The sequence below is a fragment of the Borostomias antarcticus genome (genome assembly GCF_949987555.1).
Source record: "Borostomias antarcticus genome assembly, chromosome: 9".
Taxonomy (NCBI): domain Eukaryota; kingdom Metazoa; phylum Chordata; class Actinopteri; order Stomiiformes; family Stomiidae; genus Borostomias; species Borostomias antarcticus.
The window spans coordinates 15533036-15605124 of record NC_140242.1 but is presented as its reverse complement, the minus strand read 5'-3'; the positions used below and the strand labels follow the sequence as shown (position 1 = coordinate 15605124).

The following is a 72089-nucleotide window of genomic DNA, read 5'->3' as shown; positions in this document are numbered from 1 at the left end:
ATAAAGTACATTTCCTGGAGAAAATGTGAGGTGGGCTAGCTGCTGCAGCTGTATGTAACAGAAACTGCTAGAACTACTACAGACCAGGCAATCTCCATGCACCCACCGGCGAAGACCTTGCGTCTCTAGCCCACTCAGGGGCTGAGTTGTGGGGCCGTGTCGTGGATAGTGGCGGGATGGCGAGACTCCGCCCCCTCCGGTCAGAGTCTGTTGTGGACAGTGTACTGCTCCCCGGACCAACCACATGCACCCAACCATGAAAACTGCATCTTTAGCCAACTCAGGGTCTGAGATGTGGGGACGGTGGCGTGGATAGTGGCGTGGTGGCGAGACTCCGCCCCCTCAGGTCAGAGTTTGTGGGGGGCAGGTCAGTGATTGCCAGGCCATCCCCATGCACCCCTCATTGGAGACCATATGTCTATAGCCCACCCCGGGCCGAGCAGTAGCTGAGGAGGTGTTGTATGGAAGTTGAGGTTAGAAGCAGTAGCAGTGAAAAGCAGTAGGTGCTTGTTATAAGTACTGCTAGTACTACACTCAAAAATAGATTAGACCACTCATCATAACTCATAGTTTTATTGAGTTCGATAGCTGAAAAAGGAGAAAATATATTAATATGAGTTTGCAGCCTGAAAAAGAGTGTCATTCTGAATATTTCTTTGAATATAAGTTAGGAAGGAAGGAAGGAAGGAAGGAAAGAAAGAAAGAAAGAAAGAAAGAAAGAAAGAAAGAAAGATGGATGGATGGATGGATGGATGGATGGATGGATGGAAGGAAGGAATATGAATGCTACCACAGTAGTCATAAAAGGGTGCCTGTACAGAGAGCCTGCACGTGTCCCATAATTCAAATCCCAACTGACACTGTGAGCATCCTCTCATTCCCTTCAATGGAAAGGCATGCCGGCTTCAGACAGCTCTCTCTCAAAAAGTATAAAGGTCACAGCCTAGATATTGACACCGTAGGAATCCTGAGAAAATGCTGAACATTTTAGGCTATGATATGTCCGTGTAGCTTAAAAACTGTAGGCATGGAAACGAGTTAGAAAAAGGGTAAAAATGCTAAATTAGCTTCTCAAAAGGTAGAGTGTGGGCCCATACGTTTCAATGGGGAGCGCAGTTGCCGAACAAATCGTCATACAGCGAAAAGTATAAGTCACACAGCTTAGATACTTACATTGTACGAATCAGCACAGTTGTGTGAATGTTTTGATGTATAATAAGTGTGTGAGCTTTCAAAACTGTAGGAGTGCCAGCAGTTTACAAAATGTGTAAATAAATTACTAAAAAACTATAAAAAATATCAAAAATCTGAATACATCCGTTAAAGAGATAAACATCATGAACATTTTAAAGTTTGAATGAAGTTTCTAGCACAAAGTATGAAGAAGTTATAAAGGAGACAAAAAACGGGGAGAATAATAATAAAGAAAGAAAGAAAGAAATAGTGGGAATATCACAAGTTGGGCTAGCTTTTGCAAGCTAGCCCACCTAATAATAACTAGAAAGTACATTTCCTGGAGAAAATGTGAGGTGGGCTAGCTGCTGCAGCTGTATGTAACAGCTACTGCTAGAACTACTACGGACCAGGCAATCTCCATGCACCCACCGGTGAAGACCGTGCGTCTCTAGCCCACTCAGGGGCTGAGTTGTGGGGTCTGTGGCGTGGACAGTGGCATGGTGGTGAGACTCCGCCCCCTCAGGTCAGAGCTGGTCGAGGACAGTGTCCCCCTCTCCGCGCCATCTACCCGCCTTCACCAGTGAAGACTGTGTGTCTCTAGCCACCTCAGAGGCTGTGTTGTGAGATCCGTGGCATGGATAGTGGCGTGATGGCGAGACTCCGCCCCCTCCGGTCAAAGCAGGTCGGGGGCAGTGCACTGACATCCGGGCAATCTCCATGCACCCAACAGTGAAGACCGTGTGTCTGTAGCTCACTCAGGGGCTGAGATGTGGGGACAGTGGCGTGGATAGTGGCGTTGTGACGAGACTCCGCCCCCTCGGGTCAGAGCCGGTCTAGGACAGCGTACTGCTCCCCGGACCACCCACATGCACCCAACCGTGAAAACTGCGTCTTTAGCCAACTCAGGGTCTGAGATGTGGGGACGGTGGCGTGGATAGTGGCGTGGTGGCGAGACTCCGCCCCCTCAGGTCAGAGGTTGTGGGGGGCAGGTCAGTGATTGCCAGGCCATCCCAATGCACCCCTCATTGGAGACCATGTGTGCCCATAGCCCACCCCGGGCGGAGCAGTAGCTGTGGAGGTGTTGCAGTAGGTGTTTGTTATAAGTACTGCTAATACTACACTCAAAAATAGATTAGACCACTCATCATAACTCATAGATGTATTGAGTTCAATAGCTGAAAGAGGAGAACATATATTAATATGAGTTTGCAGCCTGAAAAAGAGTTTCATTCTGAATATTTCTTTGAATATAAGGAAGGAAGGAATGAAGAAAGAAAGAAAGAAAGAAAGGAAGGGAAGGAAGGAAGGAAAGGAAGGAAAGGAAGGAAGGAAGGAGGGAAAGAAAGAAAGAAAGAAAGAAAGAAGGGAAGGAAGGAAGGAAGGAAGGATGGAAGGAAGGATGGAAGGAAGGAAGGAAGGAAGGAAGGAAGGAAGGAAGGAAAGGAAGGAAGGAAGGAAGGAAGGAAGGATGGATGGATGGATGGAAGGAAGAAAGGAAAGGAAGGAAGGACGGAAGGATGGAAGGAAAGAAAGAAAGAAAGAAAGAAGGATGGAAGTAAGGGAAGGAAGGATGGAAGGAAGGATGGAAGGAAGGAAAGGAAGGAAGGATGGAAGGAAGAAAGGAAAGAAGGAAGAAAAGGAATGAAGGATGGGAGGAAAGAAAGAAGAAAGGGAAGGAAGGATGGAAGGAAGGAAGGAAGGAAAGAAAGGAGGAAGGAAGGAAGGAAGGATGAAAGGAAGGACGGACGGAAGGAAGGAAGGAAGGAAAGAATGAAGGATGGATGGATGGATGGATGGATGGAAGGAAGGGAAGGGAAGGGAAGGGAAGGAAGAGAAGGAAGGATGGAAGGAAGGAAGGAAAGAAAGAAAGAAGGAAGGATGGAAGGAAGGGAAGGAAGGGAAGGAAGGGAAGGAAGGGAAGGAAGGAAGGGAAGGAAGGATGGAAGGATGGAAGGATGGAAGGATGGAAGGATGGAAGGAAGGAAAGAAAGAAGGAAGGAAGGATGGAAGGAAGGGAAGGATGGAAGGAAGGAAGGATGGAAGGAAGGAAGGAAAGAAGGAAGGATGGAAGGAAGGGAAGGAAGGATGGAAGGAAGGAAGGAAAGAAGGAAGGATGGAAGTAAGGGAAGGAAGGAAGGATGGAAGGAAGGAAAGGAATGAAGGATTGAAGGAAAGGAAGAAAGAGGGAAGGGAAGGAAGGAAAGATGGATGGATGGAAGGAAAGAAAGTAGGAAGGAAGGAAAGAAAGGAGGAAGGAAGGATGGAAGGAAGAGAAGGAAGGATGGAAGGAAGGAAGGGAAGGATGGATGGAAGGAAGGAAGGAAGGATGGAAGGAAGGAAGGAAGGAAGGGAAGGAAGGATGGAAGGAAGGAAAGAAAGCAAGAAGGAAGGAAGGAAAGGAAGGAAAGGAAGGATGGAAGGAAGGAAAGAAGGAGGGAAGTAAGGAAGGGAAGGAAGGAAGGATGGATGGATGGATGGACGGATGGATGGAAGGAAGGAAGGAAGGAAGGAAGGAAGGAAGGAAGGAAGGAAGGAATGAATGAATGAATGAATGAATATGAATGCTACCGCAGTAGTCAATAAAGGGTGCCTGTACAGAGAGCATGCACGTGTCCCCAAATTCAAATCCCAACTGACACTGAGCATCCTCTCATTCACTTCAATGGAAAGGCATGTTGGCTTCAGACAGCTCTCTCTCAAAAAGTATAAAGGTGCCAGCCTAGATTTTGACACCGTATGAATCCTGAGAAAATGCTGAACATTTTAGGCTATTATATGTCCGTGTAGCTTAAAAACTGTAGGCATGGCGACGAGTTAGAAAAAGGGTAAAAATGCAAAATTAGCAGCTCAAATGGTAGAGTGTGGGCCCATACGTTTCAATGGAGAGCGCAGTTGCCAAACAAATCGTCATACAGCGAAAATTATAAGTCACACGGCTTAGATACTTACATTGTACGAATCAGCACTGTTGTGTGAAAGTTTTTATGTATAATACGTGTGTGAGCTTTCAAAACTGTAGGAGTGCCAGCAGTTTACAAAATGTGTAAATATGTTCAAAGCAACAGCTGCCACCACTCTAAAAACATAATGATACTGAACATTCCACCAGTAGTTTCAATGGCACAAAAATAACTATTAAAAGTTAAATTACTAAAAAACTATAAAAAATATCAAAAATCTGAATACATCCGTTAAAGAGCTAAACATCATGAACATTTTAAAGTTTGAATGAAGTTTCTAGCACAAAGTATGAAGAAGTTATAAAGGAGACAAAAAACGGGGAGAATAATAATAACTAGAAAGTACATTTCCTGGAGAAAATGTGAGGTGGGCTAGCTGCTGCAGCTGTATGTAACAGCTACTGCTAGAACTACTATGGACCAGGCAATCTCCATGCACCCACCAGCGAAGACCGTGCGTCTCTACCCCACTCAGGGGCTGAGTTGTGGGGTCTGTGGCGTGGATAGTGGCATGGTGGTGAGACTCTGCCCCCTCAGGTCAGAGCTGGTTGAGGACAGTGTACCCCTCTCCGGGCCACCTACCCGCCCTGAAGACCATGTGTCTCTAGCCCAATCAGGGGCTGAGTTGTGGGGCCCGTGGCGTAGATAGTGGCGTGGTGACGAGACTCCGCCCCCTCGGGTCAGAGCCGGTCTAGGACAGCGTACTGCTCCCCGGACCATTCACATGCACCCAACCGTGAAAACTGCGTCTTTAGCCAACTCAGGGTCTGAGATGTGGGGACGGTGGCGTGGATAGTGGCGTGGTGGCGAGACTCCGCCCCCTCAGGTCAGAGGTTGTGGGGGGCAGGTCAGTGATTGCCAGGCCATCCCCATGCACCCCTCATTGGAGACCATGTGTCTATAGCCCACCCCGGGCGGAGCAGTAGCTGTGGAGGTGTTGCAGTAGGTGTTTGTTATAAGTACTGCTAGTACTACACTCAAAAATAGATAAGACCACTCATCATAACTCATAGTTTTATTGAGTTCAATAGCTGAAAGAGGAGAAAATATATTAATATGAGTTTGCAGTCTGAAAAAGAGTGTCATTCTGAATATTTCTTTGAATATAAGGAAGGAAGAAAGAAAGAAAGAAAGAAAGAAAGAAAGAAAGAAAGAAAGAAAGAGAAAGAAAGGAAGAAAGAGAAAGAAAGGATGGAAGGATGGAAGGAAGGATGGAAGGATGGAAGGATGGAAGGAAAGAAAGAAAGAAAGAAAGAAAGAAAGAAAGAAAGAAAGAAAGAAAGGAAGGATGGAAGGAAAGAAAGAAAGAAAGAAAGGAAGGATGGAAGGAAAAGAAGGAAGGAAAGGAAGGAAAGGAAGGAAAGGAAGGAAAGGAAGGATGGAAGGAAGGATGGAAGGAAGGATGGAAGGAAGGAAAGGAAGGAAGGAATGAAAGAAGGAAGGAAGGGAAGGAAGGAAGGATGGAAGGAAAGGAAAGGAAGGAAAGGAAGGAAGGAAGGAAGGAAGGAAGGAAAGAAAGAAAGAAAGAAAGAAAGAAGGAAGGAAAGGAAAGGAAAGGAAAGGAAAGGAAAGGAAGGAAAGGAAGGAAGGAAAGAAAGAAAGAAAGAAGGAAGGAAGGGAAGGAAGGATGGAAGGAAGGAAAGGAAGGAAAGGAAGGAAAGGAAGGAAAGGAAGGAAAGGAAGGAAAGGAAGGAAAGAAGGATGAAAGGAAGGAAGGATGGAAGGAAGGAAAGGAAGGAAGGATGAAAGGAAGGAAAGAAAGAAGGAAGGAAGGGAAGGAAGGATGGAAGGAAGGAAAGGAAGGAAAGGAAGGAAGGAAGGATGAAAGGAAGGAAGGATGGAAGGAAGGAAAGGAAGGAAGGATGCAAGGAAGGAAATAAAGAAGGAAGGAAGGGAAGGAAGGAAGGAAAGGAAGGAAAGGAAGGAAAGGAAGGAAAGGAAGGAAAGGAAGGAAAGGAAGGAAGGATGAAAGGAAGGAAGGATTGAAGGAAGGACAGGAAGGAAAGGAAGGAAGGAGCAAAGGAAGGAAAGAAAGAAGGAAGGAAGGATGGAAGGAAGGATGGAAGGATGGAAGGATGGAAGGATGGAAGGAAAGGAAGGATGGAAGGAAGGATGGAAGGAAGGATGGAAGGAAGGATGGAAGGATGGAAGGAAAGGAAGGAAAGGAAGGATGGAAGGAAGGAAGGAAGGAAGGATTGAAGGAATGGAAGGAAGGATGGAAGGAAGGAAAGGAAAGGAAAGGAAAGGAAAGGAAAGGAAGGAATGGAAGGAAAGAAAGAAGGAAGGAAGGGAAGGATGGAAGGAAGGAAAGGAAGGAAAGGAAGGAAAGGAAGGAAAGGAAGGGAGGAAGGATCAAAGGAAGGAAGGATGAAAGGAAAGAAAGGAAGGAAGAATGAAAGGAAAGGAAGGAAGGAAGGAAAGAAAGGAGGAAGGATGGAAGGAAGGAAGGAAAGAAAGAAAGAAGGATGGATGGATGGAAGGAAGGGAAGGAAGGAAGGATGGATGGAAGGAAGGAAGGAAGGATGGAAGGAAGGAAGAAAGGAAAGGAAGGAAGGAAGGAAGGATGGATGGAAGGAAGGAAAGGAAAGGAAAGGAAAGGAAAGGAAAGGAAAGGAAAGGAAGGAAAGGAAGGAAGGAAGGAAGGAAGGATGGAAGGAAGGAAGGAAAGAAGGATGGAAGGAAGGAAGGAAAGAAAGAAGGATGGAAGGAAGGATGGAAGGAAGAAAGGAAAGGAAGGATGGAAGGAAGGAAGAAAGGAAAGGAAGGATGGAAGGAAGGAAAGGAAGGAAAGGAAGGAAGGAAGGATGAAAGGAAGGAAAGAAAGAAGGAAGGAAGGATGGAAGGAAGGAAGGAAAGAAAGAAGGATGGGAGGATGGAAGGAAGGAAAGGAAGGAGGAAGGAAGGAAGGATGGAAGGAAGGAAGGATGGAAGGAAGGAAGGAAGGAAAGAAAGAAGGATGGAAGGACGGAAGGATGGAAGGAAGGATGGAAGGAAAGAAGGATGGAAAGAAGGGATGGGAGGAAGGAACGATGGAAGGAAGGAAGGAAGGAAGGGAAGGAAGGAAGGAAAGAAAGAGGGAAGGGAAGGATGGAAGGAAGGCAAGCAAGGAAAGAAAAAAAGCAAGAAGGAAGGAAGGAAGGAATGGAAGGATGGAAGGAAGGAAGGAAAGAAGGAAGGAAAGGAAGGATGGAAGGAAGGAAAGGAAGGAAAGATGGAAGGAAGGAAGGAAAGGAAGGAAGGAAAGATGGAAGGAAGGAAGGAAAGGAAGGATGGAAGGAAGGAAAGAAAGAAGGAAGGGAAGGAAGGATGGAAGGAAGGAAGGAAGGAAGGAAGGATGGAAGGAAGGATGGAAGGAAGGAAGGAAGGAAGGAAGGAAGGAAGGAAGGATAGGAAGGAAAGGAAGGAAGGAAGGAAGGATGGAAGGAAGGAAGGAAGGAAGGAAAGAAAGAAAGAAGGAAGGATGGAAGTAAGGGAAGGAAGGAAGGATGGAAGGAAGGATGGAAGGAAGGAAGGAAAGGAAAGGAATAAAGGATCGAAGGAAGGGAAGGAAGGAAGGAAAGAAAGGAGGAAGGAAGGATGGAAGGAAGGAAGGAAAGAAAGAAGGATGGAAGGAAGGAAGGAAGGAAGGAAGGAAGGAAGGAAGGAAGGAAGGAAGGAAGGAAGGAAGGAAGGAAAGAAAGAAAGAAAGAAAGAAGGAAGGATGGAAGGAAGGGAAGGATGGAAGGAAGGATGGAAGGAAGGAAAGAAGGAAGGATGGAAGGAAGGGAAGGATGGAAGGAAGGAAGGAAGGAAGGAAGGAAGGATGGAAGGAAGGAAGGATGGTGCTACCACAGTAGTCAATAAAGGGTTCCTGTACAGAGAGCACGCACGTGTCCCCAAATTCAAATCCCAACTGACACTGAGCATCCTCTCATTCACTTCAATGGAAAGGCATGTTGGCTTCAGACAGCTCTCTCTCAAAAAGTATAAAGGTCACAGCCTAGATTTTGACACCGTATGAATCCTGAGAAAATGCTGAACATTTTAGGCTATTATATGTCCGTGTAGCTTAAAAACTGTAGGCATTGCGACAAGTTAGAAAAAGAGTAAAAATGCAAAATTAGCAGCTCAAAAGCTAGAGTGCGTTTCCATACGTTTAAATGGGGAGCGCAGTTGCCGAACAAATCGTCATACAGCAAAAACTATAAGTCACACAGCTTAGATACTTACATTGTACGAATCAGCACTGTTGTGTGAAAGTTTTTATGTATAATACGTGTGTGAGCTTTCAAAACTGTAGGAGTGCCAGCAGTTTACAAAATGTGTAAATATTTTCAAAGCAACAGCTGCCACCACTCAAAAAACATAATGATACTGAACATTCCACCAGCAGTTTCAATGGCACAAAAATGACTATTAAAAGTTAAATTACTAAAAAACTATAAAAAATATCAAAAATCTGAATACATCCGTTAAAGAGCTAAACATCGTGAACATTTTAAAGTTTGAATGAAGTTTTTAGCACAAAGTATGAAGAAGTTATAAAGGAGACAAAAAACGGGGAGAATAATAAAGAAAGAAAGAAATTGTGGGAATATCACAAGTTGGGCTAGCTTTTACAAGCTAGCCCACCTAATAAAGAAAGAAAGAAATAGTGGGAATATCACAAGTTGGGCTAGCTTTTGCAAGCTAGCCCACCTAATAAGAAAGAAAGAAAGAAATAGTGGGAATATCACAAGTTGGGCTAGCTTTTACAAGCTAGCCCACCTAATAAAGAAAGAAATAGTGGGAATATCACAAGTCGGGCTAGCTTTTGCAAGCTAGCCACCTAATAAAGAAAGAAATAGTGGGAATATCACAAGTTGGGCTAGCTTTTGCTTTTAGCTCTCTATTCCACTTTGGCTGGGTTGAGTTGTGGGGCCCGTGGCGTGGATAGTGGCGTGGTGGTGAGACTCCACCCCCTCAGGTCAGAGCCAGTCGGGGACCGTGTCACACTTTTGCAAGCTAGCCCACCTAATAAGAACTCTCCAACTTGCTTTTGATTTCTCGTTAGGAATAGTGCTTACTGTTTGACAAGAACCTGAACTGAGATTCTCAAGTGAAACTAATAAGCAAGCTATTTGGTGTTCACATTTGTAAGAAACTGTAAACTGCAATGACTCTGCTCCAGAAAAATTAATGTCTCAATTTCGCTCATCTCCAGACACTGAAGGCAGTATCCGTCTCCCCTGTTCTTCTTACTCCTTGCTTGTAATAGTTAGACATTGATAAAAGTGGCATCTGAACTCATCCTGCATCTACTGTCATCAGCAGTGAAATCTAATGACTATGAATCCACTAAATAGTTTAATATGAATTTCACATTTTCATTGTCAAGTATGTCAAACATGTCAAGTATGTACAGACTAATCACTCCCTTATTCAGCTTAGAACATATAGCCTAGGCCTACATGTAAATCAAAGAAAGGCATTTTAGTAAATACAAATAAACAAGTTTGCTAACTGCATCATGATGGTCAGCGATGAGAGACGGAACTCCAGCCCGGCTGATAACCCTCCGTCGCGGGAAGGTGAAGGTGCATCAATCCTTGACAGTAGGCTACCAGCCTACGTTATGTCTGAATACAATCCAACGGCTAATTCCCAATAAAGAATCCATCCAGTGCACAATCTAAAGTAAGTAGGCTACTCAATTCTAATTATTGTGTACAAGTAAAGACAAACGTGTGATGAGTAAAGACAAACAGGGCATGTGATGAAGTGAAGAAGACCTTACAATGGTCATTGATGTAATGTAACTGCATTGATATTTAGCAATGAACCTGGGCTGCGTTTCCCAGAGGCATCGTAGCGCTACGATGAACGCCGTAGCTTACGATGAACGTAGCGCTACGATGCCTCTGGGAAACGCAGCCCTGCACATTTACAGTATGTAGCCTACATGCACACTGTATATAGCCTAATGTAGGAATTGTTTCAATGTTTTGTTGTGCTGATTTACTAAAATGCATTTCTTTGATTTAAACGTAGGCTGTGTTCTAAGCCGAATAAGGGAGTAATTAGTCTGTGGTCTGTACATACTTGCAGACCCGTTTCCAGAATGAAATGCCAGGGGGGGCATTCAATATGTTAGGGGGGGCACACACAAATTGTTTAGGTGCTTTTAAGCCCGTTTTAAGTCGTTTTTCAGCCAGATTTAGAGGGATATCTCATTTCTCATTGTTATTCTAAGTTCTCACACCTACCTCTGTGTGTTTTTGACATAAGTCTATATCTATCTATCTATCTATCTGTCTGTCTGTCTGTCTGTCTACCTTACCATTACCATATCTTTGGAATGTCTCCTCACTGCTCAGAATTCATCAAAACTGTCAAAATAAGTTGATTGCTGTTATATGGAGAATATGCAAAAACATTTTTGTTAAACCTTTTTAAATAAAAATAACACTAAACCTATCAAGTCCATCATAAGTGATTCAAAGTACTGTACATGCAAAAGGGCATCCCTGTTGTGCAAACAAATTAACAAGTTTTCCCCAAAAGAAAATTGCAGCTTATGAAACTAGCATCTTCAGCCTTATTTGACGAGTCACTTAACCAGCCAACTCTCCTCTCCAGATAGGTGGGGTGACCTGAGAACCTAAATCCTGGGTGAATAATTGTCTTGGTAAAATTAAAACACGTTAAAAACGATTGTAATTACTAAAATGTTTTTATCAAGACAACTAAGCCCTGGCGTCTGGTGGGTCCTAGAACCGGGTAAGTCAGGACCAGCGAAGCAAGCGCGTAGCGCGCACAATTTTGGGAGGGATGCGCTTTCAAAGCATACCCTGATGGGAGGTTTCACAGCACCAGAAGGGCGCTGAGCAGTGGCATTTTTATATGCAAAAAACATACAGAAACAACCAAGCTTTTAGGGACACACTAAATAAACTACAGAGCCATTATATGACAACAATGGCCAAGCACCATGAAGAGGAATGACAGAACGATAAAATACACCCCCTTAGGGCACAGCACTCAATAGCCTACTCCCCTACTTCACTAATCAGTGTTTAGGCTACTACTAGGCCTTAGCGCACCGCTCCAGGAAGCAAAGTTAATGCTCTCGAGTGCCGATTAAATCTAGGCAAAGCAAAACGCACAGCCATAACAACTGGTAATTAATCACAAAAGACCTACCTTATATCGTAACCCAAACTCGTTTAATCCACTTCATTTTGTAATCAATTTTCAACAAATAGCCTACTCAAGATCTCCGTTTTCAATGTTCATTGATGCTGCCAGTAGCTATATAGCTAAAGTGGGTAACGTGATTGACCAATAGGTGATGTGAATGACGGGACAGTCAAGTTGTTGCATCATTTTACCTGGCCTACAATATTAAGTGAATATTTGCCCGTGCGAAAAAGACGTGCAGACCAAGTCATATAAATACCTGTAAATCTAGTGTCAGCCAAGTGAGTTTATAACGGAGGTTCCTGCCCACGTGATCACGTGCGTTCTTTGCACGCGGCCGCAACTTCGGAATGACGTGTCGTTCTAACGTAGCGTCTACTAAACGGCAGATCTCGCGTTTCCGTAAATGGCCGCGTAATTTCCGCACGCGGCGCAGACGAATCGTCACCTATAGCGGCCGTATGTAGAACGTTTGCGCAACCTGCGTGTGTTAGTAGGGTGGCCAGACAGAACCATCAGAGACCATTGGGCTGAGCTGAGGAGAGAGCGACATGTTAGAGTGTATGTGTGCATATGTATATGGTACTCTTCTGTTAATACTCATGAGGGCATTCAACTGAACAAGACTCACAGAGCCTGTGGTGCTGTCCCAGGACTGCCCCTGGCCACGCCTGTCCCCGTCTTAGCGCCTCTATTAGTAGTCCACATCATGAGTACCTATTATGCAAAATTTGGATTTGTATGTGAGTGAAAACGTAGTACACAATTCTTTACCCGTTTGACAGAATGAGCAACCATTTCAACAGTTAAGAGTAACATGAAATCCACCAAGATGGCTGCTGTAACCAAATGAGCCAAGATGGCTGCTATAACAAATCCTGCTAGCTAGCCTAGCTCCGTTGTTGGGACTTCTAGTATTCTGTTAACGTTAACTTCGGAAAAATGAATGCCTAAAAACAAACACATACTAACGGTGTCGTGGGTTAATGCGAAATCAATGAGTAAGCTAATTATCGCATTTTATTCCAAGCGATGAAACAGTACGAACGTGCAGGAGCTCGCGCGAGTCTGCTAGACTTGAGAAGACTCCACCATTGCCCGAAAAAGGCTAATCACGTTAGCTGGCTAGCTAGTTAGCTAACATTGGAAAGAGAGCATCTGCATATAGATAATCATTACAAAAGGGTAGCTTGCACATAACGTTGGTGTTTTATCTGGGACGATACCAAAATACATAGTATGTATGTATACATACTAATGTATACATTGAAATTGAGATACTTACAGGATCTGTGTTGTCGCAGGGACAAAGTGAGCGTGTTGGTCTTTCTCAATCGCTTCTGTTTCAAACGGAGCGGAAGTTTAACCCGTCTTCTTCGCTGGGTTTAGTGGCGGATCGCAAACAACTTTAATGTGCATACAGCCACCTACTGGCACAGAGTGTGTAACTTGTTTGTCTAGTTCTTCAATTGTGTCACCTAAGAAAGTAGCCCAATGCCTTGCATTCTACGTTCACTGCTCAGCGTTCATTGCTCACATTTAGGTTGCAAAATTAGGACTTTATTCATAGGCATATTTTTTATCATTATTTTTATTAGGCCTAGACTGCAAATCTTTAGTGTTAATATTAACTGTAAATGAGAAATTACACACAAAACAGACATGCAGGATTTCTCCTCATTATTACAATTATGTAACTGTATGACTTCAAAATTTATTTTAAAACCTAAGTAATTTACAAATGTTCTGACCCACTGTGACACATTTCCAATAAAGTCAGATTGGGACTGTGATGTAACCACATTGTCACGTTATTTAATTACATCGTAGTTACGGATTTAAGCAGCAGTGGCGGCTACGTTCCCTTACAGTGTACTTGAGGACGGCTATTTTGGTTATTTTGCGACTGAAAAGGCAAGTGTCAGCTAGGTGTCAGCTAGGTCCGCTGCTGGTACCGTCGCAAAGTTACCACAATTACACCAATGTGTCCCGTCAGTTTTACGTACTGTGTTAGTAGGGTGGATATGAAAACCACGCCCTCATTAGTATATAACGAGCGAGCAAACAAAGAATAAATTAATGTGGAAAAGAATGTGGAAATAAATAAATAAATAAATGAATAAATAAATAAATCAATGAATATGGAAATAAATGCAATGAATCAAACAATAAATACATATATAATTCTATACATTTATATCAAATTTTATGTATTTATTTACACATTACTGCATGCATTTATTAATTCATTTATTTCTTTTGTGCATATTTATTCATTCATTCATTTATTGGTCATTTGTTGAGTCATTTATTTATTTATGTATATATATTTTTATTTTTTTTATTTTGACAGGTTTGGTTCCCTATAGGTATCACCTATAATTCCACGTGTGCTAGACTTTTCTAGCGTAGAGAAGCCGTACTCATCACAACACATGCATTGCATACAAGCGCTGTCTTGCGAGATGGTGCGTAAAAGCGTGTTTGGACGGACCAGTTCCGACAGTCTATTTGGGGCTGGCCGCGGAAAAGCGACTGCACACACACGCACGCAGTCACGCATCGCAGGCACGCACGCCGCTCTCTCTCTCTCTCTCTCTCTCTCCCTCATCCCCACGTCACCATGTGTGTGCGTCTCATTTATTCCATCGCTACCGGAGGAGCGGACCGGTGCCGTGTCGGTTAACGGCTCCTCGCGCATCACCACCAAGCCATGCGCTTTACCGAGCGCCAGTAGCGGAGAGAGGAGGCCCAGAGAGCGGCTATGGCTCGGCTGCGCTAGCGCGAAGAGAGGAAGGACCGCGGATATCTGTAGCCTCGGCGGCGGACTGTTAGATGTTCGTTCCTCAAACCTTTTCGAACATGCTTTATTTTCAGCTGGTGATCATGGCGGGGACTGTCATGCTGGCTTACTACTTTGAATACACTGACACGTTCAACGTGCACGTCCAAGGCTTCTTCTGCTACGATAACGCCTACACGAAGCCCTACCTGGGACCGGAGGAGACCAGCGCGATTCCCCCGGTACTACTGTACGCGGTGGTGGCAGGAGTCCCGACACTAGTGGTGAGTTCCCCCAGAAAACAAACAAACAAGCAAACATGTATTTGTGATGTGATGACGTTAGTGTCACTTGGAGTGGGCTGGTGTTCATTCATAATAACACACCCGGTATGTGGTTGGAAAGCTGAATGTGTTCTGTTTTCGTTAGCTCTGCCAACTATGATGATGAAATAAACTTGCAAAATGAAATCAATGCAGGTACAGTGCGCTCGGAATATAAAGTAGCCTGCTCCGGATTCTGCGGACATTGATTCCTGTCGCAAGTTGCCATAGCAATCATTTGCAAGAGCCACACATGCAACTTGGGATCAAACTGTTGGTTCAGAGCCCACTGCACTGGGAGGAGAACGGATCATTATTGAGATCGGAGGTAGTGTGTTCAGATAGTCGGAATACAGGAGTGTGTGTGTATATCTGTGGAGTGTGTGTCTGTGTGTGTGTGTGTGTGTGTGTGTGTGTGTGTGTCATGCATTCTAAACCTCTGCAGAAACAGAAGAGTCCAAATAGTGTCAGCCGACGGAAACCAGCGATGACTTAGTTTCTTCTAAACCGACCGAGAGCATCATGATATGATTCAAACTTTCTGTCTCTAGAACACGGCTCCACCTGGTGTATTAATGAAGTCTTGGATGTATAGCAGTGTTAATTGTGTGTAGACTCACTAGAGTCTCTCTGGTAGCTGATGCCTCTGCCGCAGTGGACACAGTCAGTGGTGGTGACTCTAGTCTGGTTTTAACTGACTAGCCCCCTCCCCTCCACACACACACACACACACAGACACATACACGGGTACACACACCCCGACAGAGCAGGATCCCAGAGTCTCAGTCTACCTACCTCTCCGCCCTCAGGCCCTCTCTGAAAGACTCGGTAGACACCACAGCTTGCTAGTGCATTGACCAAGCTCAGTGTAGCGGGCTGGTATCGAACCCCGGGTCTCCGCTCTGCCTTGTTGTGACGTGCCGTCCCGTGTGCCACAATCCTCCTACTGTCCTGGGAGACGGCGGCACTGTATGTGTGTGCATCAAACAGCACATGGCTGGCACAGCCGACTCTGGGAATCCCTTCCTGTCAATATTGTTGTTTCTCCCAGGGTGCTTTGGGGCCGGGTGCTTCGGAAGAAGACATGACAGGAAGTGACAGGTCCTATAGACGGGATTGAGACGGATCTGTTTTAGAAGGTGCTTATTGTGTTGTGCCCCCAAAGGAACAGGAAGCCATGGATTAAATGTTCTGTACATACCTGCCTCTGGCTGTCCTGTCAGTCTGTCTCTGCTCTGAGAGGACATGTCAGTCACAATTCTTCCTCCCAGTGCACTGGAAGGTGAACTGTGCTTTTATTGAGGTGGCACACACTACTAATCTCTCAGTTTCTCTCTCTTTTTGTGAGACGTCCAATCATGATGGTTTAATTCGAGAGGCGTCCTAGTTGCAATGCTCTGGGTCCAAACCATTGTGATTTCCACTTACAGCGTTTTGACTGGCATGTTTTGCTCAGTCATTGTCCGTCGCGTTTCCTAATAACCTGACCACTTTCTGTCAGCCCCTGGATACGTCTAGCAGTCAGATGATAATCTGGGAGGCACATTACGTTCGATCCAGTCTGAAAGAACACCTCAGGCTGTCACTTTGCCACTTAGAGACCACTTTCTCTCTCCCCCTATCTATCTGTCTGTCTGTCTGTCTGTCTGTCTGTCTGTCTGTCTGTCTGTCTGTCTGTCTGTCTGTCTGTCTGTCTGTCTGTCTGTCTGTCTGTCTGTCTGTCTGTCTGTGTCTGTCTGTCAGTCAGCATGTCGGTCGGTCGGCCTGTCTGTCTCTCATTTTGTCTGCCTCCCTCTGTCCCTCTTTCTCAGTCTATTTCTCTCTCCCTCCCTCTCTCTTTTACTGTTCCCCCCTTCTCTCTCTCTCCAGCAGTATTGACAGTGGTCTGATATCTGCTGAACAGAGATTACAGAGATTCATTATCATCTCAGTGCCAGAGCAGAAGTGGTGAATGCTGGCAGATAGTGGCATCAGCAGGACTGCTACAGACACACTGGTTTCTGTTCTGAGGTGAGCATGAAGTCCTAATAATGCACTGTATGTGGACCTGGCTTTTAGCAGACAGAAACTCCGTGGGAGGACCTCCCCTTTTCACAGCCATTAAATAAGTAAACACACCATAATCCATGGTTAGTATATGTCACACTGACAACATGAAGGGCTAAACGATATGGTGCCTTGGATTAACGCAGTATGTGCAGTACGTCATCATTGAGTAATACGCCTGTTAAAAGATCGTCACGTGTAGTACTATGTAGCTCTTTTATGATGGTCTTTACATGGGATTAGAGCTGTGTTAGTAAGTGTGTGTGTGTGTGTGTGTGTGTGTCTTCTTCATGACAGCAGACAGGCTCTATAGGACAGACTCCATAGGAAAGCTCAGATGGGATAGATTGAACCCACCACTGTCTGTTGCCATAGAGTCTCAGGACCAGAGTTCCAGCGTCACGGTCGGGGACGGACAGCTCTCTGCTGCTCCCTCCGCCAAAGACACCATCATTAAACACAGACACCACTGTCAAACTCAGACACCATCATCAAACTCAGACACCATCATCAAACACAGACACCATCATCAAACACAGACACCATCATTAAACACAGACACCACTGTGAAACACAGACACAGACACCATCATCAAACTCAGACACCATCATTAAACACAGACACCACCGTCAAGAACAGACACCATCATCAAACTCAGACACCATCATCAAACACAGACACCATCATCAAACACAGACACCATCATTAAACACAGACACCACCGTGAAACACAGACACCATCATTAAACACAGACACCACCGTCAAGAACAGACACCATCATCAAACTCAGACACCATCATCAAACTCAGACACCATCATCAAACACAGACACCATCATTAAACACAGACACCATCATTTAACACAGACACCACCATCAAACACAGACACCATCATCAAACTCACATCAGGAGCAGAAGAGGAGGACTCAGAGCAGCTGTGTGCACACCAGGAGCCGTGAACGTCGTCTTGACACACCACTTAAAAAGACTCCATGAATAATGCAGGGTTGGGTACGCAGCGTGCTCATTCTTCCAGTCTGATTGCTGCAGCTGTCACAGCTCAACCTCATCGGAATGGGTGCAAAGCGGCTTTTTCTAAACCCAGCGTCGCAATTTGTTTTAGGTGAGAAAACTACTTGTCGGAGCAATTAGCCTTGAAAGAAGGAGGTTGGATTCAGACGCACGGTTACTGTGCTCATCTCTGAGAAACAGAGAATGAGAGAGAGAGTTTGGCTAGTTTGGCTTGTTAAACAAGTTTGGTTGTTAAATGGCATTTTTGTTATCCACCGTGCGTATAGGGCAGCGGGCTTTTCCTAGACGTCAACTCATGGTTTGAGATTTTGGATAATTGGGGATTGATCGGTCGCTCATCCGGCGTGAATACAGGGCTGAGAACGGATGATAAAGCTGCTATTCCTGTCCTCCCTCCGGCCTCTGGGGCAGGACTGTGGTTCGATCCCCGTGACCACTTGGTCCCCTACAGCCATCATTTATTCATGCGCATATGTGTATATGCTAATCTAGTCTCGCCCACTTCCATCCAGACCGCTAGCATTCCTCGGCACTCGGTGGTGAAAGGCTCTCAGGGAGGCTGCGGGGCTGAGATGGGGATTCTAATGGTGTGGGGCTGATGGTGCGGTCACACAGAAGAACAAATTATATTTGCCTCTCATTCACTTGCAATATATTGAGGGAAGAGGTGAATAAAACATTTGCTTCTGGTGGCGAAATAAATTTGCCTCGTTCCTTCCTGTGGAGTTCAACTTTGGTGGACTTTGACTGGCGAATTCTCAACCTCAACCAAACACACATGCAAATTTCTCCTCTGCAGGCGATGGGCATTCGCCTGGCAAATATTAATTTTGCCCATGTGTGAACGTACCTTTAAGGTGACTGCACACTACCCCAACCAACGCCAGCCAACGCCCAACACCCAACATTCTAAAGTTGGCATTTGTTGTTAGAATTTTGGAAGTTCAAAATGTACCTGTAAAATCCATCAAACCGATGCCAATATTCACCAACAAACATGGCACACCAATCCAAAGTTGGTGTTGGTTGGTGTTGGTTTGCTTTGCTTAGTTGCTGTGCGCAGACATCTTTAAGAACACACTCAGCCCGCAGAGGGCCAGCAGAAGGCATAAGTGGCCAGCAGTACTGTAGCCCTACGGCTAGCCACCGTAGCTAGCCTGACTGGCACAGGGTTACAATTCAGGAGAGAGAATCACACACTCATAGAGTCTCTGTAATAAACCCTCACTAGTAAACACTGGGGGTCCGGGTTATCAGCTTGGAGTAGGGGAATGAATATAAGCGTGGGATATGATGCGGCCTGGTAATCAATTCTGGTAAAAGACACGCGCGCACACACACACACACACGAACACACGCACACACACAAACAGGTGCAGGCGGGCAGACAGTAAAGTGGTTTTGTGGTCAACCTGCGGGTTGTGTCAGAGATGATGGAGAGAGCAGCATAATCCACTACTCACTCGCAGTCTGCTGGCAACAGACCAGCGCATCTAGCCGCACACTTCTGTGGAGGCTGGTTTAAACGAGGGGCAGAACCTCAATATGTCTTCGTCTGGGTCTAAAGTGGAGCTGACGGCGGTGGCCGTCTGGGTCGACCATGACTGAAGTAATTCATAAAGCCATCAAGGCTGTCACGGTTTCTACTGGATTCACACGCCATCAGCAGAACATGAAGGCTGGCCCAGCCCAAAGCCAAAAAGCTCCCTAGAACCTCAGTCTAAATACACCACCTACTGTAACGCCCCTTCTCCCTTTAGTGTGTGTGTGAGTGTGTGTGCATGTGTGTGCATGTGCAGATGTGTATGTGTGTGCACATGCAGGTGTGTGTGTGTGCATGTGTGTGTGTGTATGTGTGTACACGTGCAGGTGTGTGTGTGTGTGCACATGCAGGTGTGTGTGTGTGTATTTATATGCGTGCTTCAGTAGTTGCGTTCAGGTGCACTAACTAGTTTATCAACAGGCATGACCTCTTTGGAGAGACGTTTCTTGACTGGCCCTGTGGTTTGTAAGATGCTTGATAAACAGTGGTCTCTTGAAGTCCGACAGGGGAGAGGGAGGCAGCTGGCAAGGCAGTTCCCTACACACAGATAAGGCCTAACCCTAGACTAGCATGTCAATGGAGATTCTCCATCGAAACAGCTAATTCCATACTAGGCGTAATCTGGGCCTCTAGAGATATACAGCGTTAAGTAAACCATGTGCAGTATATGCTCAGTATTGGCGGATTTAAGCCTCAGCAAGCAGGCCATGGTAATCTGGGCGTTTGCTTTTAAATGGTGGTCCAGATGTAATCTAGAAATCTGTTTACTGCCCTGCTGACTGACTCAAAGAAGACTCTCACAGCCCACTCTTTACACAGCACAGATGTGCCACTTTGTGTGTGTGTGTGTGTGTATGTATGTGTGTGCGTGTGAGTATGTGTGTGTTTGTGTGTATGTGTGTGTGTGTGTGTGTGTGCGCGCATGTGTGCATGTCTATGCGTGCTTCTAAAGCATCTAGTTGCCATGGTGACCATGGCTTTGAGTCGTGTTCTTGTTATTCTAAAGGATAACTGGCCCCTGGTTCTGCAGCTGTTCTCCTGGCTGTGGGGATCAGACTCTGGTTCTGCAGCTGTTCTCCTGGCTGTGGGGATCAGACTCTGGTTCTGCAGCTGTTCTCCTGGCTGTGGGGATCAGACTCTGGTTCTGCAGCTGTTCTCCTGGCTGTGGGGATCAGACTCTGCAGCTGATCAGACTGACCTCTCTAGCTCTCCTTTACTGCTCTGTTGCTGTACTTGACCAGGCTGCATTAAATCTGTCAAGAGACGCCAATTACAGACCGTAATACTGTCGAAACCCCACAGAGGTATCTACCCACGGTCCCCTGCATCCTAATTACCTTGGCTACCGCAGCAGGCTTCACTCTGCAGCCCTGATGCTGGAGAGGGGAACTGGTTCAGGGTTTCTGCTGAGGTGGCGGCTCGGCCTGCATGTCTGAATGGGGATCTATAACCTAGATTCTTGTTCCGGAGGGGAGGAAGAGGGGACAGAGAAGGAGAAGTGGGAGGAGAGGGAGGAGGAGAAGTAGGAGGAGAAGGGGGGGGGGAGAAGTAAGAGTAGAGGGGGACGAGAAGTAGGAGGAGAAGGAAGAAGAGAAGGAGGAGGAGGAGAGGGAGGAGGGCTGGTTATTATATGTCCTGTATGGCAGTGGTTCTCAAATGGGGGTACGTGTAGCCCTAGGGTTACTTTGGAGTACTGCAGTGGGTATGTGAGACTTTATAAAAATGTTAATTTAAAATATATGTTATACTGTAAGAGGTTGAATAAAAACATTAAAATGTACATTTTAAATGTAAGTTTGATAAACCACATTTTATATTCAATAGTCTCCTCTACATCAACTAAAGCACTCGAGGCTTCATGCATAACTGAAGACCTATTAGGCCTGCTTCCAACCGCTGTGGTATTGGCCGAGACTATGCTGGACAAAAGCACAGCATAAATTAAAAACTCACTTTGTCGAATGTTACATTTAACACATTTGAAATGTAGCATTGAAGGAGTAGTGTGTTATTTCGGAAATTTAGCCCTATTTGGTCTGTCTACCATGAACCTGAAACATAGAGACCATAATTTCACTGATAGTTCCAGTATTGAGCTAGCTGCAGTTTTCTCTCACTGGGCTACAATGGAAGTCAATGGGGCACCCGTAAATGTGTTGGAAAAACTATAATAAATATGCTTTTACGAGACAGGAAGCACTGGGTGTAATTTAATCAGTCTCAGTATGCTCTCCTGTGAAATGTATCGCGATCAGAACATAAGCATTCGTGGTGCTTGTTTTCACTATTTTGGGCTTTTTGGGTCTTACAGGAGGGGCGGAGGGTACCGTTGTCGGGGGGAAGGGGGGGTGTCAAGCCGTCCCTGCAAGACATTGGTAGAGGAAACACTGGGTGTGATCCATGGTCCATCCCTGGTCTGTGATGTGACCAGACGGTTGTGGGGCGGAGCTCCCAGGATTGTGGGGCGAAGCTGCCCTCCAGAGACCCAGTGCTAAGCGTAGCTGTGGCATGTCTCCACCGCCCTGGCCATGCAGCCTGACCCTGGCCATGCAGCCTGACCCTGGCCATGCAGCCTGACCCTGGCCATGCAGCCTGACCCTGGCCATGCAGCCTGACCCTGGCCATGCAGCCTGACCCTGGCCATGCAGCCTGATCCTGGCCATGCAGCCTGACCCTGGTCATGCAGCCTGACCCTGGCCATGCAGCCTGACAGAGAGGATGTTGGGATGCTGGCTGGAGCACAGCGTGTTCTTACTCTGACTGTTTAATACGAGCACTCAGTTCTCTCTTTTTGTGCGTGGCTGTAAGCCAGCACACCAAAGACAGCAAATGTCTGGTTGTCACTCCCTCCCTCCGTCGGGTTGTTTACCTGCAGTTCTATGTTGCTACCACAAGAGGCAGTGGACCCAAAACATCAAAACAAAAACACTATGATGCCACAGATTTTCCAGATCCCCAGTGGCCTAGTGGGTAGGGTGTCTGCCTCCCATGCCAAATGTTGTGGGTTCAAGCCTTGGTGTGGACAGTGTTTTGTCACTGGATGTTGAAGCTATGTAAAAATGCGGTTACCTGGTGGTGCTATGTCAGTTATTGAATTTATGTACAGTAATTGAACATTTGAAATACTGTTTTGAAATTATACCTACAGTATAGGTGTCTTGGTAATTACCCATTATATATAGACCCCTTTACTGTTGGTAAAAAATTAAAGGCCAAATCCACAGAAGGATTGCGCAGCTTTTGCGGCAGCAAACCCTGTGCAAATCAGACAAAAAAATAGCATCCAATCCACAAAGCACACGCAAAGGGGGGAAAGCATCGCAAACTGCACCGATGAGCAAATAGCTCCATGGCTGCACCAGGCTCATTTGAATGTAAATTAGGTACTTCCGTGCAAAATTGCCCCAAATAAGCCTTGCGTCTGACCCACAAAGACCATGAGCTAACTGCCACACGCGGTTAGGGAGGTTCAAATACCAATTTTTTTTTTCTTTCTTTTTTTTTATACCACTTTTGAAAAGCTGGTATTAACTGCAGCAGTCAGCGCACACTCTCCTTCTGTCTCTCCTCAGAACTTGTGAAGTTTGAATGATATTGAATTGATATTGGATGATATTAAGGGAGAAATATACAATAGAGGCAGATTTAAAAATAAGTTCTGCCAGCTGCAATGCACAGAAACAAACAGAACTGATATTTACTGCAAAAAAAGCATGGTCTGTCGTTTTCATTATGATCCAATCTGTGTCCTGAAATATGGAGAAAAGCTTGACACATGGAAATGGTAAATGGTAAATGGACTGCACTTATATAGCACTTTTCCACCTTAGCGGCACTCAAAGCGCTTTACAATGGCCTCTCATTCACCCATTCACACACACACCAATGGCGGTAGCTGCCATGCAAGGTGCTAACCTGCTCATTGGGAGTCTTGCTGAAGGACACTTCGATATGTGGACAGTCGGAGCTGGGATTCGAACCCTTCGATCACTGAACGACCCGCTCTACCAACTGAGCTACAGCCACCCCGCGAAAGATACGACTATATCCAATATCTTATATCTATATACAATGTGGGAAAACTTCTAAGAAAGTGTGTCATTGCCATCTCGATGATACCATGTGTGACTTATCGGAGGTTTGGTCAATGGTTTGAATCCCAGCTCCTTCTGTTCACATGCCAAAGTGTCCTTGGGCAAGACACTGAACCCCAAATTGCTCCCAATGAGCAGGCTAGCACCTTGCATGGCATCTGGCTGCCATTACGCTGTGAGTGCATGTGTGAATTGGTGAAGGAAAGGCAATTATAAAGCTCATTGTGCAGGTAGGAAAGCACTATATACTGTATGTGCAGTCCATTTCCCACTCCCAAAGTACCACATATTTTCAAAACAAATGTTTATTTTAATATATTATATTCTCCAAATATCATAACATCTGTAATGAATACTGAACAAACAGTATAACCTTTTTGAACAAATTCCAGTATTTGAGGGTATACTTGGGGGCACTTTGGGGTATTTTGGGCTACTTTGTGGTATATTTCCAGGCACTTTGGGGTATACTTTGAGGTACTTTGTGGTTCTTTGTGGTATTTGAGGGTATACTTTGGGGTATTTTGGGGTACTTTGGGGTATATTACAGGCACGTTGGGGTATTTTGTGGTATTTTGGGTTATTTTGGGGTATACTTGGGGCACTTTGGGGTATTTGGGGCACTGCGTATGTGTGAGATCCACTATTTCAACCATGCTAGTTAACCATGTCAAGCTCTGGCTTTAGGTTTGCAGACATGCATAGAGCCACACGCACACACACACACACACACACACCTGTGTTTGTCAGGAATATGAACTGAGTCTGACAGAGTCTGTGTGTGTATTGAGAGCAGCTGGTGCAGATAGTTCCCGTCTTGAAGGCGGTCAGGTCCCTCCATCGGATTAGCTAACCACGTGGCGGCGCTGAGGGAAACAGCTACCAGCCACACCCCCCTGATGCACACCACCACCCACCTCACCTCACCACAGGATTCTAAGTCATTTATACTCTCTCTCTCCATCTCTCTCTTTATCTCTATCTATCTATCTATCTATCTATCTATCTATCTATCTATCTATCTATCTATCTATCTATCTATCTATCTATCTATCTATCTATCTATCTATCTATCTATCTATCTATCTATCTATCTATCTATCTATCTATCTATCCATCTCCCCCCTCTCTCTCCTTCTCTCTCTCTCCCTCTCTCTCTTGGCTGTGGCTCAGGAGGTAGAGCGGGTCGTCCGATGAGTGTGTTTCGAATCCTGGCTCCTCCTGTCCACATGTTGAAGTGTCCTTGGGTAAGACACTGAACCCCAAATTGCTTCCAGCTGCTCGCCTAGCACCTTGCATGGCAGCTGCCACCATTGGTGTGTGAATGTATGTGTGAATGACAGGCCATTGTAAAGCACTTTGGATAAAAGCACTATATAAGTACAGTCAATTTACCATCTCTCTCTCCATCTCTCTCTCTCTCTCTCTCTCTCTCCATCTCTCTCTCTTTCTCTAGATTACCGTCACAGAGACAGTGCTGTTCCTGGCTCAGTACACATCCAAACAGTTTGAGCGCTCTGAGAAGACTGTCCAGACGGGGGACTGCTGTTACCTCAACCCCCTGGTGAGACGGACCTTCCGCTTCCTCGGTGAGTCGCCGGCCCGGTCAGCACTACCATGGTTACCGACCGCCATCAAAGGCCGCATCTCGGCACGGGTGCGGCCGGTCCACATTCTGCACGGCTCTGATGTTAGGTGCTCTGATGTTAGGTTGCGCGACAGTCCGAACGTTTATGTGTATTCTGGGAAATGTGCAAGAAGACTTTAAAAGAGGCCTATTGTCATGGTACAGGACTTGCCTTTACTGTACTCTGCACCGCCCCCTAAAGACAGATTCACACACAACCTCCCAGATGGTTTTAATCGGTTTTAAAACCAAATTCGATTGTTTTATGGCAGCCATTTCCAAGGCAGCCATTTCAGGTCTCTCATAACATGCCAGTTTGCCCCACATGTCCCCCGTCATCACCCCCGTACAGCAACACGCGTCCCCGAGGCCACCGATGCCGCTGAGCATGGATGCCACCACAGAGCGTCCTCCGTAGTGTTCTCCCTCTCATCCTGAGGCCTAGGAAGAGGATTAGAGGCTTGATCCCTGAGAGAGCCTCCCCTAACCCCCCCCTCCCCCGGCTAAACCCTCCATTTACACTTCCACACTATTCACAAGCCTGATAAATGGTTAGAGCCTAAAACCTAAAACTGTGGGCTCGTTCGTCAGTAGTGGAGTGGCTTCATTTACAATGAGGCCATGTTGTCATCCAGTTGACGGCTAAACCACTGTTATTACCAAGTTTTTTTCTATACAGTACACTAAACTGGGAAATTCTTTCTCTGTTGAGCACTGATGGTGTGTGTGTGTCTGTGTGTGTGTTCTGCTTGCCTGGCGGTCGCTAACCTTGGTCCTGGGGTTTGTGGGAACATGAGTTGATAAGAGGAGAGGATTAGAGCCAGAGGGATTTGAAGGCATTAGCCAGTGGTGAAGTGGTTTTAGCCAATGGGATCAGGTGTTGAACTGGAATATGACTTTCACCTGAGACACCTCAGAGCAGACTGCAACATATACAGTATGCTAAAGAATGTTAGGCCACGGATAACACACGCACACACACACATACACACACACAGTTGTCTATTTCCATAATAACTTACGTTGAGATGAACTTTGGGAAAGGTTTATAATATATTATTATAATATATATAATATATTATAATAATAATTAGAAGGCCAGCATGTGAAGACCTGCCTCGCTCAACAACTCCGCCTTTTTCTTCCCCCCGTTCGCTTTCAAGTCCCCGCATGGCTCCGCCCCCTCCCGCTCCGTGATGTGGAGGCGAAGTTGCTCGTGAACGCTCCGCCTCTCGAGGGGAAGGTGTGTGGCGCTACGAAGCTGGAAGCTCAGCGAGATAAAAGTACCTGACTGTTTCCCCGGTTTCCCAGTGTTCAAGGAGAAGCCCGTCACACAGAGGAAATCATTACTGTATGTCTCCGCTGATTCGACACCTGCAGTCCCAAGCTGCTGGAATTTATAATTTTTAATTTGATTTGGTTATTTCCCAGCAGGCAGCTGGACGTAGGCCTCTCGGGTCTTCGGAGTCACAGGAAGTGCTGGCTACCGTCCCGGCCCAGCTCCCAACACTTGATTCACTCAGAAAAATAAGGGTGAAACAAGTACAGTATGTGTTTGATTGTGTGTGTGTTGTGTGAGCTTGTGTGTGTGTCCTCAAGTTCAACCCCTAGATACCAGGTACCCCCAGATACTACTTTACATTAGACTAATCCACACTTCACATCTGTTTGGCCAACATGTGTGTGTGTGTGTGTGTGTTTATGTGTGTGTGTGTGTGTGTGTGTGTGTTTGTGTGTGTGTGTGTGTGTGTGTGTGTGTATGAGAGAGATAGAGAGAGAGAGAGAGACACACACAGTGATATCAGTGCGGCCGGTACTTCTGATCTCATGCCAGAACTCAGTCTGAAGCGGAGCAGAGCTAGTCAGCATCAAAGTTATCAAAGCCACCCCCACCCCACAATAAATGTGAGCAACGCTCAGTGAAAGAGATGGCCTTTGCAGTTCCCCTGACGACTGTGAACCAGGGGCAAATTGAATTACGTTCCTGTTCCCTAATAAGAGGCGTCAGTCTAGCCTGCCAGGAGAGCTTTCTTTCTGATTCAACAGATCAATCAATCAATCAATCAATCAATCAATCAAAGCTTTATTTGTATAGCGCATTTCATTCCCAGAGGCAACACAATGCGCTTTACAGAGAACAAGGGAGGTGGGCATACGACCCACTCAACATATTCCAGAGGGAAGCAAAAAAACAGTAATCACCCGGGGGCCAGATAAGTGAGCTGTAAAAATTCTTCCCTGACCCCTCTCAACAAGGCGATCGAGCAAGCTCCAGGAGTATGTTTGTCTACCGGATAAGAACATTTATAAAGCAATACATTACATTAAATTACATTTCAGAGTAAGAGAGGCTAAAAAGCATCATAGGAGAGAGAACATTCTACGGACATGCTACGACATCCACAGCAGACACGGGGGTATCTATCGGACTCCGGGAGGTCTGCTGGTGACAGTGGGGCATCCACTGGACCTGGTTAGAAGATAGGAGGGAGAGAGAGAGGCACTAGGGAGAGGGAAGGCAGAACAGGGTTAGTAGCACATAGAGCCATACAGACCACACAGATATTGAAACAGGCAACCTGGGGCAAGCTCCTGGAATATATTTGTCTAATGGCTAAGAACATTTAAAGAACAATAAATTACATTAAATTTAATTTTCAGAGCAAGAAAGGCTAAGAGCATCAGGTCCAGGCCTAAGCCGGATGTGGACTGATGTGTGTACGTGTGTGTGTGTGTACTAAATACTACGATATCCACAGCTCCACAGATGACAATGGACCTGATTAGAGGATAGGAGGGAGAGAGAGAGGCACTAGGGGAGGCAGAAAACGGTTAGTAGCACACTGAGCCATTGAAGCAACACAGCTATCAGAACAGAACAAGCCTGTTTCAGGATAACCAGCTTCTGTACACTACTTGATATACATACAGTGCATAGCAGGATAAATACCAATGTATACAGAGGATTCACAGGTAGGTTTGAGGCTGCCTTTCTGTGTCTCAAGGTCCTAGCTAGTGATTGTACGCTAGGTCGAAAAGGTACGTCTTGAGGTCTCGCTTGTAGACCTCCGTTGTTTCGGCCCTTCTTAGGCACTCAAACAGTTGGAGGTTTTGGTAATAAGCCTTGCCCAAGATGAGTGCAATTGGTTTAAAGTAATGTTTTAAATTAATAATTAAAGTAATGTCGTAAAGTAGTGTTTTTTCCCCTTATCTCCAAATGGTAATGAGTGCAGCCAGACATTTCTCCAGCGCTGGCACAGCATCAACGTGTGGAGATAGGTCTGGCCGTGCGAGACTAACCTTCTCCTAGCTTCAAACCAGCTTCTAGACCCACCGACGTGGTCGTTTCCACCCACACGTTCCCCTGACTCTGGTCGCGGAGTGGACCACAGCCATTCTAGTCAAGGATGGTGTTCCCACCAGACTGCGCTGCGGCATGTTTCAGAAGCGTCCCGGAACCGGCCTCTCCGCAGAGCTCCTGTAGAAACAGACAGCAGGTGTCTCCGGGATGCATCAAATAGTAGTTGAGGAAATGTGTTGTTAGGTCCCGCCCCCTCGCAGCCCTGCAGAATACGGTATCAAACAAAACGCTCGCTCCTGAAACGCAACCAGCAGGGGTCAAAGCCGGGCGGGGGCTGGAATAAAACCTCGACCTAGTTCGGAATGCCACGCAAATGGAGTGATTGGAAGCTGAGGCGTATGAGTGGGCGGGCGCCGGGCCGAGTGGTGACCGCCCCGTTACGGAGCGTCTTTTACACGGCGTGTAGCACCCGATAATGTAATAATCAACCGATAATGTAATAACGCCTGATAATGTAATAAAAGTTTGACTTAAGTCCATCGAAAATGTAATAAAACCTGATAATGTAATAACTTAACCAATAATGTAATAAAATGTCCTGACTGATAATGTAATACCATTTTTCTGATAATGTAATACCTTATTACATTATTGGTCAAGTTATTACATTATCAGGTGGGTCTTTTTTTTTCAAAACTGGTAATGTAATACTTGACTGATAATGTAATAATTTAAAAAGTGAATGAATAATACTGTTAGGGTACTTTGTGGTATACTTTAGCGTACTTTGTGGTACTTGTGGTATACTTTGGTGTGTCTCATGATACATTGCAGTATACTTTGGGGTGCTTTGAGGTACTTTGTGGTATACTTTGGGGTACTCTGTGGTATACTTTTCAGTACTTTGCAGTACTTTGTGGTATACTTTGGGGTACACAGCAATACTTTGCAGTACTCTGCAGTATACTTTGGGGTACTTTGAGGTACTCTGCGGAATACTTTGAGGTACTTTGTGGTGTGCTTTGGAGTACTTTGCGGTACTTAGTGGTATACTTTGGGGTACTTTGTAGTACTTTGCAGTACTTTGCAGTACTTTGTGGTATACTTTGGGGTACTTTGAGGTACTTTGCGGTACTCTGCGGAATACTTTGAGGTACTTTGTGGTGTGCTTTGGAGTACTTTGCGGTACTAAGTGGTATACTTTGGGGTACTTTGTAGTACTTTGCAGTACTTTGTGGTATACTTGGGGTACACAGCAATACTTTGCAGTACTCTGCAGTATACTTTGGGGTACTTTGAGGTACTTTGCGGTACTCTGCAGAATACTTTGAGGTACTTTGTGGTGTGCTTTGGAGTACTTTGCGGTACTTAGTGGTATACTTTGGGGTACTTTGTAGTACTTTGCAGTACTTTGCAGTAAACTTTGGGTACTTTGCAGTATACTTTGGGGTACTTTGTGGTATACATTGAGGTACTACTTTGCTGTATACTTTGGGGTACTTTGCTGTATACTTCGGGGTACTTTGGTATTTTGCAATATTTTGCAGTACTTTGCGCTTTACTTTGGAGTACTTTGCGGTACTTTGTGGTATACTTTGGAGTACTTTGAGGTACTTGGTGATTAGTAGGGCCCTTCAAAAAGGGGTTCAGTATTTTATCTTAACCTATATAGTAAGAGACAGGATTTAATTTAAGACATAGATTTAATAATATGAATTGAAAGCAAAGTGTATGAGGCAAATTATGTGAGGCTGCTGTTCATCAACTATAGTTAAGAGCTGCTATCCATTGACTAGATTTCAGATTGCAATACCATACCAACTTCTTATTAGCATGAACTACCCTTTATCCTCACGTCACCTACCTCTCCAGAGCACATGAGACAAATGGATGGAAGTGAGGTCTGAAGATGTTTATGGGGAAAACCAATGAGGTGCACACAATAACTGACATTCAGTGCCACATTGCCCGTTTGTTTATCCAAACTTTATATCATGTTATTCCAGTTTTTCGGATAGCCATAGATGTTTTAAAAATCATAATTACACTAGCCTACACAGGCATTACATTAATGAGGACAGAATTAGTGAGGACAGAATTTAAGGTAGGCCTACTCTATAAATCCAGACAGTACCAGCACCTTCAGGCCAGATTTGTGGACAAGCCCATCCTGAAGCTAATCAAGGATGTCCAGACCAGACACCAGATTGATCTTGTAGATATGAATAGATTGAAAGTATGGTATGGCAAAGCCACATAAAGATATATTCTAATGGTGCCAGACATCTTCAGTAGATATTTCTGGCTTAAGCAGCTGACAGGGAAAGGTAGCAATGAAATAGCCAAACAAACAACCACATTTATATTAAACATGGTCCTCATACAGTAATCCAAAATGACCAAGGTGCTGAGGGAACTCATGCAGTAGCTTAAAGTAAAGATCAATGAAATTTCCCCTTATCATCCACAAAGTCAAAGAAAAGTAGAGAGTATGCATCGAATATTGCATAAAAATATGTTGTATGATCTAGGGAACTTAGAGGGTGAAGGAGTAAACATAGCATATTCAAGTCAAAGTTTTATCGGTAACATGCAACATACCCTGACAATGAGCAGTGATGTTTCCACTAGCTGCTAAATATGTACACTAGGCAAAGTAAAAAGGAGAAACGTACTATACACACCAAACATATAAATATGTAAACCAAGTCCAAAATATAAAATATTTATTAATGGAATGAAATAAAATGAGCTGAGATGACATATTAAATTGGACAGTTCACCTAAATAGAGAAGTATACATATGGATCTAGAGAGAATAAATGTATGTATATTCACGTTTATTTACAGAATGTAGATTTTTATAATCTAGCAGGTATAAATATACAGTGCTGTTGTGCAGAGTATAGTACTGAGTTAAGGACAGAGATGAGCAGAGTGAACTCATTCCGGATGTGGATGGTCTGAAGGTAGAAGCTTCTTCTGAGCCTCTGTGAGTTGATCTTCTTCAGTAGGCAGTACCTGAGCAGAGAGAAGAGGCTGTTGTCCGGGTGGCTGGGATGTTTCAACATTCTCCTGACCTTGGTCCTGCAGCCCCGTGTGTCGATGTCCTGGAGGTGTGGGAGATATGTTCTGCTGACCAAACACTCTCTACAGTGACTTGTCCTGCATGGTGTTGCTTCCATAGCATGTTGGTAGTGTTGATGTTCTCAGTCAGACACCCTCTCAATCATGCATATACAGGAATGTTTGTTGTCCATGTCTGGTGATCTGTACATCAATATACTGTACTTGTAAATACACTGTCTCCACAGGGGTCCTACTGTTGTTCAGGCAATTGGCCGCTCCTGCTTCCTGCTAGTCCACTAGAATCACTTTCATCTTCCTGCTTCCTGCTGTAGTCCACTAGCATCTCCATTATCTTACTGACATTCAGGTGGAGGTTGTTGTCCTGACAACATTTAGTTTGGCATGCCACCTCCTCCAAGTAGGCCTTCTCATTATTGTTGGAGATCAGGCCTACCGCAGCTGTGTCATCAGTGAATTGATAATTGAGCTGGAATTGTAGGTAACTATGCAGTCGTGTTTGTACAGAGGATATGAAACAGCCCAGTGTTGAAGGTGAGAGGGTGACTTTCTCCAGTGTTTAGGGTGAGAGAAGATGATGCCCACTCTCGCCCCCTAAGGTCTGCCGGTCAGGAAGTTGAGGATCCACCTGTGCAGGAAGGGTTTAATCTCCAATCTCCATCCTGCGTTTGGAGATGAGTATGGGGAGTTATGGTATTGCAATCTGAAATATAGTCGATGGACAGCAGCCTCACATAATTTGCCTCATACACTTTGCTTTCAATTCATAGAATTAAATCAGTTCCTGTCTCCTACTATATAGGCTAAGATAAAATACTGAACCCCTTTTTGAAGGGCCCTACTAATCACTAAGTATCTCAAAGTACTCCAAAGTATACCACAAAGTACTCCAAAGTATAGCGCAAAGTACTCCAAAGTATACAGCAAAGTACCCCAAAGTATACAGCAAAGTACCACAAAGTACCCCAAAGCATACTGAAAAGTACCTCTGTATACCACAAATTACCACACATTACTGCAAAGTATAGGTAAGTACCTCAATGTATACCACAAAGTACTTCAAAGTACTCCAAAGTATAACGCAAAGTACCCAAAGCTTACTGCAAAGTACTGCAGAGTACCGCAAAGTACTCCAAAGCAGACCACAAAGTACCTCAAAGTATTCCGCAAAGTACCGCAAAGTACTGCAAAGTACCCCAACGTTTACTGCAAACTACTGCAAAATATCAAAGTACCTCAAAGTACCCCAAAGTATACTGCAAAGTACTGCAAAGTATACCACAGAGTACCCCAACGTATACCACAAGTACCACAAAGTACTCCAAAGCACACCACAAAGTACCTCAAAGTATTCTGCAGAGTACCACAAAGTACCTCAAAGTACCCCGAAGTATACTGCAGAGTACTGAAAAGTATTGCTGTGTACCCCAAAGTATACCACAAAGTACTGCAAAGTACTACAAAGTACCCCAAAGTATACCACTTAGTACCGCAAAGTACTCCAAAGCACACCACAAAGTACCTCAAAGTATTCCGCAGAGTACCGCAAAGTACCTCAAAGTACCCCAAAGTATACTGCAGAGTACTGCAAAGTATTGCTGTGTACCCCAAAGTATACCACAAAGTACTGCAAAGTACTGAAAAGTATACCACAGAGTACCCCAAAGTATACCACAAAGTACCTCAAAGCACCCCAAAGTATACTGCAAAGTATCATGAGACACACCAAAGTATACCACAAGTACCACAGCGTACGCCAAAGTATACCACAAAGTACCCTAACAGTATTATTCATTCACTTTTTAAATTATTACATTATCAGTAAAGTATTACATTACCAGTTTTGAAAAAAAAAAGACCCACCTGATAATGTAATAACTTGACCAATAATGTAATAAGGTATTACATTATCAGAAAAATGGTATTACATTATCAGTCAGGACATTTTATTACATTATTGGTTAAGTTATTACATTATCAGGTTTTATTACATTTTCGATTGACTTAAGTCAAACTTTTATTACATTATCAGGCGTTATTACATTATCGGTTGATTATTACATTATCGGGTGCTACACGGCGTCACACTTTCTGGGAGCGGACATCTGTAGTGAGACAAGGGTGATCCAGGCCCCGCCGGGCCGAGCAGGGACAGACCTTCTACTCTGGGAACGTTGGACGTCTTTGTAAACCATCTATAGAGGGTTTCAACAGGGTTCAACTGCAAAATGAGTCCCTCTCCACCTTTCAGGAGGGTCCATGTTCAACTTCACCAACCCATGTCTCTTTCCCTTCCTTCCTCCCTCCCTCCCTCCCTCCCTCCCTCCCTCCCTCCCTCCCTCCCTCTCTCTCTCTCTCTCTCCCCCCCTCTCTCTCTTCTTCTTTTTCTCTGTCCCTCTCTCTCTCCCTCTCCTTCTCCCTCTCTCTCTCCGTCTCTCTTCCTCACCCTCTCTCTCTCTCTCTCTCTCTCTCTCTCTTTCTCTCTCCCTCTCTCTCCAGGCGTGTACACGTTCGGTCTCTTCACCGTGGACATCTTTGTGAACGCGGGTCAGGTGGTGACGGGGAACCTGGCCCCTCACTTCCTGACGGTGTGCAAGCCCAACTACACGGCGCTGGGCTGCCAGCAGGCGCTGCGCTACATCTCCCACCAGGAGGCCTGCACCGGGAACCAGGACGACATCCTGCGCGCCCGCAAGACCTTCCCCTCCAAGGAGGCGGCACTCAGCGTCTACGCAGCCCTCTACCTGGCGGTGAGCTGGGGGGGGTGATGATGATGATGATGGTGGTGGTGATGATGGTGATGATGATGATGGTAGTGATGATGATGGTGGTGATGATGATGGTGGTGATGATGATGGTGATGATGATGGTGATGGTGATGATGATGATGATGGTGGTGGGGGTGATGTTGATGATGGTGGTGATGATGGTTATGATGATGATGATGATGATGATGGTGATGATGATGGTGGCGATGCTGGGGGTGGTAAAGGTGATGAGGATGATGGTGGTGGTGGTGAGGGTGATGATGACGGGGGTGGGGGTGATGATGATGATTATGATGGTGGTGATGATGATGATGATAATGGTGATGACGTTGGTGGTGATGATGGTGGTAATGATGATGTTGATGGTGGTGGTGGTGATGATGATGGTGGTGATGATGGTGATGAAAATGATGATGATGATGGTGGTGGTGAAGGTGATGATGATGGTGATGATGATGATGAAAATCATTATGGAGTGACATTGTAAGGAGATGTGTCTCTTACTTGATGGGTTGTGAAGGCCCACAATGTGACTGTGAACATGTCTTGTACGTGAGCTGCTTATTGATGGTAGATTAGCCATCTAACTGGCCTCTCAGGCTGTGCCTCTAATTGGTCCAGAGCTCCCAGTGAGCTTCACCGGAGCTCAATGTGCTCTAATTTACTATTCCCTCTCTCCTAAGCACTTTCCTTCCTTCCTTCCTCCACTCAGCATTCAGATCTGCCCCCCCCCCTCTCTCCAGATCTCTGAGGTCTCCTAGAGATCTCTCTCTAGTCTCTGAGCTCTCTTAGAGATCTCTCTCTCCAGGTCTCTGAGCTCTCTTAGAGATCTCCCTCTCTAGTCTCTGAGCTCTCTTAGAGATCTCTCTCTCCAGGTCTCTGAGCTCTCTTAGAGATCTCCCTCTCTAGTCTCTGAGCTCTCCTAGAGATCTCTCTCTCTCCAAGTCTCTGAGCTCTCCTAGAGATCTCTCTCCAGTTCTCTGAGCTCTCTTAGAGATCTCTCTCTCCAGGTCTCTGAGCTGTCCAATGTAGAGAGATCTTCCTCTCCTGGTCTCTGAGCTCTCCTGCTGGATGGCACTCCTGTGGCAGGCTGGTGGTTCAGGTGGCTTCGCTTGTGGAGGCTTTAAACACGCAGATCTGCAGTCACAGCAGTGCTGGGAGCACCGGTGGTATTTATATTCTCTCTGGCCGGGCTCATAAGCCTGTACAGACACACAGCCAGACAGAGGTGGGAGATACACTGCAGTATAGTACATGCTTGCAAGCAGCGCTGGAATCTTGACGTCAGTATACCTGCTACTGTAGCTAGCAGCGCTGGAACAGCTGGTGAATCCACAGCAGCTCTGAGGCAGATCAGAGCCCAACACATGATCCTGGGCTGCTGTCCAACCTTTTAGCTTCACTCCTGTATAGTACATGTGAATAGTATGCTGGAGATTTCTCCATTGTGTGTGTGTGTGTGTGTGTGTGTGTGTATGAGACTAACTACTACTCCACAGTTAGTTTTACCCTTTCTTGATTATGGACTGCACTTATAATAGCACCTTTCTACCTTAACGGATTCTGGGAGATACGACACACAGAGCTTTGTTCAGCAGCGGTCTGTTGGGAAGTCTGTGGATGTGAGAAACAGCTTCATACTCCATGGCAAAGCCTTCTCCTCTTACTAGCACAGTTACTCTTCCACCATAAATATTACACACTGTACATATTATACATCATGCCCCCTTGTATATTTACAGTACATATAAATCAAATTAATATATGTACAGATGTATGGCAAAGACAGTGTTGCTGTTTCATGTATTGCTGTTTTGAATTGCTCAACCTCGGGTCATGACTTCTACACGTAGAAGAGCCAATGTCGGGTTGTAAGTATGTCCTGGCGGTTGTGTCCTGGTGTTGTTGACCTGCAGTTGTCGCTACCCAGAACATCAAAACAAAAGACTATGACACCACTGGTTTTTAAGCGCTCTGGTGGCCTAGTGGTTAAGGAGCTAGTCTGCCATGCTGAAACTGTGAGTTCGAGACCATCAAAACTGGTGTTGTGGGCAGTTTTTTGTCACTGGATGTTATAAAAGCTATGTAAAAATACGTTAACTGTTGGTTGTTTGTCAATTATTGAATTTATGTGCAGTAATTGAACATTTGAAATACTCCTGTTTTAAATTATACCTACAATATGTGTCTCACTAATTACCCATTATATATAGACCCTTTTACTGTAGGTACAAATAATTGTGCGCATTTTGGCATCAAAAGAGTGAACTACGGATGCCACCAGGTCCAGATCAATCAAATACATATATTGACCGGTGTCATTATAGCGATGCATGCGCAATGTCGAAACAGGATGATGACGTTGCACAGATTATGTTATAGACAGTGTGCGCATTTTGGCAACCAAAGAATGTACTACGGATGCCACCAGGTCCATCAGTCAAATGCATCGATTCTATTGACCTGGTGGTGCTATGTCAGTTATTGAATTTGAGCCATCGCCCATAAATAAACGAGTGTGGGTCATATTTGTTTAGACCCTTTTACAGCCTACGTCAGTCCAAATATGTTCACGCAATCTTGAAAGGGCTCCGGTGGCCTAGTTGTTAAGGCGCTAGTCTGCCATGCTGAAACTTTGAGTTCAAAACCCACAAAACGTGTTTTTTTTGTGCGTTGGCTATAAGTCAGCGCAGCTAGGAGAGCCAATGTCCCATTGTCCGGGTGTCCTGGTGTTGTTGACCTGCAGTTCTATGTTGCTACTGTACCACAAGAGGCAGTGGTCCTAGAACATCAAAACACCATTGATTTTCAAGAGCTCCTGTGGCCTAGTGGTTAAGGAGCTTCACGTACAAGTTCAAGGCCCACAAACGTGCGTTCAAAACTTGCGTTGTGGACAGTTTTTTGTCACTGGATGTTATCAAAGCTATGTAAAAATGCGGTTACCTGTTGGTTGTTTGTCAATTATTGAATTTATGTGCAGTAATAAGTAAACAATTAAGTATGCGCATTTTGGCAACAAAAGAATGAACTAAAGATGCCACCAGGTCCAGATCAATCAAATACATCTATTGACCGGTGTCATTATAGCGATGCGTGCGCAATGTCGAAACAGGATGATCACGTTGCACAGAAAAGGGTCTATTATGTTATTGACAGTGTGCGCATTTTGGCAACAATAGAATCAACTACGGATGCCACCAGGTTCATCAGTCGATTCTATTGACCTGGTGATGCTATGTCAGTTATTGAATTTATGTGGTAGAGCCACCGCCCATAAATAAACGAGCGTGGGTCATATTTTTTCATTATAGACCCTTTTACAGCCTTCGTCAGCACAAGTATGCGCGCGCATTCTTGAAACAGAAGCAGGGGGAGACAGACAAATTCAGAGCAAGCCGTATTTTAGTGCAAAGACTAGTATTTTATATACCATCAAGATGTCTGGCTGTTGCGTCTATGGGTGTACAAATCGGCGCACTAGTGGCAAACTTTATTCGCTTCAAGAGGAAACCGGCCTTTTCAGAACTGGAGTCGCCTGTGGCTACAAGCCATTAAGCGTACGGACTGGATCATGGGCAATTTTATAGGGGGGGCAGGGGGGCAAGTGCCTCCCCTGATTGGCCAGCCCAACTCTGCTCAAATTCTTACAAAAAAATAAAATAATTATAACTTTTTTTTTTTACTAATCAGCCAACCTGCTCACAATGGCGAAAAGAGCTATAAAAACAATTGACCACTTCTTCATTAAAAAAAAACTGCCAATGCTAATGAAGAAGCTACCACTCGAAATGACACCGCAGCAGGTGCAATCGCATGCAGAAGTCCTCCAGAGGCTATCGAAGCTAGCACTAGCACTAGCAACATCACCATCGGCGAGGAAGCTAGCACCAGTATGGGCTTAGAATCATGCCATAATTCGAAACTGAAAAAAAACGATGTGAAAGGTTGTAAGTCAGTGTTTGAATGCTTGAACACGGTTTTGCAAGACTGAAAATAAGTTTTGAAGGCTTGCACAATGTTTTGATAGGTTGAAAATAAAATTCCAATCTCTGAAAATGTTGTTTTGTATTTGAGTTTTCCTTTTTCACAGCTGCAACACTCCTTTTTCAACCATTCAAAGTTACTTTTTCTGAGATTTGGCCACACACTTGCAAGGTTGGGAGTCATGTCATTTTTAGCAGCGTTCTTCCGCAAACGGTTTTGAAAAAACGGTGGACTTGAAACTCCACAGCAGCAGTCTGAAAATTGTGTGACAGTAGGGGGCGCTGTTGCACATGTTCTGCATGGATGGCTTAGCTGGCCTAGCTCGCGTTTCACAAACGCGGAAGAAGGCTTTTATAGCCGAAACGCGTATGTGGGGGCCTAGGGGGATGCTCTGAATCTCTTCAGACGCCTGAGTGAACCATGTCGGGTTGTTGGAGATCTCTATACCCAGATAGCCTACTTGAAGATGCACGCAATTCAACACTTTCCCCTTACTCTTGTCCAGGTAAGATAGTACAGTGTGGAGGATGTGGGGAATAGCATTCTCTGTGGATCTGCTGGGTCTGTATGGGAACTGTAGGGGTCAAATGTGCTGGGCAGTGAGGAGTAGGCTAAATGTGGTCCTTTGCCAGCTTCTCAAAGCCCTTCATCACCACTATCCTAATCCTATCTGTAGGCCTAATCCTATCACCACCACCGATATACTAACAAATATCCTCATTCTTTTCACAATTATTATCATAGGCACAATCGTAGGCCTATTGAAGACTATGCATCTGTTTCCGTAGGCCTATATGCTGGAGAAAGGGAGAGGAGTAGGCTACTCTGAGGACAACTTACCCTTAAAACCCAGAATAATGTCTAAGTCAAACTATTGTGGTGAACCTATACCTGGGCAGAGTTTTTTATTAGACCTTTATTTAACCAGGTAAGCTTATTGAGATAAATAATCTCTTTTTCAAAAGCGACCTGACCAAGAGGCAGCAAATTACAATACAAAAGGTTACAATACAATTAGCATACATACGAATAAATAAAATAAGCTCAAGTTAGAAGTATAACAACTGATTTAAAAGCAGTGACAAACCCCAATACCTTCAAGTTCCTTATCCTTGAGAATGTCAACAAAACTGTCAAACGGGATCAGTTCAGGCAATTTTAAGTCAGCTTGCAAGGAATTCCATGCAGAGGGAGCAGCATAGCGAAATGCCTTTTTCCCCAGTTCTGTGAACACTCAAGGGACAGTCAGTGTAAAGATGTCAGATGATCGTAAGATGTAGTGTCCTTGATTCCTAATTAGGTAGTTTCCTAGATAGGACGGGACAACACCAAAGAGAGCTTTATAAATAAAAGTCAACCAATGAGTGTATCTCCTATCAATCAAAGATGACCTTTCTGCTTTTTTATACAAAGTGCAATGATGGGTCAGATTTTTACAACCAGTGACAAACCGCAAAGCACAGTGATTCACAGTGTCCAGAGAACGTAAACAGATGGCTGGAGCGTGCATGTACAGTATGTCACCATAATCAAGCAGTGGCAGAAAAGTTGTTGACACAAGATATTTCCTAGCTCTATTAGAGAAACAAGATCTGTTCCTAAAATAAAAGCCCGATTTTACCTTGAGTTTAGAGACTAGACTTGAAATATGGGACTTGAACGTGAGGTGTTGATCGACATGGAAGCCCAAATACTTATAAGACGAAACCAGCTCAATGGCTGTTCCTTGGCAACTTAAAACAGGGAGATTTTGTGACACAGTAGCCCTAGAAAACATCATGAATTTCGTCTTATCTATGTTCAAAACCAGCTTCAGCCTTTGCAGACGAGACTGAACCACATCAAAGGCAGACTGTAAAAGAGCAAAAGCTTGCACAGCACATGGTGCAAAACAATAAATAATCGTGTCGTCGGCATAAAAATGATACAGGGCATCAGACAAATCATTACACAGATCATTTTTGTAGATTGAAAACAAAATGGGCCCCAACACTGAACCTTGTGGTACCCCCTTCGGAACCATTAAAAATGTCGATGAGGTCCCGGCCATTTGGACACACTGTGATCGATTCATTAGATAGTTTCTGAACCAGGAAACTGCATGCCAATTTTGTGCAATCTATCAACCAGGATATTATGATCTACAGTGTCAAATGCCTTTGATAAATCTAGAAATAAGGCTACACACACTTTCTTTAAGTCCAGTGCTTCCATGATGTCATTTAAGACCTTAAGGGCTGCAGAAACCGTGCTGTGCTTTTTTCTGAAGCCAGATTGGTGTCTCGATAAGATGCCATTTTTCTCAAGGAAATCTTTTAATTGATTGCTGACAAGCCTTTCAAAGACCTTTGCTAAAATGCACAGCTTCGAGATTGGCCTGTAGTTGTTCACCTTTGAGGGATCCCCCCCTTTTAACAGGGGTAAAACAAAGGCAGACTTCCACGTGAGTGGGACCCCACTATTAAGAAGACTGAGATTAAACAAAACTGATAAAGGCTCAGCAATGAAGTCTGCAGCCAATTTGAGAAAGTGGGGTTCAAGCTGATCAGGACCTGCAGATTTCTTGGGATCCAGCTGTTTCAACTCTCTTAGTACATCAGCAGCAGATATAGGAAGAAACTGAAATGGGGCTTCCACATTTTCATTACCGACAGGCAAGGCCAAAATGTCCATTTTGAACAAGAAAATCAGGACTGTTTGACTTTTTACCAGACTCAAATAAAAAGCCTGCGGAAATAAAATGCTCATTAAAATAATTCAATATCCAGACTTATCAGTTATCATACACAAACCTTTGTTTAAAAAGGTGGTTCGGTGGAGGAAACCTGGCCAGAAAGAGAATGGATCACCTTCCAAAACTTTTTGGGATCATTTAAGTTCTTACTAGTTTCCGAAAGATAGTACTCTGCTTTTGCTCTCTTTATAGCCTGTGTACAGCAGTTTCTGAGCTGTCTAAAGTGGAGCCAATCAGCATCTGTTTTGCTTTGTCTTGCTCTGGCCCATGCAATATTTCTGTCTCTAAGAAGACCATTTAGCTCAGGAGAAAACCATGGATTATTGCGACCTTTTACACGCAATTTATGAAAAGAAGCATGTTTATTCACAATGTTTTGGAAACCATCGTAAAATAATTTCCAGGCCAGTTCCACTTCACCAACAAGATTAAGTCTATTCCAATCAAAATGATAAAGATCATGAAAGAAGGCTTGTTCACAAAAACGTTTGAGGTCTCTTTTGATAAGCAATCGGGGCTTGGTTTTAGGGAGCTTAGCCTGCCTTACAGTTGCAATGACACAATTGTCACTCAAAGGTGCCTATATCAGAGTATTTGTGTGGAGCATTTGTTAAAATCAGGTCAAGCAATGATGACTTCTCAGGACATTTAGCATTTGGGCGCGTTATCGCCTCGACTAATTGCGTCAAATTAAAAGAGTCACACACCGATTTAAGGTTATCTGATGCTGAAGTCAACCAATCGCAATTTAAGTCCCTCACTCGCAGTAGCTCATTTGAGCCAAAAGTAGATAAGTAATGAGCTAATGAGGATAGGGCTTCAGCACAAGCAGAGGGTGGCCTGTAGCATCCAATAATATTAATAAATTGACCCTGAGCAAGATCTAGTTTTACGGCCTGTAGCACCCGATAATGTAATAATTAACGGATAATGTAATAACGCCTGATAATGTAATAAAAGTTTGACTTAACTCAATCGAAAATGTAATAAAACCTGATAATGTAATAACTTAACCAATAATGTAATAGAATTCCCTGACTGATAATGTAATACCATTTTTCTGATAATGTAATACCTTATTACATTATTGGTCAAGTTATTACATTATCAGGTGGGTCTTTTTTTTCAAAACTGGTAACGTAATACTTGACTGATAATGTAATAATCTAAAAAAGCCAATGAATAATACTGTTAGGGTCCTTTGTGGTATACTTTGGCGTACTTTGTGGTACTTGTGTATACTTTAGTGTGTCTTATGATACTTTGCAGTATACTTTGGGGTGCTTTGAGGTACTTTGTGGTATACTTTGGGCTACTCTGGTATACTTTGCAGTACTTTGTGGTATACATTGAGGTACTTACCCATACTTTGCAGTAATGTGTGGTAATTTGTGGTACTTTGTGGTATACGGAGATACTTTGCAGTATGCTTTGGAGTACTTTGCAGTACTTTGTGGTATACTTTGGGGTCCTTTGCGGTACTACATGGTATACTTTGGGGTACTTTGCTGTACACTTGGGGGACTTTGCTGTATACTTTGGGGTACTTTGTGGTATTTTGCAGTACTTTGTGCTATTCTTTGGAGTACTTTGTGGTATACTTTGGAGTATTTTGAGGTACTTTGTGGTATACTTTAGAGTGAGGTACTTAGTGATTAGTAAGGCCCTTCAAAAATGGGTTCAGTATTTTATCTTAGCCTATATAGTAGGAGACAGGAACTGATGAATTGAAAGCAAAGTGTATGAGGCAAATTATTTGAGGCTGCTGTTCATCAACTATAGTTAAGAGCTGCTATCCATCGACTATATTTTTAGATTGCAATACCATAACTCCCCCATATCCATCCATCATCCATCCATCCATCTTCATCCGCTTATCTGGGGTCGGGTCGCGGAGGCAGCAGTTCCAGCAGGGGGCCCCAGACATCCCTTTCCCTAGCAGCATCAACCAGCTCTGCCTGGGGAATCTTTAGCCGCTCACAGGCCAGTGAGATGTAGTCGGAGATGTAGTCCCGCCACTTAGTCCTGGGTCTACCCCGTGCAGACCTGCAAACTTGTCACCTTTTGGCTACAACCACCTTTTTTATGTTAACCATGGTAGTTTCAGTGAATCTAGAGGGTTTTAGTTTTGTATGTCGTCACCTTTTTCACGACTCCAGAGTTTGCAGGTCTGCCCGTGGCCTCCTCCCAGCCGGACACGCCTGGAACACCTCCCAGGAGGCATCCAAACTACTGTAGGTGCCCGAACCACCTCAACTGGCTCCTTTCAACGCAAAGGAGCAGCGGCTCTACTCTGAGTCTCTCCTGGATGACTGAACTTCTCACCCAATCTCTCAGGGAGACCCCAGCCACCCTCTGGAGAAAACTAATTTCGGTCACTTGTATCCGTGATCTCGTTCTTTCGGTCATGACCCATCCTTCATGACCATAGGTGAGGGTGGGGACGAAGATAGACCAGTAGATCGAGAGCTTTGCCTTTTGGCTCAGCTCTCTTTTCATCACAACAGTGCGGTAAAGCGACTGCAGAACCGCACCAGCTGCTCCGATTCTCCAGCCAAACTCCCTCTCCATGGTTTCCTCACTCGTGAACAAGACCCCCTGATACTTGAACTCCTTCACTTGGGGTAAGGACTAATTTCCTACTCGAAGCGGACAGACCACCGGTTTCCTGCTGAGAACCATGGCCTCAGATTAAGAAGTGCTGATTCTCATCCCAGCCGCTTCACACTCAGTTGCGAACCTATCCAGAGAGTGCTGGAGGTCGCAGGCCAATGATGCCATCAGGACCACATCATCTGCAAACAGCAGCGACGCGATCCCCAGCTCACCAAACTGCAAACCCACCTCCCCACGGCTACGCCTCAATATCCTGTCCATGAAAATCTTGACTTACTGCCAAGAACACGGACACAGCTCTTGCTCTGGGTGTACAGGGATTGGATGGCTGGTGGTTCCGCGACCAGGATGAAATCCACATTGTTCCTCTTCAATCTTAGGTTCGACTATCGGCCGGACCCTCCTTTCCAGCACCTTGGAGTACACTTTCCCTGGGAGGCTGAGTAATGTGATGCCTCTGTAATTGGCACACACCCTCTGGTCCCCTTTTTTCAATATTGGGACCACCACCCCAGTCTGCCACTCCTTTGGCACTGACCCAGACTTCCACGCAATGTTAAAGAGGCGTGTCAACCAAGACAGCTCCTCAACACCCAGCGCCTTCAGCATTTCTGGGAACTCCCAGTCCCACTGTGGAGTTGTTTGACTACGTCAATGACCTCCTCCAGGGAAATTGACGATGACCCCCCATCATCTTGCGGCTCTGCCTCAATCGTAGAGGGTGGATTAGTCAGGTTCAGGAGTTCCTCAAATTGCTCCTTCCAACGCTCAACAACCTCCTCAGTTGAGGTCAGCAGTGTCCCATCCTTGCTGTATACAGCTTGGATGGTCCCCCACTTTCCCTTCCTGAGGTGTCTGATGGTCTTCCAGAAACATCTTGGTGCCAACAGAAAGTCCTTCTCCATGGTTCCTCCGAACTGCTCCCACACCCGCTGCTTTGCCTTGGTCACGGCCAAAGCTGCAGCCCTCCGGGCCAGTCGATACCCTGCAACTGCTTTTGGGGTCCTCCGGGCTAACATATCCCGGAAGGCCTCCTCCTTCAGTCGGACGGCTTCCCTGACCCCCTGTGTCCACCACGGTGTCTGGGGGTTACCGCCCCTTGAAGTACCTATGGCCCTCAGGCCACAGCTCCCAGCCGCAGCTTCAGCAATGGAGGCTTTGAACACTGACCACTCATGTTCGATGTCCCCAACCTCCACAGGGATTCCTGAGAAGCTCCGCCGGAGGTGGCGATTGAAATCTCTCCGGACAGGCTCTTCCTCCAGACGTTCCCAGTTAACCCTCACTACACACTTGGGTTTTCCAGGTCTGTCCAGAGGCTTCCTCTACCATCGAAACCAGCTCACCACCAGATGGTGATCAGTGGACAGCTCTGCCCCTCTCTTCACCTGAGTGTCCAAAACACATGGCCTCAGATCAGATGATACAATAACGAAAACGATCATCGACCTTCGGCCTAAGGTTTTCTGATGCCAGGTGTTCTTGTGGGCATCCTTGTGTTCGAACATGGTGTTTGTTATGGACAAACCGTGACTAGCACAGAAGTCCAACAACAAAACCACTCGGGTTCAGATTGTGGAGCCATGCCTCCCAATCACACCCCTTCAAGTTTCAATCAATCAATCAAGGACAGTGGAGTCCCCTGCATGAGTCCCAAATAGGACTCCACTTAGGGTCTGCAGGAAGGCCGAGTACTCCGAACTGCTGTTCGGTGCATAAGCACAAACCACAGTCAGAGTCCCCCCCCCACAGTCCTAAGGCGCACGGAGGCGACCCTCTAGTCCACTGGGGTGAACTCCAGCACAGAGGCGCTCAGCTGGGGGCTAGCTAGTATAGCCACACCTGCCTTACGCTCCATACCATAAGCAACTCCGGAGAAGTACAACCCCTATCCAGGAGTTTGGTTCCGGTGCCAGTGCTGTGCGTGGAGGTTAGCCCCATCAGGTGTAATTGGTATCGCTCCACCTCCCTCACAAGCTCCAGCTCCTTCCCCCCCAGTGAGGTCACATTCCATGTCCCCAGAGCCAGCCTTTGCCACCTGGGTCCGGTCCGTCAGTGCCCTCCGCCTTCACTGCCACCTAGTTGGCAGCGTACCCGACCCCGACAGTTCCTCCCACGGGTGTTGGGTCCACAGGACGGATGAGACAGAGATGTTGTTTCCACATTGCTCTTTCGGGCTGGGCCCGGCCGGGCTACATGAAAAGCCCAGCCACCAGGCGCTCGCAGACGGGCCCTCCGTCCGGGCCTGGCTCCAGACGGGGGCCCCGGGCTTCCTCCGGGCTGGGTATCTCTTCAGTGTTCTTCCATCAGGGCTTTTTGCTGGTTAAGGACTGTGGGGCGCAACTCCTCACAGCCCTACTCTGGCCGTTTTGGGCTTAAAACCCTCATCCGCCCTTGCTCCACACCTCCAGATGGTATACGGTGCGGAGCCAGGCACAAGCAGCACCTGTGGTTTTTGTTCGGAGTGACCTTCTCCTAGATGGGTTGCCTACTATGGCTGTGAGACACATCTGCCCATGCTATTTGCCAATAGCTGGGACAGTGGTTGGCAGGAGCCAGTGCGTGTCCACACACCGAGATCCCCTACAGTTTAGCCTGGGACCGCGAGTTACACATTTACCATGTGTGGCCGCGGGGAGGCACTGTAGGAGTCTTGGCGGTGGAGTGGCTTTGTACTGGCAGAAGACTTACGCACTCGGCTCCTCTTTTCACCCTCCATAAGGAGGGCTAGCTGGCGGCGGTAGATGAAAGCAGAGTGGCAAGCAGAAGCGGCATGCAGCATGCACTAACTACAAGCACTACTACCACAGATCTACTGCACTACGCATCACACAACCCTGCACAGTAATGCCCACACAACTCCCCCATACTCATCTCCAAATGCAGGATGGAGATTGGAGATTAAACCCTTCCTGCACAGGTGGATCCTGGACTTCCTGACGGGCAGACCTCAGGTGGTGAGAGTGGGCAGCCACACCTCATCTTCTCTCACCCTAAACACTGGAGAAAGTCACCCTCTCACCCTCAACACTGGGCTGTTTCATATCCTCTGTACAAAAAAGACTGTATAGTTACTGTACCTACAATTCCAGCTCAATTATCAATTCACTGATGACAGCTGCGGTAGGCTATGCAGTCGTGTTTGTACAGAGGATATGAAACAGCCCAGTGTTGATGGTGAGAGGGTGACTTTCTCCAGTGTTGAAGGTGAGAGGTTGACTGTCTCCAGTGTTGAGACAGTTGCTGAGTTTGGAGATGAGTATCGGGGGAGTTATGGTATTGCAATCTGAAATATAGTCAATAGATAGCAGCTCTTAACTATAGTTTATGAACAGCAGCCTCACATAATTTGCCTCATACATTTTGCTTTCAATTCATATAGTTAAAACTATGTCTTAAATTAAATCCTGTCTCCTACTATATAGGCTAAGATAAAATACTGAACCCCTTTTTGAAGGGCCCTACTAATCACTAAGTATCTCAAAGTACTCCAAAGTATACCACAAAGAACCTCAAAGTACTCCAAAGTATACCACAAAGTACTGCAAAGTACTCCAAAGTATAATGCAAAGTACTGCAAAATACCACAAAGTACCCCGAAGTATACAACAAAGTACCCCAAAGTATACAGCAAAGTATACCCCAAAGTATACCACAAAGTACCGCAAAGTACCCCAAAGCATACTGAAAAGTACCTCCGTATACCAAAGTACCACAAATTACCACACATTACTGCAAAGTATGGGTAAGTACCTCAATGTATACCACAAAGTACTACAAAGTACCCCAAAGTATAACGCAAAGTACCCAAAGTATACTGCAAAGTACTGCAGAGTACCACAAAGTACCCCAAAGTATACCACTAAGTACCGCAAAGTACTCCAAAGCACACCACAAAGTACCTCAAAGTATTCCTCAAAGTACTGCAAAGTACCCCAATGTTTACTGCAAACTATCGCAAAATATCAAAGTACCCCAAAGTACCCCAAAGTATACTGCAGAGTACTGCAAAGTATTGCTGTGTACCCCAAAGTATACCACAAAGTACTGCACAAAGTATACCACAAAGTACAGCAAAGTACCCCAAAGCATAGTGCAAAGTACCTCCGTATACCACAAAGTACCACAAATGACCACGCATTACTGCAAAGTATGGGTAAGTACCTCAATGTATACCACAAAGTACTACAAAGTACCCCAAAGTATAATGCAAAGTAGCCAAAGTATACTGCAAAGTACTGCAGAGTACGACAAAGTACCCCAAAGTATACCACTAAGGACCGCAAAGTACTGCAAAGTACCCCAACGTTTACTGCAAACTACCGCAAAATATCAAAGTACCCCAAAGTATACTGCAGAGTACTGCAAAGTATTGCTGTGTACCCCAAAGTATACCACAAAGTACTGCAAAGTATACCACAGAGTACCCCAAAGTATATCACAAAAATACCTCAAAGCACCCAAAAGTATACTGCAAAGTATCATAAGACACATATATGTATACCACAAGTACCACAAAGTACGCCAAAGTATACCACAAAGTACCCTAACAGCAGTATTCATTCGCTTTTTTAGATTATTACATTATCAGTCAAGTATTACGTTACCAGTTTTGAAAAAAAAGACCCACCTGATAATGTAACAACTTGACCAATAATGTAATAAGGTATTACATTATCAGAAAAATTTTATTACATTATCAGTCAGGAAATTTTATTACATTATTGGTTAAGTTATTACATTATCAGGTTTTATTACATTTTCGATTGAGTTAAGTCAAACTTTTATTACATTATCAGGCGTTATTACATTATCAGTTAATTATTACATTATCGCGTGCTACAGGGCCAACAGTTCAAATTGCTTAGGGATGGACACTGCGGATAAGACACTAATATTACATTTGTTTTTTGTATACATAGCGATTCCGCCCCCTTTCCTGGGACGATCGCAGCGATGTACATTATATCCTATTATACAGATATCTTTGTCTGGAACAGACTTAGAAAGCCATGTTTCTGATAAAACAATAATATTAATAATCAAATCCAATTTTGGGAGCAAGCTTCTAACATTAATATGGATAATACCTAGACCAGACCTGCCTTTGAACTCCTCGGGTGTGGGGATACAGTTTAGACCAGGTCCAGGATTTGTGTGCACATTTCCAGACATTAAAAGCAATAGAAAAACAATGTACCCTCTCTTTAGAGTGTTACTACGTGATAGACCAAAATCATAAATTTTGCCTTACTGACGTGAACAGAGGAAAAATCTTATGTAAGTGTGAAGTTTATTTTCAGTACAGAAAGACAGGCAAGCGAAAGCAACATCTCAGAGTTAAAAGAATCTGTATACCAAAAACTCAGCTCAGACACAGCCTTTAAATAAGATAGAGTTTCACCCGGAATGCTGGGTCTAACTAACGAGGATAGCATAGTCATGCTAGTTAGGTTGACAATTAGACTCCTAATCAGTAGGCAAACACATTAAGTTATTAATAGCCTATAGTAATATTGTGGGTCACCACAGCATAGATTTATGGGTGTCTTGGGTGAAAAAATGTTTTTAATATGTCTCGACATGAAGGTAGCATAGATTTATGGGTGTCAATGTGAAAAAAAGTCTGAGATTGCGCGTAATGCGCATGGAACCGCAAGGTAGACCAGCTAAGCCATCCATGCAGAACATGTGCAACAGCGCCCCCTACTGTCACACAATTTTCTGACCGCTGCTGTGGAGTTTCAAGTCCACCGTTTTTTCAAAACCGTTTGCGGAAGAACGCTGCCAAAAATGACATGACTCGCAACCTTGCAAGTGTGTGGCCAAATCTCAGAAAAAGTGACTTTGAATGGTTGAAAAAGGAGTGTTGCAGCTGTGAAAAAGGAAAACTCAAATACAAAACAACATTTTCTGAGATTGGAATTTTATTTTCAACCTATCAAAACATTGTGCAAGCCTTCAAAACTTATTTTCAGTCTTGCAAAACCGTGTTCAAGCATTCAAACACTGACTTACAACCTTTCACATCGTTTTTTTTTTTTGACGTTGGGTATGGCCTAGTGCTCGGTCATAAAGTCATATTGACATGCTCGTGGTGTCTAGATGAAGTTTGATGCGTTGTGCATATTGGGTCTGTGTATCATCCGATCATTCAATTATTCCTTTCAGTCTGGCAAACGGAAGTTGAGAAAACGACTCAATATTTCATTATTCTGTTTTTCTGTATGTACCAAAAACTGGGAAATGGTGCTTGTTTTCCTGTTTACAGCCCTAAAAGGAAAACTGCTTAAACAAGGAAACCAAAACGAAATAAGTCTAATTTACGTTTTTCTTTATTAATTGTCACATTTCCCACCGTACCTTGCGCATGCGCAATTTGCTACATCCGGTGAGTGCCAAAGGGAAACAGCTACCCGAATCAAAGCCAGAATTTTCGCAATCGTCTCACTCGAGCCATACTTATCTCTGATTAGAGGGATATGTACTAAGGACAAGATCTCCAAGAACAGTCCCCTGTGCATATTCATCCCTTGGGAGGGAGTTCGGGCAGATTGACACTGGCACCTCCTCTGTGACCCAAAACCGTACACGACGTTCAAAGACATAATTATGTCCTATAGGATTGAATAGCCTATAAACGCCTTACAAAGGCTAATCAAATGAAAATCAGATCTCCTTCTCCAAAAACCAGTAGGCCTAGACCTAATTCCTAGACCATATCCCCAATGGAAACTATGGCCTAAGTGCACAAAAGCCACACTTTTACACACCCCCTCACGGGGAGACGCTTGGAAGTCAAGGGCATCAGGCTATTAGGCCTACTTGCGCCATGACGAATGTAATAGGCTAGCCCACCTGCTCAAATAGTCGTTCACTCAACATGCACATCTCTGAACACAGATGCTGTAGCCTATCCGTGACCAAGTCGCAAGTCGCCATACACTTCATACCGGCCAAACACAATGTGGCAATAATAGCCTCCGTTTGGAGAGAAACATGCTGCAACCTCACATGCTGCACCCTCTAATCATATGTGTGAGATGGTAATTAGACCAGACTGAAAGTGTCTATTTTATGCTAACTTTGTAATAAACCTGTCTTTATCGCTGATTCAAATCCCGTGTTGGAGTGATTTCTTCAGTAGCCTAATTTTGTTTGCCTACAAGAAGTCAGACAAGACTGTGGTTATAGTTACTGTAGGCTAGGTGACGCTGCACCTTTTATTCAACTTGAAAACACACCAAAGAAACATCATCAATAGAAAATGACAAAAAGCCAACAGAATCCCATTAAGCACTTTGAGTTGCATTTATTTGTATGAAAGGTGCAATACAAATAATATTTAGGCTATTATTGTTATTATTATTATTATTATTAGCTTATTATTATTGTTATTATTATTATTATTATTATTATTATCCTTAAAGCCTAGTAGCGTCATGTCCAGGGGGTGTACATCAAGCTGCCTTGCGCTACAGAAACAGGAGATAACCATGATTCTCAAGCTTCTTACTTACTTAAAGCCTAGAGGCTTTCATGTCTCGTGGCTCTTGGTTGCCATGGAATGGAATGCCTGGACATTAGTCTTTATCTTGGTTTCCATGGCAGCCATGAGCCATAGCTTGTACTATGAAGTAGGCTATATTAAAGCATTATGGAACGAGAAGCAGTGCTTCGAGTTCCATAATGCTTTTATACAACGGTTGCCACATTTATCCGTCAATATTTCAAAAAGAAAAACAATACGAACTTTAAATAAATGTATATTTAATGGAACTATTTGTTAATCATTTGCGGATACTTCCGCTGAAAAGGGAACGTTGCCAGGCAACGACAATGCTACAGCAGATCTTAGTAAACATTGATCTGTACACTGCCACGGCTACTAATAAGAAGTGGATTGATATTAAAAGATGTGCGAACATTCCATTTTAGCGTGGGGCCATCGTGGTTATCGCCACGGCTGGAATGCAAACTGACCAATAGAGACAATGGACCGGATCTATACCGTTGTATAATAAAAGATATCAGGCCAGGGCAGAAGAAGTTTGGCCCCTCCACTTTTGGCGCTCACCGTATGTAAAACTGCGCATGCGCAAATAGAAAGAAAAATAGAGAAAATGTAAATTAGACTTATTATTTCGTTTTGGTTTCCTTGTTTATGCATTTTTCCATTTAGGGCTGAAAACAGGCAACAACTTCCTGTTTTTGGTACATATAGAAAAACTGAATAACGAAATATTGAGTCGTTTTCTCACCTTCCGTTTGCCAGACTGAAGGGAATAATTGAATGATCGGATGATACACGGATCATATTGAATTGTCATACGGATTTCTTATTAGCATACTGTTCACAACTGGCATTCTTTGTAAATAGACGGGACGGGATGGCAGAACTGTTTTTTTTTCACTCACGTCAAAATGTTGCCCCCCCTACTCTCAGAGGGTAAAATCGCCTATGAACTGGACTGAGGACATAATCAGAAATGCCCGCGTTTGCGGTGCCCATTTTTTATCAGGTAAGTTATTTTCTCGTCCCAATAGCGCCCTAAAATACAGCTTAATTGTTGGTGGAAACGCAACTTTATGCATTTCAGATGGATCATGTTGCCAATGTGTGTGAATTTGCTGCTATGTGAGAGATAAGGACCTGTTGTTGCATTTCGTTGACAAGCTTCCCCTTATGGTGTCAGAACGATGGCTTATGAATGCGATTTTATACAGTAGCCCAGAGATGGTTAACACTGGCAGGGCTATTTCAGTTTGATAAAAGGCGTTGTGGTGTTTGAGCACGGGTTGTCGTGATGGACTTTGTTTTGGTGTGGAATTATAGTTGTTTACGTTTCGATAGGAACAATTAAATTGTCCCAAGTTTTGCAAATTATTGGTGCACCCCTACCAGTGGCGATTGCTCCTATAAGCCAGGGTAAGCCTGGCTTACCCATACAAATCCAAATAAAACTAGATTTTTGCGCCTTCTTTCAGTGAAATGAGGCACAAAAATCAACTTTCAGACTGTTTTTGACTTAAATGCGTCTTGTATTCTGCCATATCGCTTCATTTTCATCCGTGTTTAGCGTTTTGGTAGTGTTCCGTCTCCCCCTACAGTCCTCATGAAAATACAGTCCACGTTACTGTCCGTTGACACCGGTCTTACTAGCTCGTTATTCACTTAACATTGTAGGCCAGATAAAATTATTCTAGCTTACGGAAGTCAAGACCAAATCAAATCAAGACCAAATAAAGTCGCGTTGCTTGCATAGCTTGCGTTGAGAGTTGAGAAAAGTTCATCTTTTGAAATGTTACCGCAGCCGTCAGCCAATGGGCTTCATTCATGAGCCGCTGATGTCATAGGTTGTTCATGCCTCTCGTCCGCCGCCATTACTCAACTGTTGTAATTTTGTCTGTACGCCGGGTACTATGTCACTTATTAAAATGTTAACTGTTTTTCAGGCGAGAAAGTAACTATGTAGATTCTCGAAATGTAATCAGTTTATCAAAATAGCCTCTTGGCTTGTTTTGAGAGATCGCTGGCTGGTGCTAGCTACATGACAGGCTATACTGCTTAAAAAAAGTAATTTTGGACAATGTGATTGGTTGTTGTTGCGAGCGTCATGCCCGCCCACCGTCAAGCGTTGAAGCAAAGCCTAGCAACGCATACGTGTGAGCGCAGCGTTATTCGCTCGCTCTCAAATTATTGGCCTTTATTGATGTGTTAAGAAAAACAAACATCAGTAGCCTAGGCTACTATAGTTTTTTTGTATGTTTTTACATATAAATGCCAATGCTCAGCATGCTTCTGGTGCTGTGAAACCCATCAGGGCATGCTTTGAAAGCGCACCCCCCAAAAAATCATGCGCGCTGCATGTGCGTGCTTTGTTGGTCCTGGCTTACCCGGTTCTAGGAACCACCAGACACGACTGACCCCTACGTGCGTAGTTTCTCTGCTTATCTGCGTGTGTGTTTACGAACAAATCCTATAGTAATTCATTTTTGTATAGTGTAGTAGAAGTTTCGAAAAATGAAGTATTTGCCCAGGTTCGCTCAAAAAGGTTCAGTCAGATTTATTAAGAAAACAATACGATTGCAAAAGGACCTCAAGATAAAACACAGAGTGGTTCATCAGAACAGAAGTGAGTTTAAGCTCGCCTAGTACCGCCTTATATGTGCTCAAACAAGGATGTGATGCAGCCGACATTTGGTTGGCTGACTCGTCTATACGTCATAGTAAGGTGACGGATATCAAACAGTGGTCGAGGGATGAAAAGAAAAGCGCGGTACACTTTGAATATAGACAAAGGAACAAAAGGCCTGAGCCAGGACGGGAAGGACGAGGTGTGGGCCTTTCCTGTCCTGGTGAGACAGGGGTCTGTCTTAAAAGAGAAATGAGGAAGACAGAGGTAGAGGAGGTGTTTGGAATTACAAAAGAGAGAGAGGAACAAAGGTTTAAGGTGTTTACAATAGCAAAAGGCAGGGGACTGGAGAATAGGTTTTAAAGAAAAGAAAGCTATCTGAATAGTCTTGAGACTAGTTGTAAAATTCCACGACAATAGGATGTGATGCACCAGTCGCTCTATGCCTACATGTGGTTTATTTTCAGTGATTAGACTGACTGTTGACTGGCACAGCTTTAGGTGGCGATGGAGGAATGAGCTTAATCTTAAGCTTAAGCTCATTTATTGATGCTTTTTGTGCGTGGCTGTAAGACAGCGCACCTAGTATAGCGTTCGTCCGCTTATTACTCCCTCCCTCCCTCCGTTACTGCGGACAATGTTGGCCTGCATTTCTCTGTTGGCACCACAAGAGGCAGTAGTCCCAGCACACCAAAATCAAGAAGGACACCAAAATCAACCCGCCGATCTCCACTGAAGTAGAGTAGTGGTGAGAGCATTGGACTCCCACCCTGGAGACTGGGGTTGAAGACCCGGTGGGGATGACTTCATGGGACTATACCCCAAACCTCCACATATTCATACTTTCACTCCAACCTTTACCCCTTGCCTTATAAATCAGATCCTGTCCCAACCCCAACCCATATTCTAACCCCAACCCACACTAGGGACTGGAAGAAGGACACCAAAACCCACCCGCCGATCTCCACTGAAGTAGAGTAGTGGTGAGAGCATTGGACTCCCACCCAGGAGACCGGGGTTCCCGGTGGGGATGACTTTATGTTGTCATCAGTGTAACTGCTTTAGCCACTGACCGCTACCATTAATGTTATGGAAGCTGCTGCTAGTTGTTGTGAGCCCATGAGCTAACTGGCTATCCCACTCTCATTGTGCTGGATTAGCATTGGAAGTCATTGGAACTGATGTGTCGAGGTGACAAGACCCATCTTTATTTATCAGACATTATTTCATGTCATTTCAATTCACAGCTATTTCAGTGGCATGATTAGCTTCCGTCCTACCAGTCCTGAACAGAAACAAGCCAGCCAACGCACATAAGCCAGGCGCGACCTGGCCTGGTTTTTACTCTGCGCTGAAGAGCAATACGACAGGTCTTCCATGCGTGACCTCACATTTTAGCTTGTCTCTCAAATTCATTTCTGCCCCCGTTGCCTGATTCATTGGAGAGCCAAACGGCTCTGTAGATTATGGATGAGATTCTCTCTTACAGTCAAAGACAGAATCAGATGAGGAGAGTCTGTGTTGTTCTCCTGGTGTGATCTCTCTCCGGGCGTGACGCCAGCCGGGCGTGACGGATTCTCTCAGCTACCACAGCGAGACAGAGAGCCTCTGTCAGGAATGATGAGTCTCTTGCACACCTGGATAGTCTCAGTAACAGGATAGTCTCAGTAACAAGATAGTCTCAGTAACATGTGTGGAGGCAGAGTACTATGAAGGAAACAAACATTCACACACTGTCGTCACTTTCTCAATGGAATCAATTTAATATACACAACATTTCGGTCAGTGACCGTATTCAGGTATTACAATATGTGACCACCACTGGAGGTTTGGTCTTGATGTAGGGCAAGGCTATTTTTCAGTTTTTACAGATTATGAAAGTGTAAATAGTAAGCTTTCAAATGAAATGAAGGTGCCATACATTGACATCTGCAAATATTTGAAGAAGATATGCTTCTGTGAATGTTGTGTACACCTGAAATCACTAAGCAGAAAAATAGGGCTTCAAAGATTCAGAACTGTTCACACTTCTTCCAGAGCATGGACTTTTGACGTCAACGGAGTGTGGAGTCTGGCTATGAGAGACTAGCCCAGCATCAACAAAGTGTGGAGATAGGTCTGGCTATGAGAGACTAGCCCAGCGTCAGTGTGGAGATATGCGATACTATCATGATCGTGTGTCCAGACAAGGTTTTCCCACTGAAAGTCAACTTCCCATCCTTCCTCGGCAGCTCCCTGAAGCTCCTTTGCTGCGTCTGCTGTCGGCATGGTAATCAGGGCGTCTTCTCTCCAGAACACGGACTGAGTCTCTGTACCAGGCAGACAGGAGACGCTGCCGAATGACTTGATCTGAACTCTGTGGATGAGAGATTGATGCCAGACGCGGGCGTGGATAACTGACATCGTCGCTCCCCCCTAGTCTTGGCGGGCTGGATGGATGGTGTCACAGGCCCGTTCACTGACAGGCCCACGATGAGTAAGTGACAGGGCAGACGTCTGGTAATGTGTGACATTAAGTAGAAAATGTAGTTTGGAGCAACTGGATGTCTGTAAAACGCTCTGTAAGGTCTGGTAGCGGGGGGTGGGGGGGGGTCTGGTAGCAGGAGTGGGTTCCAGTAGCAGGGGGGCACAGCCATGTTCATTCGGGTGTAAAACACAGATTTCTGACATACTCACATCCAAGAAGGACTGGAAGGGATACACTTGGCCTGAACACGCACGCGCACGCATAATTACAGCTATGGTTGCAGCACACAGTGAGCCGATTCCAGGGCCAGATTCATTAAAGTTAATGAATGTAACTGAGAAGACGGTGCTGTCCACAGGCAGGAGAGAGGAGGGCGGTCAGATACGGTTGTGATCTGGACCTGAACCCGGCACGGTCGTCTCTGCTTGGCGGGAGGCAGGGAGAGTGAGAGAGAGAGACTGACATTCATCACGGATGGTTATCCCCCTCAAAGGCACTACTGCGGTGATAACGCTTCATTACCCGTAATGCTACACTGTAATGAGAATTGTTTAACGGGAGTTCAGAGGGGCTCGCTGGGAAAGGCCCTGTCCAACAGTTCTGTTTGTTCAGCATGTTCTAGAAGAGACTGTGTGAACATCCCAGCTGAGAGAGGGGAAGAGAGAGCGAAAAAATTGAGAGAGAGAGAGAGAGAGAAAGAAAGAAAGTGTGTGAGAGAGAGAAAGGGAGAGAAAGTGTGTGTGTGAGAGAGGGGGGGAACGGGACGAAATGGACCAAAATAAAACATGGTGTATCTCTTCATGCCCCCAGAGTATGGATGAAAGTGGGTCAGAGTGCCGTCGAACTTTGATTCCATAAACAAATCTGCCTCCTGGGGGAGGGAAGAAAAGAACGAGAGAGAGAGGGGGGAAGGGGGAGGGGAAGAGAGAGAGAGGGGGGAAGAGAGAGAGGGGGGAAGAGAGAGAGGGGAGAGAGAGAGAGGGGGAGAGAGAGAGAGAGGGGAAGAGGGGGGTGGGAGAGAGAGAGGGGAAGGAAGAGAGGAAAGTTTGGGTGAGAGAGGTTAAAAGGAGGGAAGAACAGGAGAGATCAAATGAGAGAGAGAGGCAGAGACAATGAGAGAGAGAGAGTAAAAACAAATAATAAGGAGATGGATAAGGAACCAGGGTAGCATGCCCCCAAACAAGACGCTCCGCTCTAATGAACACCTCCTTAAAGCCTGTCTAGCTTGGTGACATGAGAGATTGGTTACAGACTTGGACCCTACAACGAGAGACATCTTGCTCTCCTCTTTAATTCTTCTGGTGTCTCCACTCATCTATCCACAGAGGCTAAGTAGAGTTTTCTGTTTCTGCACTTATGGTTCAAAGTACAGGTAGTGACGACAGGATGACATACAGTAACACAAATGGAGGACATGACACATGCATGACTCTTCTGAACGACCGTCGTCTCTGTTTCCCAGATGTAGTTTGAATGGACACAGTTGGTTCTGGGCCACTGTAGTGGCATCTGTGGCTCAGGAGGTTCTAGAGCTGGTCGTCCAATGATCATAGCGTCGGCAGTTCGAATCCTGGCTCCTCCTGTCCGCATGTTGAAGTGTCTTTGAGCCACACAAGACACGCAACTTCAAATTGCTCCCAATGAGCAGGCTGGTACCTTGCGAACATGTGTTAACGTGTGTGTGAAGGAGAGGCCTTTATTGTAAAGCGCTTTGAATTAAAGTGCTATCCATATCCATATGCTGACAAAATGGACCCCGCTCAGTAGTCTCTAACGCAGCCCCGCGGATTTAGCAGTATGGAGGCTGTAACTGCCGCGTTCTGTGTTGACGTCTCTTCTGCAGATGTACATCACGTGCACGGTGCGGGCCAAGGGCACCCGTCTGGCCAAGCCCGTCCTGTCGCTGGGCCTCATGTGTCTGGCCTTCCTGACGGGCCTCAACAGGGTGGCCGAGTACCGCAACCACTGGTCCGACGTCATCGCCGGCTTCATCATTGGACTGTCCATAGCAACCTTCCTGGTAAGAGACTGTCCATAGCAACCTTCCTGGTAAGAGACTGGAGGCATGTCTGTCTGTCTGTCTGTCTATCTATCTCTATCTTAGTCTTTTCCTCTGTCTTTCCCTTTCTTATCGTTCTATCTGTGTTGCTCTCTCTCCTCCCTCCCGTGCGGTGTGGTGTGTTGATACCGTGTGCAGTGAGGAGTGTGAGCCTGTAGCTTCTCCTCAGCACTCAGCCTGTCTGGGCCTAATGAGCACTTTAACAGGGAGACATAAACCAATGCGCTCTCTTAATTGGCTAACGGTGATAACGGTGGCACAGCCCGTAACCAGCACAGCTCTCTCTCTGGGTGTAGCAGTGGACACGCCTGAACGCTGCCTGAATGACGATTCGTCTCCCAAGTGCCTCACGTCTCAAATTACATGTTCATTTGTCCTCAGAGAGTGATTGGTTTGGAACATGTAGCAATATATAAAATTCTCCTGGATCATTTAAGCAATTGACCACGAGAGGCAGTGGGTTACACAGGATTTTACCATAGCTACGGGGCGTTGGTAAAACCCCCGTAGCTGTGGTAAAATCCTGTGTAACCCACTGCCTCGAGTAACAACGGTTACTATATATATATTCACAAAAAACACTCAGTAGTAACATTCAATCATTTATTTACTGATCATTCTTATGATTTTAGTATTTACAAAATCTTCCGCGATAGGCTATAGTTCTGAATTAAATGGTTGCCAGGCAACATAGGCTATCTTGCCTATTTGTGTTGGCCTTGTTCACATACACCATAAGGCATAATTCGGGTGGTTCCCGTTTATTTGAATATTTCCAGCTATGGTGCAGTTATTAAAACAGTTCTCCAGAGCACTCGTTTTTGCTGGTAGGGGTGTGGAAGTGTTGGAGTCGGACTGATGAGTGCGTTTTTGTAATAGGATACGAAAAAGGCGAGGTTGCTGCGAGTGGTTGCTACGCAAAGCATAGCCTACCGCTTGATCTTATATTCAATGGCCTCGTCAATGAGATTGACGGCGCATTAATACAAATTGTTATGCAGTCGCAGCCATGGGTTAGAGTATTTTACCACGGCTGCTAGCCAATCAGAATCAAGTATCCAAACTCTCCGTTGTAGAAAATGACACTTATAATCAAATCAAATCAAATGTTTTTCTCAAGCACATTTAAAAACAACTCATGTTGATCAAAGTGTTGTACATGTCAAAACAGGCTGTAAAAATACAATAAGAATCACAATAAAAAGGCTAAAAACAAAAACTGACATAAGCATCAGCACAGCTATAGTGACAGTTACAATGACACGGTTATAGTGACAGTTATGACAGTAATAATGATACAGTTATAGTGATACAGTTATACGTCAGCATATGGCCTGTCTGCTCTGTGGGATAGTTTGAGAATAGCTGGTGTTGTTCATTCCATGTGGATTACATAAACCCACGCGCCAATCATGGTGGTAATTTTCCCATATATTTCATTGTGTTTCATTCAAAACAAACTCGAACAATACATTCTAAGAACACTGAACAATCTAATTTCACAGTGTGTGTGTGTGTGCGTTTGTGTGTGTGTGTGTCCCCTTCCCGACTCCCCCGCGTCCAGATCTGCTGGATCCAATGTGAAGCGAAATGTGTCAAGAGGCCAGTGATGAGTTTGAGGGCGGTTGTGTGTGTATCTACTGTCACCCAACATCTGGGCTCATCGTCATGGTGATCAGTCTTTTCCCTCTGGCGCTGGAGGTCTCTGGAAGTGAGCAGGCCAGAGTCCTGGCCCACCAGAGCCCTGGCCCACCAACCCTGCTGGGCTTGGAAAACAGGCTCACCTCCCTGGAGGTTCTGGAGGCCTCTGGATCATATTTGTACAGTGGTCTACCCATGCCATAGCCTGACACTCAGACTGAATTGCCATTTCGTTGCACTTCACTACTCAGTCTGAACAAACTCCCATTACAGGCGCTTTCTGAGATGGGCGTTGCCGAAGAGGGAGTCCTCAGCTATTAGTTCAACCCCTAACCAATGACAGCATTTTATATCGCATTGTTGGATGCTGATTGGCCTGGTTGGAATTCCTACCGAGAAATCACTCTGGACTAGAGCCTTTCCAGACCCTAAATCGCATTTCGGAAATTCGGAAACTCAAATTAAGTGTGTGTGTGTGTGTGTGTGTGTGTGTGCGTGTGTGCGTGTGTGCGTGCGTGTGCGCGTGTGCTTTTCATGTTGGCTGGCTTTCATGGCACATATGTACATGTGGGAGTGTTTGAGTTAACAGTCCCCCTTCACACGCATGTCAGCTAGCATGAACCAGGGACAACGAGGAGTCCTGTGGTCCAATCAGGCAGGATGTCACAGTAGAGAAAGACAGAAGGTGATCTAGAGAAAGTGGTTCTCTCCTCTCCTCCTCTCTCCTACCCTCTCTCCCCTCACCTCCTCTTATCTTCTCTCGTCCTCCTCTCATCTTCTTTCCTCTCTCCTCTCCTCCTCTCTCCTTCCCTCTCTCCCCTCACCTCCTCTCATCTTCTCTCCTCCTCCTCTCTCCTCCGTTCCTCCTCCTACCCTCATCCCCTCTTCTTCTCTCCTCTCTCCCCTCCCCTCCTCCTCTCCTAATCTCCACTCCTCTTTCCTCTCTGTGTGAAGGGAGGTGTGCTTTGTTCTGCCTCATAACTGTACAACTTGGATTTATCGGAGTTTCTCTGATTGATTCCTGCAGCATGTTGGGAGTGTAGAGCATAAGACAGAACGTAATGAGAGCTGTCTAGAAGTCATATTGATCTGTAATTTGATTGATGACTGATCCCACTGAATATTTATCCATGTCATACATGCATAGATCAAACAGTGAATGTAGGGCAAACGCATAATAGAGTTTCACTTGACTGTCTAGCGAAGCCAACTTATTATGACCTCACACTAATGTAAACAAGCAATGCTGGAGGATATTTGTAACATGACACTGCCAAAACTTTTGGTTGGTTTTCCACCATCACACGTTCACCATCACAACATGTTCAACATTACAACACATTAACCATCACACGTTCACCATCACAACAGGTTCACCATCACAGGTTCACCATCACAACACATTCACCATCTAAACACATTAACCACACACGTTCACCATCACAACAGGTTCACCATCACAGGTTCATCATCACAACATGTTCACCATCACAACACGTTCACCATCACAGGTTCACCATCACAACACGTTCACCATGACAACACATTCACCATTACAACACATTCACCATCACACGTTCACCATCACACGTTCACCATCACATGTTCACCATCACAACACATTCACAATCACACTTCCAAAAATACAATAGTAGCAGTTATTGTTCCAATTATCCTGCTGCGTCTTGTGGCACTAACACCAGGTCATGTTTTGGAGTGTTCGGTTGGAATGTTGCTTTGCATAATGGAATGGTTTGTGTGGCTAGTTAATGAAAAGAGGAAAAGCTATATAATTTATATATATAACTTGCATTTTTATGAGCCTCACAACAAAGAGGTTTGAAAGAGAGTGAGAGAACGTCAGCCGTCGCACACACACACACACACACACACGCACACACACACACACACACACACGTGCACGCACGCATGCACAGACAGGAACACATACAAAAATACACATATACAAACACACACACATGCACATACATACATACATACATACATACATACATACATACATACATACATACATACATACATACATACATACATATATACAGGCAGATAAACAGGCAAACTATCGCTCTCCTCATCACTCTCTCTCTCCCTCTCTCTGGTGACTCTACCCTGAGATTGACACACAGACACACACACACAAACTACCATAAAATTAGCACATAATCACAATAACACATGCATCTGGCACATAAACATGCATCAATCTTATACTCAGTGGTGCACATACATAAAGCATTAGTGTGCACCCATGCAAGCACACCCACATACAAAGCCACACATGCATAGATTTCAGAGATTTCCTCTTCACTTGACAAGTCACGCATCCTCCCGTTGTAAATCATGAACATGTCTGCCCAGTGGTATGCATCAGTGCTCAGTGATGTTATAAATTATCCTACACAGCCTCTCTCTCTGGAAACAGCTGCTGTTTTCAGCTGCACACACACACACAAACATGTATACACACACACACATACACGCACACCTACACACACACACACACACACACACACACACACATGCATGCACACACGCACACACACAAACACACACACACACACACACACACACACACACACACACACACCCTCTCCAGCCTGTCTCTAACAGGGCCCCCCTGCTGTGCTCTATAGGTGGTGTGTGTGGTGCATAACTTCAAAGGGAAGCTGCTGCTGAATGAAGACGTCCCGGCGGAGAGCCTGGCCGACGCCCCCGTGATGAGCCTGCCCGCGCGCGTAGACAGCCCCCTGGAGAAATACATCGCCTCGCAGGTAGGCCCGCCTCCAACCCAACAGCGCTCTGAGTCTGGGAGTGAAGCACATCAGCTGTTAACGTATATCGGGGGGGACAAGTCCGTTCTGCGCTGAATGTGACGTGTTTCATATCATACACTCAGCTGCTGCTTTATTGTGAACACCTGCTCGCTGTTCCTCCAAACAGCCAATCGGTCACATGGCCTCAACTCACTACTACATGGAGCATGTAGACACGGTGAAGAGGTTTAGTCGTCTGCGTTCTGAGGCATTAGAACGGCCAAGAACAGACAGGAAGTGTGATCTGCTGTAAGTGACGTTTGGCCGTGGTGTGATGGTTGGTGTTAGACGTGGCGGCTCTGGGGGGATTTCCACGCGTTACAGCCTCTAGAGTTCACAGAGAACGGAGCACAACATCCAGTAAGCGGCGGCTCTGTGTGTGAAAACACCTTGTTAATGACAGAGGTCAGAGGAGGACGGCCAGACAGACTCCAGTCACGCTACATGAACAGAAAGGCCACACGTGCTCAAATAACAGCTGTTAACAGTGGTGTGCAGAAGAAGGGCACCTCTTTGAGTCCATGCCACAAAGAATTCTGGCTGTTCTGGAGGATAACGCGGCTCTACCCGCTGCTAGACTGCCTCGAAGTGGCAACTGTGTGTATGTGGATGTCTATTAATGAATGAAGTGATGTATCAACAAATTAAACATTGTCCCCCTCCACACACACACACACACACACACACACACCCCTCTGCAGGAGACGGAGGAGGAGGAGGAGGCTCGCTCCATCCTGGAGTACGTTGTGGGGTTTTTCCGCGAGGCATGGGCCTGGCTCCAGGGACGCTTCCAGAGGCTGCACAACACTAGGCAGTAAACGTCCAGCGTGCACCTGTGTGGTCGCTCAGCGTCTGCCAACGCTCTGGACAGCGGTCTGGCTGACAGACGGACTCACAGACCAGCAGTCAGAACCGCAGGTCCAAATTCACTCACGGGATTTCGTTTAGCCGTTAACAGTCCGATGTCCAGAGCAGTTGGCAGTACTAAGAGCACTACTGACTTCTACTACTTCTGTCTTATCAAAAGCTCTTTTCTCTCATCTGAGTAGTCACACCTGAAGATGATGTGTGTGTGTGTTGATTGATTTCACAACTTTCCAAGCACACTTTAATGTGTCACAAATAGCTGAGATATCTCACCAGCAGTTGCACCTTCTGTTCTAATAATAATCCCAGAAAACATCTGAATATCACATCTGAAAATCTGCGAGTACTAATGCCAAAGCAAAATACACAATATATACAGTAACACAAAATCCTGTTCCTGCTTGGACTGGTTGCGTATGTGACCTCTGTCCTGCTCAGATAAACATCACGCCATTTTGACTGCTGAACTCATTTTAGGAGATTATCAGTTAAATCCAATCATTCATAAAGTCGGAACTAAGAAGTAAACTAAACAAACAAGTAAATCGTTTAATCCCAGATTGCTGTGCAGATTTGCTGTGAGGAGGATTGAACAATCTACTTGTCTGCTCGCTCAGAACCAAATTCACACTTCCATGGTTTCATTTGGGTTCAGTGTTAGCTCTGTTGAAACATGTCAGATAGGGGACATTTCCTCCAATAAAAATGCTAATGTTGTTTTTCTTCAAACCTACAGTATATATACAGTATATCTTCACACCACTCCTTACCACCAACAGTTGTGTGTGTGTATGTGTGTGTGGTGGGGAGTGGATATGTGTGCATGTGTGTTGTAAGTAATTAAGGAGTGAACATGTATGTGTTTTTACAATGATATTAAGATGTGCTTGGTGACAATACAGACATAGCCGTGTGTCATCCAGGCCCAGTATGTGTGTACAGCAACAGATATCTGGCAGATCTTGTACTTGGAGTGGATACCAGTTTCACTCTCTGTTTCTCATTGATTTCACACATTTGCACATTTTGGACGAAAGCCAACTCAGTGTTGAACAGTGTTAAATATCACATAGATTAAATATACACACTGTAGGAAAACAGAACAGATGACTCCTGTCTCAGGCTCCAATGCACTGAGTTGTGAGTTGTTGTGCCCTGAGTCTCCACAAGAAACAATGTGAACATCTCTCTCTCCCTCTCTTTCTCTCTCTCTTTCTCTCTCTCTCGGAGTCATTCACTGACTGTGGATATTTCTACTTTATTAGCCAGCCACAATCATATTATTGACCAGGGGGTCAGACCGAATGAAGATTGTATTTTAAACTGTGTGAGTGGGAGCGGCTTATATATTAAGTGTCAGGTGCCGGCGGACATTAATTCACCGCCCGCAGCGGTAGGCCAGGAAGCCAGCCCGCTGTGCTGATATTTCAGCTCAATTCAACTTTATTGCAGACTCGGGGTCCACTAGTGTTGCAAATTTCAAGAATTGTCATTAATCGATAACTGTTAACCTTAACAAACGATAGTTGATTAATGTCAGCGTAGACAGACTCCTCTATGTGACTGTGACTCTGTTATACAGACTCCTCTTTGTGACTGTGACTCCGTTATACAGACTCCTCTATGTGACTGTGACTCTGTTATACAGACTCCTCTATGTGACTGTGACTCTGTTATACAGACTCCTCTGTGTGACTGACTCTCTTAGACATGGTAAATCCAAAGCGCTTTACAATTCACCCATTCATACACACATTCACACACCAATGGCGGCTAGCTGCCATGCAAGGTGCTTGCCTGCACATTGTGAGCAATTTGGGGTTCAGTGTCTTTGCCCAAGGGCACTTCGACATGTGGACAGGAGGAGCCGGGATTCGAACCGCCGACCCTGCGGTCATTGGACGACCCGCTCTACCTCCTGAACCACAGCTGCCCCTCAGACAGACTCCTCTGTGTGACAGTGTGAACCTGAACGTGACTCAAGTCTCATTTGGTTCCAGATATGGGGAGCTGACAGTGGTTATATGGCGGTTGAAGCAGATTTCCAAGGTACTGTAGTGTATAGCTACAGTTCAATCAAATAATCCACCCTACCACACGCCAACCACCCCCACCCCACCATGCCCCAACCGCCCCCACCCCCATCCCCAACCAATGTGCATGGCTGCCCCACCCCCCCACCCCATGGTAGAATGAACTGCTCTATACCAAGCCTCTCCCAGTGACCTCTAGACACCACATCCTGCCACTAACAAAACACAGCAGTCAGATCTCTCTCCTCCTCCTCCTCCTCTCCTCCTTATCTTCATCTCTCCTGCTGCACTGTCAGTCTCTCTTTCTCTCGGAGAGGAGAAGCCTGTTGACGACCCCCCCCTCTCCCCACAGTGCTAGCCCCCCCTACCCTGACCCCCTGATCCCAGGGACTGCTAAAAGTTTCTATCGCAGTTCATTCTCATCTCACAGAGCTCTGCGCTGAGCTGGCATGTCGTCTCCTGTCTCTGCATGGAGAGCAGGGAGACATGCTCCTTCTCTGTCCACCGCTAGACAGGGAGACATGCTCCTTCTCTCTCCACCGCTAGGCAGGGAGACATGCTCCTTCTCTCTCCACCGCTAGGCAGGGAGAAATGCTCCTTCTCTCTCCACCGCTAGACAGGGAGACATGCTCCTTCTCTCTCCACCGCTAGGCAGGGAGACATGCTACTTCTCTCTCCACCGCTAGGCAGGGAGACATGCTCCTTCTCTCTCCACCGCTAGGCAGGGAGACATGCTCCTTCTCTCTCCACCGCTAGACAGGGAGACATGCTCCTTCTCTCTCCACCGCTAGACAGGCAGACTCCAGCTTCCTCACTGTTTAACCCATTCCTCTCCCCAAAGCTTCAGCCTGTTTCCTTTGTTCTGAAAAAAACAAGTCACTTTGTTTGGTGTCTTATCTGTATCTGTAGGTGGTCTATAGATGCTCACCTATCAACACATATTAACATTGGTCATCCAATATTAAGCAACTAACCCTAACTTGGACCTAACCTCAACTATAACTATTTGTTGCACTGCAGCTTAAAGTTGTGATTCAAAGTTGAAAACTGCAGTTTGTTAATAACTGAGGCATCTGTAGATCCCACAGAGATAGATAGACAGATAATAAAGTGTCCCCTGACTAACTTCCTACCAATCATCTGACACGTCCTGTATCTGCCCTCTTCCTGCAGAACCGCATCACCTTCGCTGAGGTCACATGACGTTGAGTCGGCCGTCTGGCAGACGCATTGGACATCCACACTCTTCACCGTCCACTCCAGGTAGAGGGGGGCGCAACGCTAGCTCATGCCGTCTGCCCGTCCGTCCGTCTGTCTAGTCCACGTTGCTGTCTGTCCAGTTTCCTGCGTCTCTCACCCTTCGCTGCTGTCCTGTATGAACCACTTCCTGTCTGCTCCAACGGGAAAAGCTTTCGCTGCTTCCGTCGCCCACGGTCCTTCTTCTTCACCAGACTCTGAGGACTGAAATTAGACTCCAGACCAGTCGTGATCTGAGATGTCAACATGTACAGTAGCACACAAAGATACCAAGAGAGATACCGACTGAAGAAAAGATCTCAACTGCTTATTGGTGAAATGTTTGTCTTTGTTTCATGATATATATATATATATATAGACTGTATATCATCACACGGTTATCCACTCTTTGGTACTTTTAAGCAGAATCGTCAACCAGAAGGGTTGATGGAGAACTTAAGTATCAAACATATTCAAACTGGTCACCATATGCAGGTAGATGTGATCATAATCCTATAGACAGAGAGAGAAAACTTTTTTTAAAGTGTGTGTGCATGTGTGAGCCTCGAGCCAGCCAATGGGTACTTCAAGTCCCCCTGCTGTGTGTCTTTCTGCCACATTCACAAATCTGTGAAGGCTGGATAGGCGGCACCAATCAACTCTTTCCCTCTTTCTCTTCCTCTCTCTCCCATCCCCCACACTCTTTCTCTGATCCTTCTATGCCCTCTATCCCTCTCTCTTTCTTGGTCATCTCTATCTCTTTCTCTGTTCTCTCTGTCTCTCTGTTCTCTATCTCTATCTCTAACAGGACTCCTGGTTAACTGTGGCTACAGAGAGGTATACATGGTGTTGGTTTCAGCAGGTCTGTAAAAGTCGTAGAGGTGCAATATGGACATACTGTCAAGGTGTGACTGCCACCCATGGCATATTGTCATTTTAAAAAAAAACGGAAAACGTATTCTTTTTTTTTTTTTCATGATCAGGAAGTCTGTTTAGCTTTTTCTTCTACATTGACCCATTTTGACGGTTGTACTTCCTGGAAGTACAGCTGACTGTGGCTTTAGTCCATCATGGGGGAACATACTGTGCTGTATACTCATTCATGTAGATATGATTTGGTTTGTGTCCCAGAGGTCCCAGTTGGAAGTCTCCCTGTCTCATAGTCCTGTCCAGAGAGTCCAGTGTGCTCGGCGGCAGAAAGTCTGTGGCTCAGATGGGCTCTGTTGTAGACCGGTCAACTACAGGTATACAGAAAGTCTATGTTGTAGACCGGTCAACTACAGGTATACAGAAATCTGTAGTTGTGATGGGCTCTGTGCTAAACATGTCCCAGTGCCGGTATATCTCAAACAGATATATCTCAAACACCATACTGTTTGTTCTGAGAGGGTGATTAAAATCATCTTTCAGAAGTTATTTCTGTGAGAGAGCCTTCAGAAGCACCGGGAGATGAAGCTCAATATTACATAATTAATCGTTACATCAAAGCTTCATTCCCTAGAATAAAAGATGTACGGAGAAAGAGAAGCGTGCCATGATCAGTGGTGTCACACCCACGTGTCTGTCTGCGCTTCTGATATTAAACCTTATCCATGTGAATATTCTAGCAATAACACCTATTGTATTTTTTCCCTGAAGTAGAGAAAAGCCGAGAGTACAGAGTCTACTGACACCTATTCTGTTGTCCCTCTAAGTCTATATTCTAAATCTATATTTTTGTAATAGCCAGGCAGGACAACAGCAGCACTCAAAAACAAAGCTAGAAACATTTGTCACTGCTGACAAAATTCCTGAACCATCCAGCTGCAACTGCTGTTTAAGAACACAGATCATTGATTATCCAGAATATTCAGGATTTGTGTAATTTGCTAATGTGCATTGCAAAACTTAACTGTTACAGTGTTGTATTCCAATGAGAAAAGAGTATCTGTATAAAATAAATACATACAGTAAGTCCTTTCGTCAAATATTGTTGCTGTCTATTTTCTTATGGTTGTGCAGTGTGTGTGTGTCAGCAAAATGTTTACATGTTAAGTGTTTATCTTATTCTCTTGACTATGATTGCTCCTTTTGCTATCATACACAATGTTTGAATTTATCGTTGACATGATTATGTTGGAGGTTTTCTACGTTGTGTTGTGAAGGGTGTGGATATTCATCTCATTTTGTTTTCTTATTAAGCTACGTGCTGACTGAGCTTCGTACCTACAGTATTTCATACTTTTTTGAGAGCTTGTTAAAAAGTCAACAGAAATGTCATGCTAATCTACTGATTATTTTCAAGTGAGTGTCAGTCTGACTGTAAGTGCTATTTTCATTAGTGGATCATTCGGTAAGGATGTGATTCTGCTAACCCTATTGGTTATACCATATCTATCTTTATTGCATTCTTTTCTTTTTATCTTGCATACAATTGTGACCTTTTACACTGTAGAGAAAATGAAATGTACAGTCTTCGAATAAAAAATGAATCCAATCAATTGTTTTAGTGTCCATGGTGTCTTCTTTTGACATACTAATTGTCGATGTTTGTTTGCATTCTCTTTCATTAGCGGATGACACTCCGAATACACTTTTGCAGTGCTGTTGATATACACACTATACTGGCATAGTGATGATGAAGATTGAGAAGCCTAGAGTTTCAAAACCATAGGATGGATATAAGCATGGGTTCATACACTGCTCCTACAGTATGCTTTGAAATCCATGATGTGAATAGACCTTTCCGGCCTGTCATGAGAATAATAATAACCAATAAGGTTGCTTGATTGCTTAAGACCACGCCTCTGATGTCCACCAAACAAAGCTTGTCCCACGCTGTGTGTTCATAGATGAGACTACTTTGAAGAAAATGTTATTAAATGTTAGGTTGTTAAAACATAAAGGAAACCAGCCTGTATGCTGCAGTACCATCATGTTATAAGAAAACAAGCTGCATGATGCTCCACACCTCCCTCCACACATCAGTTTACAGCAGCGCCGACACAAAAAGCTATGAAGATAGCAACTTTAGGTGCTTGATGTACAGTAGCTAATTAGCCCGTAGCTTGTAGTTAACAGATCATTCTCACAGGCTTATTTTGTATGGATGCCACTAACTTACTCTCCCTGCTTTAAATGTGCATTTAGACTCCTCGATTTTGTCCTGATGAATTTAAATCTGGAGTTTGTGAGGAGTTTGTGCCTTCCGCATAGATTGCCAACACCTAGCATCAGCTCATATGTTGTCACCTGCTCCGTCCGAAATCCAAATTTCATCATGGATATATCCTTGTGTAAAATAGTTCAGGCCTTTCTGTAGAACTATCTTAGACAAAGTAGTGGCATTTGGCAAATAACATAGGCTATAGCAATATTGTCAGAAATCCTTGAGAGAATCCTCAGATACTGTATGTGCTGTTCAGTGGACATTTTATTAACTTGCTCCAAAGCTTGTGGGGCATAGCAACAGTAACTGGGGGGACGGAACTTGCCGCCTGAACAGGAAAGGTTTATTAGGGCACTGATCAGGGAGAGAGGGGGATGACTGGCTGACCTCTGGAAGACAAACAAACAAACAAAGGAGGCTATCAAATAAGATGGAGCACAACACACCAGACCATCTGTATCGGTCGGTCTCCGCCCTGGTTGAGACGGTGAAGTCCGGTTCTCCTCACTTGGGTGTAACGGCAGCTCTATGGTTCTGTGGGAACACAGAAAACGCTCCCGAGGACCGTTCTCCCCACAGAGTTGACTTTTCACGTCCGTCAGAAACAGCAGGTACTGTAGGCAAGATGACAGGTGTGGTTAGGCTTGCTCGTCAGGAACACTTACAGCAGCCCTCGTTCATAACCATGAAGGCACGCACGTATGACACGCAGGTGGTGCAGTTCCATCCCCAGGTCACAGAGGACGCTCGTGAAGAGCTTGCTTTGACCCACGTTCCGGCCCCATGCTGATAAGAGCCCAGCTAACCTTCTTAAGGAACGTTGAGCTATACAGGTTCTGCTGTTCAGCTCTGGAAAATGTCACCATTTTCTTTACAATACACACTCATCTCAGAGTGTAAATGATTGCAGATATTCAAAGACTTATCTTTATAACCGCTTGATCTGACAATCCAATCCACTCTGTTGCCATGGATATTAATTACGTATTTGACAAAAATGGAAGTCCTTGCTGTTCTGAAGACTCTGAAGTGCTGGGCTATTACAAGCTCTTGTTCACTATGAGGAACAGAACACATATCCCATTCTTCTCACTTCAATCACCATCTATAAATACTCAGTGCATCTTTTGTTCCCAGCTGAAACTATTGTACCTGAGTCAAGCAGGGAGCGAGGGTGATGTTTTTGTAAGGCTCTAAAAGGATTCAGCAGAAGAGCACCAGAATAGGACTGTTAAAGTAAAAGCTTTATAATAGCACATGTACTTGTCAGACCTCAGGAATGTATAATAGTATACTCTACTCATGGCTACTTCTCAGACTTCAGACGTTTATAATAGTGTACTCTACTCATGTACTTCTCAGACCTCAGGCGTTAATAATAGTATACTCATGTATTTCTCAGATCTGAAACATTCTGTATGACATTGTTGGATTTTGTCCTCCAGGGATCAATAAAGTATACATCTATCTGTCTATTGTATATAGTATATACTGTATCAGTCTACTATCTAATCTATCCATCAACTTGATACAGAATCCCTGAGATCTGAGAAGGTTATATCTCATTTCAAAATGGTGTTCATCTGGTTTTATAATATTTTAAATACTTTTTTTTACAGTAATATAATGGCACATCCGGTCAAATAAGGTGGTTGGAGGTGGAGGAGAAAGAGGTGCTCTTGAGGTTTTCTGTTGAGTGCTGATTGGCAGGTGAGGCGAGTGTTGATTGGCAGGTGAGGCGAGTGTTGATTGGCAGGTGAGGTGAGAGTTGATTGGCAGGTGAGGAGAGTGTTGATTGGCAGGTGAGGTGAGTGTTGATTGGCAGGTGAGGTGTGAGTTGATTGGCAGGTGAGGAGAGTGTTGATTGGCAGGTGAGGTGAGAGTTGATTGGCAGGTGAGGCGAGTGTTGATTGGCAGGTGAGGCGAGTGTTGATTGGCAGGTGAGGTGAGAGTTGATTGGCAGGTGAGGCGAGTGTTGATTGGCAGGTGAGGCGAGTGTTGATTGGCAGGTGAGGTGAGAGTTGATTGGCAGGTGAGGCGAATGTTGATTGGCAGGTGAGGTGTGAGTTGATTGGCAGGTGAGGAGAGTGTTGATTGGCAGGTGAGGCGAGTGTTGATTGGCAGGTGAGGCGAGTGTTGATTGGCAGGTGAGGAGAGTGTTGATTGGCAGGTGAGGCGAGTGTTGATTGGCAGGTGAGGCGAGTGTTGACCAGTGTGTTAACACCTCCTGAGTGAGACGTCCAGTCAGACTGACACATCCTCTCCACAGGACGACACCAGAGCCCACCAAGAACACTGGAGTGTAGCAGTAGACCACTGGCCTATCATTTCATTGAGAATGGCAGCTGTAATCCTTTGGATAGATGGTGTAATTATTTTTTATTTGTATCTTATTTTACATTTGGGTTACATAGAATACATCATAACCAATATAA

The 72089-nt window shown here is 45.0% G+C and overlaps 1 protein-coding gene across 1 annotated transcript; it reads left to right on the top strand.

Moving 5' to 3' along the window:
* Positions 1-14129: 14129 nt before the first annotated feature.
* On the top strand, positions 14130-66473 carry plppr5b (phospholipid phosphatase related 5b; the record flags this gene model as incomplete). Its single annotated transcript, XM_084443581.1, has 6 exons — positions 14130-14360; positions 24573-24705; positions 33631-33881; positions 57680-57856; positions 62191-62328; positions 66444-66473. 6 exons carry the CDS (start codon positions 14130-14132, stop codon positions 66471-66473), a joined length of 960 nt encoding a protein of 319 aa, XP_084299707.1.
* Positions 66474-72089: the final 5616 nt, after the last annotated feature.